The 60,948-nt window shown below is 39.0% G+C and overlaps 6 protein-coding genes and 2 pseudogenes across 7 annotated transcripts; 5 read left to right on the top strand and 3 right to left on the bottom strand.

Moving 5' to 3' along the window:
* Positions 1–3,859: 3,859 nt before the first annotated feature.
* Positions 3,860–4,270, bottom strand: LOC121508928 (histone H3). Its single transcript, XM_041786075.1, has one exon. The coding sequence runs from the start codon at positions 4,268–4,270 to the stop codon at positions 3,860–3,862; it is 411 nt and encodes a 136-aa protein (XP_041642009.1).
* A 796-nt stretch (positions 4,271–5,066) lies between these two features.
* Positions 5,067–10,248, top strand: LOC121508926 (histone H2A-like). Its single transcript, XM_041786073.1, has 2 exons — positions 5,067–5,464; positions 10,181–10,248. The coding sequence occupies exons 1-2, from the start codon at positions 5,085–5,087 to the stop codon at positions 10,224–10,226; spliced, it is 426 nt and encodes a 141-aa protein (XP_041642007.1). The 5' UTR covers positions 5,067–5,084; the 3' UTR covers positions 10,227–10,248.
* Positions 10,249–13,200: 2,952 nt separating this feature from the next.
* Positions 13,201–13,576, top strand: LOC121508938 (histone H2B type 1-O-like). The gene has a single exon (XM_041786084.1). The coding sequence runs from the start codon at positions 13,205–13,207 to the stop codon at positions 13,571–13,573; it is 369 nt and encodes a 122-aa protein (XP_041642018.1). The 5' UTR covers positions 13,201–13,204; the 3' UTR covers positions 13,574–13,576.
* Positions 13,577–15,287: 1,711 nt separating this feature from the next.
* LOC121508940 (histone H4) lies at positions 15,288–16,253 on the top strand. Its single transcript, XM_041786086.1, has one exon. It carries the CDS (start codon positions 15,337–15,339, stop codon positions 15,646–15,648), a length of 312 nt encoding a protein of 103 aa, XP_041642020.1. The 5' UTR covers positions 15,288–15,336; the 3' UTR covers positions 15,649–16,253.
* Positions 16,254–18,589: 2,336 nt separating this feature from the next.
* Positions 18,590–19,190, top strand: LOC121508914 (annotated as a pseudogene).
* Positions 19,191–20,136: 946 nt separating this feature from the next.
* LOC121508929 (histone H3-like) lies at positions 20,137–20,535 on the top strand. The gene has a single exon (XM_041786077.1). It carries the CDS (start codon positions 20,137–20,139, stop codon positions 20,533–20,535), a length of 399 nt encoding a protein of 132 aa, XP_041642011.1.
* Positions 20,536–21,382: 847 nt separating this feature from the next.
* Positions 21,383–21,767, bottom strand: LOC121508932 (annotated as a pseudogene).
* An 18,775-nt stretch (positions 21,768–40,542) lies between these two features.
* On the bottom strand, positions 40,543–51,429 carry LOC121508907. Of its 2 annotated transcripts, none has more exons than XM_041786048.1 (5): positions 51,204–51,429; positions 48,832–49,134; positions 44,282–44,563; positions 44,038–44,133; positions 40,543–41,333 (listed from the first exon to the last, which is right to left on the bottom strand). In XM_041786048.1, the coding sequence occupies exons 2-5, from the start codon at positions 49,049–49,051 to the stop codon at positions 41,128–41,130; spliced, it is 804 nt and encodes a 267-aa protein (XP_041641982.1). In that variant the 5' UTR covers positions 49,052–49,134; positions 51,204–51,429; the 3' UTR covers positions 40,543–41,127. The 2 variants fall into 2 exon arrangements, with proteins under 2 accessions (XP_041641982.1, XP_041641984.1); XM_041786050.1 differs by having other exon boundaries at positions 41,199–41,333; positions 44,034–44,133.
* Between the last annotated feature and the right edge of the window lie 9,519 nt (positions 51,430–60,948).

The raw sequence follows: 60,948 nt of genomic DNA, 5'->3' as shown, positions 1-60,948 counted from the left end.
TCATACTACCTGGATCGGGTGAGATCGTCTCCTTTTTTGCATATTTTTACCAGGTATACCAGTGATAATTTAGCGATTGATCGCATATTTTTGTTTTTGGGGGTTTTGCCGTCTGGATTTACCGTTTTTTCCCTCGTTTCCTGGTGGATTGAAGACTCTTGCGTTTGCGTGCGTCACAGACTTTTGAAACTCTTAAAAGACACTTAAAAGTGCTTGAAGAAGCGTAGGATTGCGTTTTTCATTAGTTTGGGACTTTTAGTTTATTTAGAAATAATAAAGAGTGTAATCTAATCATTATTTTGGTTGTGACCCATTTTTGATTTAACTTTACGCGCGGTGCGCGCATTGTTTTGGTTGTAATTTATTAAATGTGAAATCTTTTGAATTTATGATGCTGGCTTGAGAGCTTTATCAGTTATTTTTGTTCAGAGCTGTTGTTTTTTTAAATTGTGAAATATTCTTTACCTAAAAAGGTTTTCTATTTTCCTTAAAAGTTCCCCCTTGTGTATGATTAATGCTGACTTGAGAAAAGTGAAGTGTTATAATACATCCAGGAAGACCTCAGCTGGACTACAAACAGAACAGCACTGATCAAGAAAGCCCAGCAGAGACTCCACTTCCTGCAGGTGCTCCAGAGGCATCACCTAGAGGAGAAACTGATGGTGTCATTTTATCGAGCCACCATTGAGTCGATCTTACCATACTGTATCACTGTGTGGTTTAATTCCTGCTCAGCTGCAGATAAGAGGGCTCTGCAGAGGGTAACCAGGACTGCAGGAAAGATCGTCGGTTGCTCTCTGCCCCCCCTGGAGGACATTGCTGGCTCCTGGTGCCTGAGCAGAGCTCAGAAAATCTCTGCGGACACCTCCCACCCTGGTCAGCATCTGTTTGCCTTGCTGCCGTCAGGTAGACGGTTCAGTTCCCTGAAAAAAGCAGAACAGACTGAAAAACAGTTTCTATCCATGGGCCATTAGAACTCTCAACTCCTCACTGTAATGCTGACCTTAATAAGCTCATACTGAGCATAACTGTGTTGCACTTGTTTTGATTGCACTCTAAGATGGCCAAAGGTTTATTGTTTTTCATACTTCATCTTGTTTATTTCATCTCGTCTTTTTTCTATTCTGTCATGTTATTTATGTCAGCTTGTTTTTATCTAGTTTTTATCTATTATGCCCCGTCCAGTGGATGCTACAATTTCGTCATGCATCTATGCTCGATGACAATAAAGGCATTCATTCATTCATTCATTCATTCATCTTTCCCTCAATCCTTACTAGTCCCTCTGTTCTTGCCGCTGTAAAACATCCCCACAGCATGATGCTGCCACCACCATGCTTCACTGTAGGGACGGTACTGGCCAGGTGATGAGCGGTGCCTGGTTTCCTCCAAACATGACGCCTGGCATTCACACCAAAGAGTTCAATCTTTGTCTCATCAGACCAGAGAATTTTGCTTCTCATGGTCTGAGAGTACCTCAGGTGCCTTCAGGTTTCTAATACCAGCAATACTGAATAACATCAGTAACCCTAAGCAAACTGTTACGTCGTCTCCCTGTTACCGCTTGGACGGTACCAGAGACTAGACGAGTGAACAGCGCTAAGCTAGCATTTCTAGCCTAAATAATGCTTGTTAATGTCTGATTACGCTATCTGTAATTGTTAGACAAAAGCACTGGATAAATGACAGATCAGAGGCTGCTTTTAAGATATAACTAAGATGGAAAAGTTAAAAATAAACATACCAGTTTCTCCTGTGTTGAGTGGTCTGGTGTCCGCGGGTTTGTATTTTCTACAGTATTTCCTCCAACTCCCATGAGGGCGGAAGTTGTCACACCATCATTCGAGACTGACCAATAGTATGGCTTCTAACATCGTTCAGAGCATGCCCCGCCCACAAGATTGAAATTGGAACACAAGCAAAACTTCAGGAAACACAAACAGAATTTATAGTTTTATGAGAACAATTTTTGGATTTGTAAACAAAACCTGCATTTTAATAATTTTGTTTGCAAATCTTTTTTTTAAATTTCAAATTCATTATTTTTGTTTGCAAATCTTTTTTTTGTTTGCAAATCTTTTTTTTTTTTTTTTTTAATTTCAAATCCTTTTTTTTTTTTTTTGATTAAATAAAAATACACAAATTTCTCTCCATACCTGATAGAGCTTGAGAGGTGCTGCAAAGAGGAATGGGCAAAACTGCTGGAAGATAGGTGTGCCAAGCTTGTGGTATCATACTCAAAAAGACTTGAGGCTGTAATTGCTGCCGAAGGTGCATCAACAAAGTATTGAGCAAAGGTTGTGAATACTTATGTACATGTGATGTCTTTGTTTTTTATTATCCATGCTGATGAAATCACCAGGGGGTCATGTAAAGGGTTCTGTATCTTTGTATGTTTCTTTGTTTGTTTGTATGTGTACAAGATAACTCGAGAACGGAAAGTTGGATCTTCACCAAACTTTCAGGGAATATTGGGATAGTGGCAGGGAAGAATCAATTAGATTTTGGTAATGATCTGCAAACCTGTTCGGTTTTTCTCTGACTTCGAATTTTGAACACCGTAGTAATCAAATGGGAGTGTGAGCTCTTCGGTGGCGCTGCTTAGGTGTGGGTCTGCCTCCTCAGACGGCCATTCTAGTTTCTAATAAATTTGCAAAAATTTAAAAAAAACTTTTTTCACAAAAAGAAAGATGCAAAAAGAAGAGGCAAAAATTGGGAAAAAAGGAAACAAGTGGTATTTAATGGCAAAAAGCAGCTTAAATGGACAAAAAGTGGCAAAAATGGTAAAAAAAAAAAAAGGGGCAAAAATGGGATGAAAGTGGCAAAACTTGGGAAAAAGTGGCAAAAAGACATCACAAAAATGAGCAAAAAAATTGGGGATAAAGGGATATAAAATGATGAAAGGTAGCTTAAATGGACAAAAAGGTGAAAAAGGGCAAAAATGGGACAAAAGTGGAAAAATGGGGAAAAAGAAGCAAAAAAGAAGTTGTAAAATGGCCCAAAAAATATGAAAAAGGGGTATTTAATGGCATTATAACTGAATAAGTGGGAAAGGCAGATGTTTAATGGCATTTGCAAACCAAAATATCCAAAATATATTAATGTTAAAAATGTTAAAGATTAGACACAAATACTTGAAATGTTGTTTTTTAAATTTTTTTTTTTTTTAATCCTTTTTGTGGGTGGGGGTCCACCGAATGAATCAGTTCTTCTCAGGGAAGGCTCACTCTCACATACTTTGAAAACCCCTGTTCTAAGTAATTTATATGAATGGATGGTTTTAGGGGAATAAAGGCGTTATATTTAGGTGTTCTTCACTGTGAATCCTCTATGATAGAGGATATCTACAGGTGTTGATTTTGTCCTTCTTTCTGATATCATCTGTAGCCTGACAGTGTGTCTGTGTATCTGTAGAGCTACAGGTTTACAATAAATATCAGCCTGTTATTAAAAGCCATGATATATGGTTGTGTGTGATGTGATGGTGGGGGTCTGTGTGATTTTTTGCCCAAGGGCCTCTGCAATCTTAATCCAGGCCTGTGCAAAGCAACAGGGTCAGAAGGGTACTGGGGAGCCAGAGCATGGAGAGATTGGTATGTGAGGAGGACTTTGTAGTTGATACGGGACATTGTACAGATTATGCAAAGGCTAAATCCCTAATAATGTGACTGTGGCAGCAAAATGATAGGCAAAATAGAGCAGTGTAGAAGATGCCTCTGCAAGGATTAAACAAAAACAGACAGGCTTCTGTATTCATGAACGTGTGAAGACCCTGAACACAATAGGAAATATCTCTTTGGGTATCAATGTGGTGGCTCTTAAAAGAGCCGTTGTGGTTTGGGAGTATTGATGGTCTAGTTTAAGCTCTCTCTCCACGGATGCGGCGGGCCAGCTGAATATCTTTGGGCATGATGGTGACCCTCTTGGCGTGGATGGCACACAGGTTGGTGTCCTCGAAGAGTCCCACAAGGTAAGCCTCTGAGGCCTCCTGCAGAGCCATGACGGCCGAGCTCTGGAAGCGCAAATCGGTCTTGAAGTCCTGAGCGATCTCACGGACCAGGCGCTGGAAAGGCAGCTTGCGGATGAGCAGCTCAGTGGATTTCTGATAGCGACGGATCTCACGCAGAGCCACGGTCCCGGGCCTGTAACGGTGAGGCTTCTTGACGCCGCCGGTGGCCGGGGCGCTCTTGCGGGCAGCCTTGGTGGCCAGCTGCTTCCTGGGGGCTTTGCCTCCGGTGGATTTACGAGCGGTCTGCTTGGTTCTTGCCATGGTCTCTTACCTCCTCTCTGTCTCAGAAAAGTATGTCCAAAAGGGCGGAGACGAGCTGGTCTTTAAGCGGAGAGGGGAGGCTGTGACCCGGTGACGCAGCTTCAGAGCTCCGCTCTCTGATTGGTGGCGGCTTGGAGGACAGCCACCGCCTCAAAGCTCCGCTGAGCATTGGTCACAAATGTTTCAAACTTTCCGCCAAAACCAAAAGTGGACTTACTCTATTTTATTTCCCATCTGCTCTCCGATTATTCATTAAAGCAGAATACCAAATAAATATTCCACTATGACAGTGGTTTCTCACGAATAAACACTAGTTTAATATGATGAAGTGCTCATTTAATCTGAATCAACAACAATATAATTTCAACATCAAAACAGTCTTTTTTTTAGTAATATAGGGTAATATGATAATATAAAATGAATAAACATGTTGGGGCATAAATAAATAATAAATGTTTACTATCTAGACAGGCATTGACCATATAGTCACCTCATTTTTACCTGTCAGCGGCAGAAGAGGAGGAAATATTAAATTAATAGTAGTCATTTGTTATAATGTTTAATAGTTCGCTGATGGATCAGTAATGGACCAGTAATCTATCTTGAAACGATTTTCCTTTTTAGGTGATTTCATGAGCCTTTTTCTTCGATGACGTCATTGTAATCAAGGCTGGAGCCGCGCTGAGCGTGCTTTTCTCTGATTGGTGTATCACTGTTACAGTTTGAGCTCGAGGACCAGAGCCCTATATATACACGGCAAGCGCTCCAGCACCGTTATTCTTTGATATCACTCGTACTCAGAACTACTCTCACCATGTCAGGAAGAGGAAAGACCGGTGGAAAAGCCAGAGCTAAGGCTAAGACTCGATCTTCCCGTGCCGGGCTTCAGTTCCCCGTGGGTCGTGTCCACAGGCTGCTCCGTAAAGGAAACTATGCTGAGCGTGTTGGAGCTGGAGCCCCCGTCTACCTGGCGGCTGTGCTCGAGTATCTGACCGCTGAGATCCTGGAGCTGGCTGGAAACGCTGCCCGCGACAACAAGAAGACCAGGATCATCCCCCGTCATCTGCAGCTGGCTGTCCGCAACGACGAGGAGCTCAACAAGCTGCTGGGAGGAGTCACCATCGCTCAGGGTGGTGTGCTGCCCAACATCCAGGCTGTCTTGCTGCCTAAGAAGACCGAGAAAGCCGCTAAAAAGTAAATTGTCACACGGTAGCGTTCAACATAACGGCCCTTTTAAGGGCCACCTACCTACTCTATGAAAGAGCTGTCCGTGCACAGGGAAATAAGATTTCCCTTAAGGAGAGAGCTGTCTGGGGCTCATGGAAGTCAGGAAAACCACAATCCATTGTAGAGTTAAAAATATGATGACCATGCCTTATTTTCAAAATGGAAAAAGAATCACTTTTATAAAACCAACAAAAATGTACTTTATTCTTGCTGTAGTATAGTATGTCCTAATTAATATGTAAACCCCTTAAACTGATACTCCTTTATTACTCATGTTAACAATGTGCATGGGCAAACTGACTAAAACAGTTGGAAAGTAATGTCAGACTTCATAGTTACTATGATGTGCACAAACGTCAGGTTGCCAGAGAATAAAGTATAAAGGAACATAGGCAACTTTAAGGCAAAAATGATGAAATTACAGAGGTAAAGGGCCATAATTGGTTAAAAAAATGCAAGAGGGGTCAACAAAAGGGGGAAAAAGCAGCACAAAAATGGTGGAAAGTTCCTAAAAAGTGCCACAAATGGGATAAAGGAGACAAGATTGGATTAAGAGGCAAAAGGGACAAAAAAATACAAAAGATGATTATTAAATGAAGTGAAAGAAAATTGGTCAACAGAGGTTAAAGAAAAGGGCAAAGATTGACGGGAAAATGGTGAAAAGCTGCAAAAAATGGCTACAGTGGGATAAAGTGGAATAATGTGGGGAAAAAAAACAACTTGGAAAAAAAATGAGCAGAAACAGTTATCAAAAGGGTCAGTTGGAGGGGGAAGTTGCACTTTACATCAGTGTAGACCACAGGTGTCAAACTCAAGGCCCCAGGGGCCAAATCTGGCCCCTGGAAAAATTAAATCCGGCCCCCAAGATGATCTCATATTTTTGTCATAACTGGCCCATCAGTCTGAGGTCTGCAGATTTCCTCAAGTATAAAAATGTGAACTTATCCTGATGATCTAAGATTTCCTTAAGTCACACAATCTGAAAAAGTAAGGAGTAGAAATATTTAGACAAGAAGTCGGGAATGTGGGAAAAGAAATTAATATGTGTTTCCATTTCACATTATCAATTTTGCATGTCACGGTTAGGACTCAAACTTAGGATTTTGACTTTGAATTTCATACTTTGAGAATTTCAACTCATAATTTTGACTTCTTATATCATATTTTGAGCTTTAAGATTCATAATTCAGATTTTTAAGTGATATTTTGACATTTTTAACCTATTATTTTGTATTTTATCTCATATTTTAACTCCAAACTTTGACTTCATAATCCCATAGTTTGACCTTTTAGACTCACAATTTAAATTTTGAATCATATTTTGACCTTCTAAACTCATGATTTTGACTTTCTTTCTGATATATTTGCCTTTAGAAAACATTATTTTTCAAATTTAATTTCATGTTTTGACCTTTTTGAACTAATAAATTTACTTTTCTCAGAATCTGAGCCTTTAAAATTTTCTTTTTAATTTTTGTTTTAAATGTCAAAATCATTTAAAATTAGTGCTAAGATTTGATTTCATACCTCATTACTGGTGAAATGAGGTTGACAGTTTATGGTTAAATGTGGACCCTGTTAGGCCCTGCTGTGATTGAGTTTGATACCCCTGGTGTAGACCATCAATGGAGTGCTTAGCTTCATAAAAAGCACATCTTGAAATCCAGATTATGGAGGACAAAACAATAACATTTCACTAGTTTATTTGGCTCACATCACAAAACAAACTCTTACATGTTTCAGCACACGGCCTTCATCAGAGTATTTGGTAGATTCAGTCTAGCTAATGCTACAATAAAGGCCTTGTGCTGTTTAAACGTCTGTTTTGTGATGTGAGTCAAATAAACTAAAGAAATGTTATTGTTTTGTCCTCATAACTTGGATTTTGAGTTATCAAAAGGGGTTATAAGTTTTTCCATCATCAAAAGCCAATAACAGCTTGACACTTTCAGTCCCAAAATTCAATAACTGTCAGTCAAGTTGCTAGTGCCGGTTGCAGGATGGATGAGTCTGGATGGATATGTGACTTTCTGACAGGCAGGCCACTGTCAATTCATGCAAATGACAATTTTTCTTCCACTGCTGTTCTCTTGGCTGGGTTATCCATTGGGCATTATGAACACAGGCCCAGAGACCAACACACATGGGGGTCCAGTGGGTAGTTGTGAGTGTTGAGTTGAAATAGAGCCCACCCAGTACGTTTTTTTTTCTGTTTGTACTGTTGAGAGAATCGACTTTCTGGTGTTAATGAATTATTTTCATTGAAAAACCAATTAGCTTTAATCCCAGTTTAATTATCAGTTTTTCTTTTAAACTTTGCAATATTTAACCAAAGTTGGGTTTAACAAGACAAATGTTTTATTTTATTTCTTATGCAGTAATTAAGCTTCTCTAGTTTTGTATGTGCACACGTCCATAAATAGACTATGGTTGCTGCTGCACCTGCAGAACCGAAACCTTGCTGACAGAAGTGTGAAGGTCAAAAGGCCCAGTGAGGCTTCTTCTGTAGGTGTTGCATCTCCATCTAAGAAAGACAGTGAAGGAAAAAACCACCAGGGACTTTTCGGGTGAAAAGTTGGTGAACTCTGAGTTTCTGAGAACTTTGTCCAACTTAAAGAGACGGGACTTTCCATGACGATACGTCGGTGGAACCAGGTATAAAAAGGGACCCCAATTTGCTCATGGGGTCTCTTGCAGACTCCAACCTGTCAGCTTGATTGGTGTACACATGTTCTTCAGTCCTGAGACCTTCTGTGAGCGATCAGTGATAACTCCTATCGGTGAACAAACCAGTTATGAGTCGTTACTACCTGTGAGTGGAAGGGAAACCCCTCTACAAAGAGGGTATGAATAAAAGCCAACAAGTACTACCCAGCGGCTATTAAAAGTCAGGGAGACCCATGCTGGTATTTTGCTCACCAAAAGTAGTGTCAGCTGATCAGAATAGACAGTTTCTGTGGTCCGAGATGGAGAACTAAATAAAAAAAAAGCTATTTTTTGTGGTTTCAAATCATGAGGGTTTTGACCATTTTGAATTTTTGGTCCCTATATTCTTATGTTGAACCAATATGTTTGTTTTTGCTTCTAAGTTGATTTTTACATCATTTTTCCTCCAGGGAATCATTCAAAAATGTTCATGTAATCCATTTTTGTTGGTGATTAATTTACTTTTACATGTAATCTTTTAAATCTGACAATTTGATTATCAGTCTGGCTTTTTGAGTGATTTGATACATTTTTGACTGAGCTGCAAATAAAAATGAAAATGGATTTTAAAACCATATCTTAAACTCTGGTGGGACTTTTACTCTAAATATGCTAGAGTAACCTTACTGATTTCAGAGGATTTAAATTATTCCTTTTTCTTGTGGGATTATTGAGGACGCATTTCAAGGAAGGTTTTTTCCTTCAGACCACACAGAGCCCCCATAGGTGAGTCTGAGTCGACATGGCTTCTCTCTTTGTTCTTTTCTAAAGTACAGCAGGCACATTTACACACATTTAAGGGGGGTTGGTTAGAGCAGTAGAGATACATTGTGCTCTGAGTTCTCGCAGCCTGCGAGTGACAGGAAACCACAAACCCTAACACTACAGCATATACGAGTGAGTAAGGAGCTGCAGATTGAAGTCAGACAGGATTAAAACATTTCTTGTAACTTTTCAATACTCAGTATTTTATCCTGGATCTGGTAACACTACAGTTACATTCAGCCATACATGCTGCTAACATTTCTACTGATAGGCCACCTGCCCTGCACTCTGTAAAAGTGTTATGAAAGAAACTTTCAGGGACAGGGACTTTCTAAAGGACAGGCGTCCATGATTTATAGCACACTTTTAGAGCAAACACAGTCTGCCTTAGCAATTACATCAAAATGGAACAGAGACTGCCCTGAATCATCTATCAACTGGGTTAAAGTATGGCAAAATACATCTTGTGTATTGCAAAATCCAAACTTTAAACTAACAAACCGATTCTTTATCAGACTTATTTAACTCCCATACGGCGTTTTAGGATGAGCGTTGATGAGTCTCTAAATTGTTCTCTATGTGATTTAAACCAAGTGGGGACATTTCTACCTATTGTGTGGGAGTGTCCTCCAGTTAGAAAATTTTCGAAACAAATTGCTGAGCTTCTTTCTAAACCATTAGGAGTCACAGATAATTGTTCTCTTGAATTCATGCTTTTGAACGATGATTCTGGGTGTAATCTTAAACAAACACAAAGGTTGTTGTAGCTGTCAGCATGCACTGCAGCTAAAAAGATGCTAGCAGTTAGGTGGAAACCACTGATAGAGTTGGAGCATTGAATGCTGTAAGATCTACGATGTAGATAGATAGATAGATAGATAGATAGATAGATAGATAGATAGATAGATAGATAGATAGATAGATATGTAACCCACGCCTCCACGATGGCGGTCCTGCAGTCTCCCTAAACACCCTGGTACTCTGCGTTGTGTTTGATGTTATGGTTGGGGAGTGTCATGCAGAGAGACGAAGCACAATCTTATTCCAATATGTTGTCGGCCCTCGTCTTTTGAACAGTTTACATGAAGAGGCGGCTGATCGACAGTCCTGTCAGTGCAACCACAGCCTCTTCTTCATTATTAATAAAACTCATTCTCTGTAAATGTTGATGAGATCCATTCATCTGATTGTATTTGTGTCTCACCTCTACAGGTGTAAACTGCAGTCAAATGTGATGAAGCTGTTTGGTCGAGGCTGAAGGTTGGGTAACCATGACGACCTGTATCGCAGCACCTTCAGCAGCTGATGAAAGAGTGATATGAAGTTCTCACTTATTAATGTCTGCACCAAGGAGAGTATCAGTGCTCTTCTGAATTTAATCTTTAATTTAGTCTTTAATGCAAACACAAAAATAAAAAGACATTTTTAGGGAAAAAACGTTCTTTAACAAGTTATTCTTGTCCTATGGAAGCAGATTAGGGCCATTTTTGAAGGAGAATATAATTTTGGACAAGTCGAGATTAAAGTTGAAATGACGAGAATAAAGTCAAAATTTCAAGAATAAAGTTGAAACACAATTGCGAGATTAAAGTCAAAATGACAGGTCGAAATGCGTCATGCCTCATATCAATGAGTATGTGAAATTATACCTTATTACTGGATTTAACAATAAAGAGAATCTGTCTTCGCCACATAAACACACAGCGTCTATGATCCGCTAGTAATAACAAGTTTCTACTTCTTTTCTGGTCATTTTGACTTTAATCTTGAAATTGTGTTTCAACTTTATTCTCGAAATTTCTACTTTAATCTCGAATTGTCTAAAATTATATTTTCCTTCAAAAATGGCCCTAATCTGCCTCCATACTTGTCCTAAAGCAACAGTGTGAGGGAATTCAGTTTGGTGAACTTTGGCGCCCTCTCAAGGATTCTTAGTGTAACTGCACTGTCATATAAGTCAGTGGTGACTGGTACATTTTGATTTTGGGGGGCTAAAATCTCAATTCAGTTGTTTAGAAAATGTAAGTTATATCAACAAATGTCACTCTATTCATAAATATTTATTAAATGAAAATAGACCAGACCACTGTGAATTTTTATGTTTGTAGAGAACCAACACAGGCTGTTAGGTTTGACTCCACAGGGAGCAGATTCATATCAGTCTGTGAAGAGCACAAAATAGTTCAAGGTAAGATAAGATAAGATTCTGACATTGCAGCAACACAACAAAGAGTTAGAAGTTGGTAAGACAGAATAGAACTGAAAAAGGATAAGTAACATAAATACACTAATAAAATTAAATTAAACTTAAAGGACAGTAGGTATATACAGTTAACATTGTGCACTGTCAACAGCTATCAAAGTGACTCGTGTTAATGAAAGTTGATCCAAAGAAACATGCTATTTCATGGTAGGCTATATTTGGAAACTAGAGTTGAATGAATTAAGCAAACTAAAGTAATTTGTGAAGATGAACTGAAATAAACTGAAATAAAAGTATTTTAATGAGCCTATAAGTGTCAAAACTTTTATTGTCTGTGTGCAGAAAAAGCACACAGCCAATAAAAAACGCCACCCTTATTACCTGTGGGCTTCTGTGTTCTGAAATGTGGTTGATGATTTGCCCGGGAGTTTTTAATTTACATCCAGATATGGTTGATTGTACAAGATCAGAAACACTACATATTCCTAGAAGTAATGAAAAGGGTTTATGTCTAATAAGACATATAATAAATTCACTTCACCACAGTTTGTTCTGATGAACAACATCAGAAGGACAACAAGAGGAGGAAAGATCCCATTTCAAATATTTCAGCACCAAGGACAGCTCCATGTGCTCACAGTCACACAGTACTGAGCTGGTGAGCTGTCCAGTCAGCACCACAGCTTTCTCACATCAGATCATAGAAAGACCCCAAACTTGTCTGACATGTTTATATGTCTAACCTTCAACAGAAATCCAAAATAAAAGAAAATTTGCCATAAAATTTCACATTTTTCTTTTTTTTGTATCAAATTTGATTTATTAGTCATTTCTGGCAATAACAGAGGTCTCAAAAAATGTTTATCAAATCAAAAGGGTTAAATTCTCCAAAATAAATATTTAAAGGACGAAATCTTTTGCATACCTGAAGAGGTGAGTACGAGAGAAGTCAACAATCTAAATACCAGAAATTCCAGCACAACTTTTTGGTGGTGCTTCAAATAGTCACTCAGACGTCCATCAGGCTGATTTACTGGAGCTAACAACACGATGAATGTCTGAGTACAAAAACGTCGGGACGCTGTTGGAACTGCAAGGGTATGTGAGAGACTTTGTTTTCTTGTTTCTGTCTGTTTATTGTTTCCCAAAAGAAAGATCACACTATTTCACATCTGCTCAAACACTATTTCCCATTCTCTGAACCAAATAATAAGAGACATTTAAGTCATTTATCTGATTGGCCCTCTTGTTAACAAAACCTCTTAACATTTCTCCTGGTTCAACACAATTTGCAAAACTTGTTTGCCCCCTCCCCCCCAAAAAAAACCTCTAAAACACAATCTCACTCTTAAAAACACACAATGCATTGTGATTGACCTGTGATGCAGAATGGTGACCACTGGAGGCAGAGGTTAGACAGTAAAAGCCCAGCTGTCACTGTTTAAACGCATCCACTCAAAACTGAAAACGCCTGACTCTAATGAACCAGTTCAGACAGAGGACGGGAGTAGCAGTGATGGAGAAAGCTCCTTTATCATACAGGATCAAAGTGAGGGATGAAAAATCAGATCTGCAAACTATGACTGAGCTGTAAATATTTATTTTTGAATTGTGCCACAGAGGTGTGTTGGAGTGTTTAGATCTTTAACTTCTCTCATTTTCACCTCTCCAGGTGTGCTGAAGGTTTTGTCCTTAAAGTATTTATTGTGGAAATTGTGATTGTGTTGTTTTCTTTATAATTATATCATCTATTTTAATTAACTTTACACATTGCTATCTTACTGCTGTCTCAAAACCTGCTTATTACAATAGGAGAGGGTTTACTGATGGGTACGTGGTGACATCATTTTCTGGAGACCCCCCTGAACGGGACAAAGCCTCCATCCCCCCTCTATCACCCAGCAACAAGCGCTCCGACCTCAGCCAATCCTGTGCGAGCAACAGAGCGTGAGTATTTGCACCAGACTCGAATAAAACCAGCGATCTGACCACGTGAACGTCGTTCGTGTGTAGGTAATATACTCGAGATAACCATGCCTGATCAAGTGAAAGCGCCTAAGAAGGGCTCCAAGAAAGCTGTCTCTAAAGCGACCAAAAGCGGCAAAAAGAGGAAGAGGAGCAGGAAAGAGAGCTACGCCATCTACGTTTACAAGGTGCTTAAGCAGGTGCACCCCGATACCGGCATCTCCTCCAAGGCTATGGGCATCATGAATTCTTTCGTCAGCGATATCTTTGAGCGCATCGCCGGGGAGGCCTCCCGTCTGGCTCACTACAACAAGCGCTCCACCATCACCTCCAGGGAGATCCAGACCGCCGTCCGCCTGCTGCTGCCTGGAGAACTGGCCAAGCACGCCGTGTCTGAGGGAACTAAGGCTGTCACCAAGTACACCAGCTCCAAGTAAACCTGCTCATCATCAAACCACCTAAAGGTCCTTTTAAGGACCACCCACCTTTTTAATGGAGAGTGTAGTATACCTAGGATTGCACTAATCTACAAGCTGAACATATCAGTACTTATCAAAGCAATATTTACACTTCACAATAGCAAATAAGCTCTTGTTTTTGTTTAGGACTGTTACTCTTCTTTCCTGTGCTCCCCTTAAAACCTCATTACTTTACCTAAACCAGGGTTGTCAAACTCAATCAGAGCAGGGGCTGGATTCTGCATTCAGGTCTAATCTGAGGGCCTAACAAGGTCACCTTTTAACCCCAGTTGACCTCTTTTCACCAGTATTGAAATCTGAAAAAACATTTAGCACTGATAATAAATCATTTTTGTCTGATAAATTAACATAAATCAGCTAATGGCTCACAATCTGAGTAAAGTAAATTACTTCAAAAAGGTCAAAACATGAAAATGAAAAATATTTTTTTTAAAGGAAAATGTATTACAAAGTCAAAATCATAAGTTTTAAAAGCTCTAAATATGAAAAACAATTTGTAATCATGACATGAGAAGTTAAAGTATGGCTCAAATTTTAATTTTATCTTTTAGCACTGATCTAAATGATTTACACATAGAAGGAGTGAAAAAGATGAGTTAAAAGGCTCACAATCCCATAAAATGCAAATTCATTTGTTCAAAAAGGTGCAAACATGACACTGAAGTTTTGTTAAAGGTAAATAAATTTGAAAGAATGTCAAAATCAGGACTTTAAAGGGTCAAAATATGAAATAAAATTTGCAATCATGAGGCTAATAGTCAAAAAGTGATTCAAGCTCAAAATATTAGATTAGAAGTTTAAAATGAGGTTGAAATGCTAAAAGTAAGGAACAATAAAAAGTTGAATTCCTTAGTTTGAGTCCTAATTATGAGATGCTAAATTGAAAATGTGAAATTAAAACACAAATCAATTTATTTTCCCACATTCCTGACTTTTTATCTGATTGTTTGTACTCGGCATATAGATGTAATAAATCACACCAGCAATAACAATCTGTCCTTGTTCACTACATGAAAAAGCACCGTTGCAGACACAAATGAACATGTGGTAAATAAATCTGAAAGTGAACTGAACACTGAATCAACATAAAAGCCTTTAAGACGCATATAAGCAGAATCAGAGACGTGGCGTTGTCATTTTTCTTCTTCTGAAAGCCTACGCTAAATTCAACTGGACTACTAAGATAGAGAAATACACAGATAGATGCTTTATTAATCGGTAAAGATAAAAGACCCAATAACCAAACCACAAACAGCAATCCATAAAATCAGTAAGTCTAAATGATGAAGAAGAAAAACAGCTAAGGTACCAATAGACATGACTGGTTATTTGTAGTTGTAAGTGTAAGTCAGTGAAACTTCTTCTATACTGAGATAATACCTTTGAATAAAATAATGTTAAATAATAGAGAGACAGGAGTGTTTAGAGACCAACAGAAACAATATTTCTATTAGTGTGGTGTAGTGTAGTTTCTATTAGTGTAGTGTGAAAATGGATCAACTTAACTGTGTATTGTTGTGATCGTTCATGCTGCTGGTGTAGAATCAGAGCAGAGAGGACAGCCGTAGATGGCGCTAGAGCACCAAGAGTGTTATAGCAAAGGTCAAACTAAAGAAGAAGAATGTGGCTGTTCTCATTTTCCACCACGTCCTCAGAGTCTCTTTAAATACCTGTGAAAACGGCTAATTTTATCATTTCATTTCATTCGCTGATCTGTTACGATGTCTGGAAGAGGAAAGGGAGGAAAAGGACTCGGTAAAGGAGGCGCCAAGCGTCACAGGAAAGTCCTCCGTGATAACATCCAGGGAATCACCAAGCCCGCTATCCGCCGTCTGGCTCGCCGCGGTGGAGTCAAGCGGATCTCCGGTCTCATCTACGAGGAGACTCGCGGGGTGTTGAAGGTCTTCCTGGAGAACGTCATCCGTGATGCCGTCACCTACACCGAGCACGCCAAGAGGAAGACTGTGACCGCCATGGATGTGGTCTACGCTCTCAAGAGACAGGGACGCACTCTCTACGGCTTCGGAGGTTAAACTCATCAACCAGACCAACAAAATAACGGTCCTTTTAAGGGCCACCCACACCCTTAAAGGGCACATTTCTACTAGTACATTTTATCACGGATGTGCCGATAAGCAGGTATTAGACTGGAAGAGATCCACAGTGACAGACTACAAACTGATTGAAATAAACTTGTTCACTTTTTCTTGTTGACCTTATAGAAAGAACACTGCATAAAAAAGGTACCAATTTAATTCCAGACGTTAGTCTTATAAAAAATACCATTTTACTTATAAAAATCCTGATGTTCTTTTTGTCTAAATCTGTCAGCATGTATGTTTGTGAAATGAAATTTGGAGGAAGAGCAAAAACAATTGAATCATTCAGTAAAATGTACATTTCACTGACTTCAAACTGATCTCCTATGATGCTGTGTCAACCAGCACACAGTGGACTAACATTTGACCTTTGTCCTTTAGTCCAATAGTGATGAGGTCTGCTCAGTTCTGACCATGAGGGTGTTCAAATAAGCTTAAAAAAATAAAATAAAAGTGACTCATTTCATGCCAGTTGTGTTACAAATTCATCCTTACATCACTTTTACAGCCCTGCTCTGGTGGGTGTTAATTTCCCACCCTAGCTCACACTCAGACAGGGCAGATATGACTTTGTAATGAATGATAGACAGTGTTGTAGTCGAGTCACCAAACCTCCGGTCTGAGTCAGGTCCTGAGTTCCTAGTGTTCAAGTCCTGGACTCGAGCACTGCAACACTGATTATAGAAATATTAATTGTTTTGCTTTATTGAATTAAATAAACATAAATTGATAAATAAATAAATAATACAAATAAATAGTGTTGAAATTACATTTTTCCCTCAAATTTTTCCCCATTTAATAATTCTTTAGAATGTTTCATGTTTAAAAAAATGTTTTAAGTATCATTGTTGCTCTCTGATTGTCTAAAACATCTTAAACTGAAGATATTCTGCTAGAATAATGAGTTTGTGAGATTATTACATCCTCATGAGTTATCTGTATCAGAACAGATAAATGATTCTTTCATTGTTATTGCCCCAAACTTCTGCACAGTGATAAGATAGTTGGTGAACAGTAGAGAATGTGGGGGGATTTTTTTGCTTCTTTGCTATTTTTCTTGCACTTGTACAGATCTGTAATGTTTTGTATGTATTTCCCAGCTGATTTGATCGTCTATAGTTTGTTCACAAAGATGTTCAAACACTTACAGAGGGGCTGTGGGCCTGCTGGAAACACAGGACGATGTCTAATGAAAGGAAAAAATATTTAGCTTCACAAATGCTAAATGAGGATTTTCCTCTTTCTTTTTTAGTATAAAGCCAAATTTAAATTCTCATAACTGAAATTAGAAACTATCAGGAAGTTTCTGAACAGAAAGAGGGGCATATTTTTAAAATCTATTAATCGATGTTCTCTAAAACCTTTTTTTGAAATTTACAGATTAGAACCTCTATCCTGGTTAAAGAGGTTACTTGTTAAAGAGGAAACTTAATGTCCAGAAAATGTCAACTTAAAAGCATGATATTAAAAGGTAAACATTAGAGTCACCCTATGACTGTTTGGTTTTCTTAAATATTTTAAAGGTTTTATTGCTAAAAGCTGAACATATAATGAGAGGATTTTCATGGAAAAGACATCAGCATTAATGATAAATACTCTATAAAAATTAGAAACAATTCTAAAAAATAATAGTAATAATAAAATAAAAAAAACCTCTCTCCTTCGACCTACAGGATCCAGCTTGAAATGATCTGATGTTGAATATCTCACATCAGTTATTTTCTAGATAATCTAGATTACAGGGTATTCTGTATTTAGAGGCAGAGACAAGTTTTAAGTTAATGAAGAAAAAAATATTAAAAGTTCATCAAATAACTTTCAATATGCTTTAAACATCCGACAGGGTGAGGGTTATTCTATACCAAAATAAATAATAATAAATACATTTTTTAATCATTAAAATAAAAAGACTCAGGATTAAACCACACATTTAAAGTGTTAACTTTTATTTTGAAACTTTTTTTAAATGCCTTTTACTTTCCCCTGTTCATATAAAACAGATGAACATAAACTAATGTGTGAAATATGGGCTGAAAAACATCTGTAGACCAGAGAGAGCTCAAAACAAACTTTATTTTATCCTATATTTTATACAATAATGTCAGAGTAAACGTTTCATTTGTGCTCTGTAAGCTGAATGTTGTGAAGCTCTTTGTGATGATGACGATCAGCTGACAGCTTTAAATCAGATTTTCTCTAACCACTTTATTTTCATCGGTTTTGCTATAATTTCATCACTGATCCTTTAATTGTCGTTATCACTGCTCAGTGGGTTTATTCCTTTATCAAACTGATGAGATTAAAGCATCAGAATCACTAACAATCACATGAACAGCTCTGCTCTGAAGCCTGGCCTCGGCCATCCTCCCTGTGTTTGCTGCTCTCTAAAAAAGCGGATTTCATCTCAAACTGAACACAAACTCAAGACTGATTCCGTTTGTTTTCCTTCAATAAACGTGTGGCTGAGCAGGAAGAGTCATTTTCACCCACATTTGAGGCTTTTTACATCATTTTAGGAGCGAAATGAGGAAGGAAAGCCGCGACGTCAGCATGAAAGTGTGACTTTAGGAGTCATTGTGGAGGAAATGAAGAGAAGCTGAGAGCTCCAAAAGAGCTCAATGTGAAGAGAAAGAGGTCCGATATGTGCTCCATTCACTGGCAGCATTGAGGGATTCTCCTACAGTTAGTTGGAGCAGTTTTAGAAAAGTCCAGAAAACACAAGATGAGCTGATTTCAGAGGCCACGGAGGAGCCGGGAGCATGGTTGAGTCTCTACGGTTCTCATGGTGCTTATAGAAAAGCCTCCTCCTCCGTCAGACTCCAAACTCTCCGAGTCTCGGTGATTTGATGTGTCGTGAACACACTTCAGCGAAACGATGGCAGAAGAAGCTCCAGCAGCTCCAGCTCCGGCCAAAGCGGCCAAGAAGAAGGCAACCAAGCCCAAGAGCGGACCCAGCGTGGCGAGCTCATCGTCAAAGCCGTGGGCCGCCTGGAGCGGGCGGAGTGTCCCTGGCCGCCCTCAAGAAGGCTCTGGCTGCCGGAGGCTACGATGTGGACAAGAACAAGGGCCGAGTTAAGGTAGCCATTAAAGCCTTGTTGGCTAAGGGGACCTTGGTCCACACCAAGGGGACCGGGGCCTCTGGTTCCTTCAAGATGAGCAAGAAGGCTGCAGAGCCCAAGAAGGCGAAGAAGCCGGCGAAGAAAGCCGCTGTTAAAGCCAAGAAGCCCGCAGCAAAGAAACCCGCAGCGGCCAAGAAGCCCAAGAAAGCAGCAGCTAAGAAGCCAGCAGCCGCTAAGAAGTCCCCGAAGAAGGCCAAGAAACCCAAAGCAGCGCCTAAGAAAGCAGCCAAGAGCCCTAAAAAGGCCACAAAGAGTCCCAAGAAGGCAGCGCCCAAAAAGGCCGCCGCTGCCAAGAAAGCCCCGGCAAAGAAGGTCGCCAAGCCTAAAGCCAAGAAGGCAGCACCCAAGAAGAAGTGAGCTGCATGACTCCTCCACACAAAGGCTCTTCTAAGAGCCACCCACATCCAACGAGAGCACATTTCCTCTGAGAATCTGGCGTATAATGATGTGTTTTAAGAAAATGATTAAGATCAGCTTTTCTGTTAATTATCATCTATGAATATGTGGAGTAAAGCCACAGGTAGAAACACATTAAATGAATCTGGGGCTTAAATAAAAATTAAGTTTCTAGATGAGACAGGAATTGCTTAGAAATAATCACATCACTGAAATGGAAAATGATCATACTATTAATAATGCTTTATTTAAACCGATATTTTTCACACATCTGTAGTGTGGAAAGAAATATTCCTCAGCAATCATGCTGCCCTCTTTATGAGCTTTGAATATAGAAGAAATGTCACAAATCTTTCTTACAGTCTTAGAATTTGACTGAGAAAAAGAAACAGGACTGATTTCATTTGAAGTACTTATTACTATTCACACATGCTTATTGGTTTTATATTGCTGTATTTCTCTAAAAATCACAGTTTTGATTTTGAAATTATATTGCCCATAATTGATTTTTTGTTATTAATTCGGATGAAATGAGCACTGCATCACATTAAACTAGCGTTTTTTTTTTTTTATGAGAAATGACTGTTATAGTGGAATATTTATTTATATTCTGTTTTTATGAATAATCGGAGAGCAGATGGGAAATAAAATAGAGTAATGGACAGTCCACTTTTGGTTTTGGCAGTGAAGTTGGCAGTTTGAACACATTTGTGACCAATGCTCAGCGGAGCCCCGAGGCGGTGGCTCTCCTCCAGACAGGGCTGAGCTCCAGGAGCAGGCCGTTACCAATCAGACAGCGGAGCTCCGAAGCTGTGTCACCAGGTCACAGCCTCCTCTGCTTTAAGACCAGCTCGTCTCCGCCCTTTTACACATATTTTCTCCTGATTCAGAGAGAAGGTAAGAGACCATGGCAAGAACCAATCAGACCGCTCATAAATCCACCGGAGGTAAAGCCCCCAGGAAGCAGCTGGCCACCAAGGCTGCCCGCAAGAGCGCCCCGGCTACCGGTGGCGCCAAGAAGCCTCACCGTTACAGGCCGGGGACCGTGGCTCTGCGTGAGATCCAGCACTACCAGAAATCCACTGAGCTGCTCATCCACAAGCTGCCTTTCCATCGCCTGGTCAGAGACTTTAAGACCGACCTGCGCTTCCAGAGCTCGGCCGTCACGGCTCTGCAGGAGGCCAGCGAGGCTTACCTGGTGGGACTCTTCGAGGACACCAATCTGTGCGCCATCCACGCCAAGAGAGTCACCACCATGCCCAAAGATATACAGCTGGCTCGCCGCATCTGTGGAGAGAGAGCTTAGACTGGACCATCAATACCCCCAAACCACAACGGCTCTTTAAAGAGCCACCACACTGGTACTCAGACATTTGTCTTATTGTGTTTAGGGTTTCACAAATCTGAAGAAATACAGAAGCCTGTTGGTCTAGTTTTCTAGTTTAATCCTTGCTGAGGTGTTTTTTACACTGCTCTATTTTACATATCACTGAATTGATACTCACTGCTCATTTTCCACCTTTTATTTCTGATCTCTTTAATAAGACACCCTGACCTCCTGATTCCAATTCAGTCTGGCCTTCTGGTGTTTTTTTTTTTGTTTGTTTGTTTGTTTTTGAACAGTCAGGTCATTAGGGATTTAGCCTTAGCATATTCTTTTACAATGGAGCTCCAGGCCTCATCAAACAAGAACTAATTCATACAATAATTCAAAACTAATAATGGATAAAGATACATTTTATTGCTCATCTATAACTCACAGATCTCACAGTTCCCCCATCAGTGATAGAAAACACTGAGATGCATCAACTGTGAAGCTAGGGCCTTATACCAAGTTAGACAATAGTGATACAGGTGTTTTTTCATGACATATTTTAATGTAAAATTCCTCGGCCTGTATTCATAAGGATTTGAAGAATCCCCTCGTAGACCTCTTAAACTGCCTTACGAATTTGTGGCAGGGAGCACTAGCTTTGGAGTGATTTAGGAAGATTGTTAGAGTTTTTGTTCAAAGAAAAATCTAGCCTTGAGACTATGTCTGACTCATTAACTGATGATAATTTGAGTTGAGAGTTGAGAGTAATGTTTGAAACAGATGGGTAGATGGGTGGCTCTTTAAAAAACTGCTGTGTTCGTTAGTATTGGGTGTTCATCTACTTCTTGGCGGCCTTCTTGGTCTCTTTAGGAAGCAGGACAGCCTGGATGTTAGGCAGCACACCTCCCTGAGCGATGGTGACTCCTCCCAGCAGCTTGTTGAGCTCCTCGTCGTTGCGGACAGCCAGCTGCAGGTGACGGGGGATGATCCTGGTCTTCTTGTTGTCACGGGCAGCGTTTCCAGCCAGCTCCAGGATCTCAGCGGTCAGATACTCGAGCACAGCCGCCAGGTAGACGGGGGCTCCGGCTCCAACATGATCTGCAATAGTTTCCTTTGCAGAGCAGTCTGTGGACACGACCCACGGGGAACTGGAGTCCGACATGAGAGGAGCAGGTCTTAGTCTTAGCTCTGGCCTTTCCACCGGTCTTTCCTCTTCCAGACATGGTGATAGTAGCTCTGAGTTCGAGTGAAATCAAAGAATAACGGTGCTGGAGCGCTTGCGGTGTATATATAGGGCTCTGCTCCTCGCGCACAAATGGTAACAGTGATACACCAATCAGAGAAGAGCACGCTCAGCGCGACTCCAGCCTTGATTACAATGACGTCATCGAAGAAATATAGACCACTATAAAGGCTCGATAGACCGTTGATCCATCAATGAGCTATTCAGTAATAAACAACTACGAATAATAATTAACCACATAATTGGGCTCATCATTCATGTTTTTCCTGGAAAAGATCAATAAAGTCATACAGATTTAAAATATTCACATATTTCAACCAGTAAGCTGAGGTTATTTGTAAATTATAATAGTTTTAGATTTTTTAATTTGTCTTTTACCTTTTGTTTTAAATTACAGTTTGGTTTTCATTAGTTTTCACTTCTGCTTTTTTCGCTAAGTCCATTTTTTATTTTGAAAAATGCCATGTTGTACTTTAGCTTTTATCGGTTTGTGTTAGTTTTTCAGCAGTATGGAAGGCCTTGGAAGACAGACTTTTAGTGTCAGACAGTCGTATTCTTCAGAGACATAAAACCTGCAGGCAGCAGTTCTCTTTTATCTTTTAGTTTCAATCCTAGAAAAGCATTCATGTTTATTTATTGTCTATTTACCACTGTATTTGAGTTTGATAAGTTGGAGAGTGACTGAAATGAACTCAGCTATATTAAAAAAAGGCTATTTTACTTTGCAGAGAGACACTGAGTTATGTTGGCGGCTCATTTCATGTTCGTCCTCAACGAGCAGGAAGCTGCTCTGTTCAAAAAAAAAAAAAAAGCCGCTGTATCTTTATTTCACAAGAAGGCTCCCCTCTCCTGAGAGTTTCAGTGGTCTGACATCAGAAACTACCATGGACTTACAGCTGAGGATTCTCTTCTTCTTTACAGGTAACTGTCTTTATATAAAGAGAAGTGATGCACCTTTACCTGCTCATGTCTGATAAGGTGATGTTCATGTTGATTTGATTCTAGAAGCCTGTTTGAATGAGCTGATCCATGTTTGTGGACTAAACAGCAGAGACCTTTGAGCTTCACTTTGAACCCTGACTAACCGTCTTTTCTCGATTCTGTTGTTTTCTAATTCTCACAAACACTAATATTATTTGAGTAAATTAAAGATTGTCTACTTTACAATAGAAACAGATACTGTGAGGGTAATATTAGCACAAGCCAAAACAAGTTCCATAACAGTTTTTGGTTTTTAAGGAGTTTTTAGGCTTGTCATTAACTAACTAACTTACAAGCTCACTCACTAACTAACTGTTATGTGTCTGTAAATGTTCCAGTGATCATGTTTTCTGCTGAGGAGGTGAAGAGTGAACTGAAAGGTGTTGAAGGACGATTCATCACGTTTCCTGATCCTGTGCTGGAGTTTGGATTTCTGACATTTACAGGAAAGACTATTGCGAAAGTAAAGGACGGGGAATTTGAGGTGTTGGAGGAAACTTACAAGGACAGACTCTCCTGGAACAACCAGACTGGACTCTTCACAATCAGAGTCCTGCAGAGGGCCGACTCTGGTGTTTATGTGACTGACTCCAAAAAAGGAACTGTCTCCTCTACATCTCATCAACTCTCAGTTTACGGTAAATAACATTTATTTACTCTCTCCCAGTTAACTGACCAGTTTATCCCACTGTCTTCTTCTATTCTGACCAGTGAACTTGTGTTCATGTTAACCTCATTCATGTCAGACAGAGAGGCTGTGAGGAGTCATGGATTAGTGACAGTGAGTTAAACTGTGAGGCAAAAGAGTGAAGACCACTGCATTTTAAAAAATCACTATCACTGCTTGATAATTGTAGCACCAGTCAGGATGAGGAGACATGGCTGTATGACTTCCTCTGTCCTCTACAGGAAGTACAGAGATGTTCTGATTAGTGTCTTGATAACAGATCATTTCACCTGAATTTTAACACCCTGTTGGTTTCCTGAGTCAAAGTGTGAAAACCCTCCACCCTTCCTCCTCTATCTGGTAGATCATCCTGATAAAGTGGTGTTGGTGGTGTTAGCAGCTGTGAGAGATCTGACTGATGTAGAAAAACATGTTTAACTGACCCTGACAGAGGGCTGCTCCTATAATAAACTAGTGACTGAAATGTTTGACAGAGGAGGATTCTTGACAGTTTTCACCTTTGAGACCAAAATGTGTTTGTCTAATAATATTTTTCCAACATTGGAGCCAGTTAACATTGTCAGAAAATGTCATAAATGTAGGAAATATGAAGGCCATGTCTTCTTTAAGCACTCTGCAGTATGAATACATCCTTAAAATGTTTGTTAACTCATACATTTCCTGTCCAGAGCCTGCTGCAGCTCCTGTAGTGAGGACTCTGAAGGTAAAGGCAGACAGCTGTACTCTGCTGTGTTCGGTGAATGGGACTGAAGAGATGACTCTGCTGTGGTACAAAGACGAGGAAATACTGAAGCAGAGCGACCCTGCTGTCTGTCTTCCTCTCACTGTACAAAGACAGGACTTCTCATCATCTTATAGATGTGCAGCAGCCAATCCGCTTGAAGAAAAGTCACTGACCATCAATGTTACGGCCTCCTGCAGGGGAGACGGTGACACGAGCAGCAACAGTAAGACAACTGTTCATCTTCTCAATGATTCCTGATGTTTGTGTTGCTGATGTTTGTGGTCAGTGTTCCTGAGATAGAAACACACAGTGAGGCCTGTTTCAGAGAGCAGGTTTACTTTAAAGTGAAATAAAAAAAAACCCAAGAGGGTGAACTGTCATTGTCTTTGTGGAGAGTGGGGGGACAGCTCTATGGCACCCTCCAAGCTGCCTTTCTCTGCGTATAAAGTAATGTAAATTTAACAAAAATATGTAACAAAAATGAGTGACTGCATAAATATTCACCCTCTTGACGTCTGTGTTTAGTAGATGCACCTTTGTCTGCAACCATAGCACTAGTGATGGGAATTCCAGCTCTTCTCAGAGATCCGGATCATTTGGCTGAGTTCAGCAAGAAGAGCCGGCTCTTTCAGTTCCTAAACGGCTCTTCACTCTGTATCACTTTGGCTTTTAATGATTCAGACAAATGAAGCTTTTGTTGACCAGTGTTAATTTTGAGAGCTATTTTTAATTTCAGTCTTCGTCTTTTGATTGCATGTCTTCTAGTTTTAATTACATTTTAATCGTTTCTACCCTTTTTAGTTTTAGTCTAGTTTAAGTTGACGAAAACTCCAAAACACTTGACTCTAGTTTTAGTCCAAGTATTTATTATCTTGCCTAAATCTGGTACCGTCATGGTAGTGGTTCTATGCACCCTGCTAAACCTGGGGTCCCGGCTTTCTACAGCTGAGAGGCAGAATAAATACAGATGCATTGTATTTTGACAGATTTATCCACAGTAGAGAATTGTCACAGATTTTTAATGTCCAGCTAAAACTAAAATACATTTTAGTCTAGTTTTAGTTATCTTGACAAAAACTAAACTTAATTTTAGCCAGTTTTAGTCATCAAAGATCTATTTTTGGCTAGTCTTTGTCTAGTTTTTGTCATGGAAATAAAGGCTGTCAACAAACATTTTTAGTTATACTTTTAATCAACAAAATTAACACTGTTGTTGGCCAATGATTGATAGAACTGCATGTATTTTTCAGAAATCCTTTTATTCTCAAAATAGCACAATTTTAAGGTAATACCTGATATAACACTATAATTTTTTTAGACAATAAAGCACCAGTTCAATAACTTTTTGTATCTCGAATGCTGTAGGTTATTTTTTATATTTAACATAAAACAAGTCCAGCCATAAATTGTCTATTGGACTGAGGTCTAGGCGTTGACTTGGCCACTCCAGAACATTCTCCTTGTTGTCTTTAAACCATTTCTGCGTAGCTTTTGCTGTATGCTTCGACTCATTATCTCAATAGAAAATAAATTGTCTCTTGAGCAGTATTTCTCTCACAGACTGAATAAGATTGTCCTCTAAGAGTTTCCTGAAAGCATCCCCACAGCATGATGCTGCCACCACTGTGCTCCACAGTGGGGATGGTGTGTTTGTGGTGATGTCGGTGTTTGGCGTGTTGTCTGATGGCCAAAAAGCGCCAGAGTCTCATCAGACCAAAGAACTTTCTTCCACTTGACCATGGAGTCTCCCACATGACCTTTGGTGAACTCTAGTCCAGATTTAATCTGAGACTTTCAACAGTGGCTTTCTCTTTTCCTCTCTCCTTTAAAGCTTTGACTGGTGAAGAACACATGCAGAGTCTCTCCCCTGTCTTTTGTCTTCATGGTGTAATGGTAGCCAGGAATACTGATTAACCAGTGACTTGACCTTCCAGACACAGGTGTCTTTATACTACAATCACTGAGACACATTCACTGAACTCAGGTGATTCACATTTCCCTAATTAGAGACTACTAGCACCAGCTGGCTGAACCTCTGGTGAATTAGGTCAGTCAACAGAGGGAGTCACTTATTTAACACTGCACATTTTTATCTAATTGGCATTAATTTGTGGAAGTCTGTTTGCACTTTGACATTGTTGTGATTATTTTTCATTTTTTGTAAAAAAAAACAAAAAAAAAGCCTAAATATATTGACCATGATTGATTTTTCAAATAAAGGCATAAAACATTCAAAAGGTGAATAGTTTTCATAGACACTGTAACTCCAGTTATTCTCTCTATCTTTTTTCAGCATCTGTTTCTGAAAAGACAGAAAAGACAGATCTGAAAGGTGCTGAAGGACGTTCCTTCACTTTTCCTGATCCTGTGCTGGAGTTTGGATTTCTGACATTTACAGGAAAGACTATTGCAAAAGTAAAGGACGGAGAATTTGAGGTGTTGGAGGAAACTTACAAGGACAGACTCTCCTGGAACAACCAGACTGGACTCTTTACAATCAGAGTCCTGCAGTGGGCCGACGCTGGTGTTTATGTGACTGACTCCAAAAAAGGAACTGTCTCCTCTACATCTCATCAACTCACAGTTTACAGTAAATAACATTTATTTACTCTCTCCCAGTTAACTGACCAGAGTTCATTGTAACACTGATAATCAGCATTTCAGCCTCATTTATGATCTCAGAGGTTCATTTGTTTCTCAGTGATTTAGTGGAATAACTTTAATGACTAAAAACGCAACTGACTGAATATTACTCTGATAGAAACATTCAGCTGTAATGGTTGTTATTTAGAGGATACTTTCACATATCTGCTCTAGTTTTTTTATTAGTCTTTCCTCAAACTGAGCAGAAATCTTCAGATATTCAGAGCTCACAGGAATTATGAGGAGACATGTCTGTATGACTTCCTCTGTCATGTTTAGAGATGTTCGTGTCTGATAACAGATCATTTCACCTGAATTTTAACACCCTGTTATGAAAACCCTCCACACTTCCTCCTCTATCTGGTAGATCATCCTGATAAAGTGGTGTTGGTGGTGTTAGCAGCTGTGAGATCTGACTGATGTAGAAAAACATGTTTAACTGACCCTGACAGAGGGCTGCTCCTATAATAAACTAGTGACTGAAATGTTTGACAGAGGAGGATTCTTGACAGTTTTCATCTTTGAGACCAAAATGTGTTTGTTTAATAATATTTGTCCAACATTGGAGCCAGTTAACATTGTCAGAAAATGTCATAGATGTATGGAAAGAAACATGGTTGAACATAATGCTTATTTCAGCTTTATTAGCTTAAAGACCTCCTAAAATGTTTCCACATTGATTTATAAATGTCTCCTCCAGATCCTGTGGAATTTCATGTAGTGTCTTACATGAGGTCAGATGGCTGCAGTTTGCGATGTTGGCTGCATAATGCTGCAGAGACTCTGATGTGGTACAAAGATGATGAAATATTGAAGAAGGAGACCGGCTGGTCCTTGGACATTGAAGTACACAGACGGGACTTCAGTTCGTCTTATAGGTGTGTGGCGGTCAATCCTGCTGAAGAAAAGACTGTTCATGTGAACGTTACGACTCTCTGCAGTTCAGGTGACACAAACACACAAGCAGCACCAATCAGATCGTCTGTTGATCTTCTCAGTGATGATGATGTTTGTGTTTCTGATGTTGGTGGTCAGCGTTCCTGAAAGATGGCCCACAGACCTGGTGGTTCCTGACTCCTTTGCTCGCCTTTATGGCTGTTGTGGCTTTTTGCATCATTTGTTCAACCATCAGGAGAAAGAGGAAGAGAGAGAGAGAGAGAGGGAGAGAGAGACGGCCAATCAACACTCATGTCAGTACACACTCAGCTCTCAGAGTAACTTTACTCATTTTTGGTAAGACAATGATTAACCCCTCTGTCTGTCTCATCTCTGCAGATGAAGCCTGCAGTGATGAAGCGGTTTGATCCAGACCAGGACTACCCAGAGAAACGACTGGGCCTCTGAAAGGCACATCATCATGACTTTGTAAAAATCAGTCCACAAGGTCGATTCTGATCTTCTGGAGACATTCTTTGATCATGCATGCTGTTTCCTTCCCTGTCCATCCATTTTCTACACCCCTCAATAGAATAGATTTTAAGATTCTTACTGGTTTTAAAGGTCTTAATGGTCTTGGTCCATCTTATTCATCAGATTTGCTTTTACCTTATGAGCCCTGTAGAGCCCTCAGGTCTTCAGGACGTTCTCTGTTAACAGTGCCTAAAGTTAAAACTAAAACATCTTTTTATTACTCAGCCCCCGTCTGTAGAACAGCTTACCTGAAGATCTGAGGGCTGCACCTAATGTTAATGTTTTTAAAAGCAAACTCAAGACCTACCTTTTCAGTCTGGCCTTTAACTAAATTTTATATCATTAACTTCATTTTGTTTGAGTGTTTTAGCATTTATCTCTCTAGTTTTAGTGTCAGGATTGTCTTTCAGTATTTGATCCTCTTTTCATGATCTACCATGTTCTCTTTATGTGTATTAGACTTTTCTATACAATTTTATTGAGCTATTTTACAGATTTTATTATTATTTTAGTATCTTTTTTCTGTTTTCATTTTATTAGGGGCTTGGGGAACGACACAAGGCACTCTCCTCCATCAAAGACATCAAAGTTTTAATGTATTATTTCTTAAATTTCATTTTATGTTACTTTGTTTTTATATTTTTAACCTAACCTCCAGTGTTTCCTCATTTTTGAATTTTTAAGATGGCGTTTCCTAAGTACACACCCTCCTGCTTTTACTGAATCCATTGTTCATGATATAAAATGGACTTGGTAAATGGATTTGAGCTTGTATAGTGATTTTCTCGTTGTCTGACTACTCAGTGAGCTTTATGATATACTTGCCAATATTGTGTTTGGATTATGGGGATGAGGGGACAGGGACGGGCTGGGGCAGAGTCATGTATTCTTTCTTTCTTATTCTGTTTGTGTGTCAAGCACTTTGTGCTACATTGATTTGTATAAAAAGTGCTCTACAAATAAAGATTGATTGATCGATTATACCATTAGGGCAGTGGTTCTCAAACTGGGGTCCGTGAGCCACAGCTTGGGGGTCTGCGAAATAATTTCAAATAAATTATTAAAGTACTGCCATGTCATTCAAAATCAAATAAATACATACAGGGACCACAGCACCATAAAACAACCTTACAAAACCATTGACTCCCACATAAGTTAGCTTTGGGCCAATAAAAACTCAGATATGATTGTGAGATATCACATAAATCTATCACTCCTCACGCATCAGTCACTTTGCTCAGGATCCATTTGGTGTGCAGGTCCAGCTAGCAACAATGGATGAATATTTAAGCGCGTCCACCTCAGCAAGTGATGCTCAGCATGGACCAGCTAAACTGAGAAAATATGATGACAGCTAGCTGGAGTTTGGTTTTATTGAGAACAGTGACAAAAGATCAGAGTGTGTTGTGTGTCTTCATGTGAAGCCATGAAGCTGCCAAGCTAAAGCGTCGTCTGATAACAAAGCACACAGAGTTCAAGGACAAAACAAAGTTTTTTTTCTGACGAAAGGTCAACGAAAATGGCAGTTAACAAATGTTTTATCAGCTTGAGGGTTTTCTGCCCTGTAAGGGGTCCTTAGCCCTGAAAAGTTTGAGAACCTCTGCGTTAGGGGTCACGGGGGGCTGGACCCTATCCCAGCTGTCACTGGGCAGAGTACACCCTGGACAGATCACCAGTCAAGGGCTGACACATAGAGACAGACAGCCAGGCATGCTCACAATCACACCTATGGCCAGTTTAGAGGCATCAGTTGACCTAACAAGCATGCCTTTAGTGGAGAGAACATGCAAACTCCACACAGAAAGGCCCTGACTGGAAAGTGAAGCAGAAACCCTCTTATCTTGTATTTTTTTCTGTCTTTTTTGCAAAATCTACAACTCAATAAAATGTTCATTTATTGTCCATCGTCTGTACGCACAAGTAATAAACTGAGGGCAGCAGTAACACTTTCACAACAAGTATTAAGGAGGTTCTTGACCTCTTCACAATTCCATTACAAAAATAGAAACTACACTTAAATGTGGCAAATGTAAATATAAAGTTGACATGGGAAAACAAAATAACTATTAGGTCAAAACAAAGACACAAAGACCAGTACAGCTCCAGGTGAACAGTGCACTGACTAATAAAATGCATGTGTTTAGCATAAGCGGCACAACTGTCTCTGATGTCTTAAAAATGATCTCTTCATTTAAAAAAACCTCTAAAACCAAGGATGTATATGGTCTAGATAGAAATCTGTTAAAACAAGAGCAAAGAACCACGCTGAAAGCTCTTCTTGGTGGAGAAGATGTTTCTGCTCTTCTCCTGATCGGCTTTGGCAAAGTTTTATCCACAGTAGAGTCCACTGATGCAGCTGTGTTTGCCTCTTCAGCTCAATAACATTTAACTATAAATGGCACAGAAAGTGTCTTGTAAGTGCTTTTGCCCATTATTCTAGAGTACTTTAATATCTGGCAGTTGTGTGCAATGTACTGCATGTTTAAAAAGGGTTTTTTTTTTTTAACTGTTTAAATCAAAACTGAGTTTCTGGGCTCTTTTCTTATTTTAACCATAAAAGGCCCAGAAAATGTCCTGTGAGTACGTGCTTTTGCCCATTTTTCCACAATACTTAGAACTTTTGATATATGGCAGTTATTTACATATTACTGCATGTTAAGTGTTTTAACAGTTTAAAATGAAGAAACACAAAAAACGGGGGAACTTTCTGCTGGAATCTTAGTGGGAAAAGGGGAAATTACAGAAATAACCACATGCTGGCTGTAAAGCACAGTTTCTTAGCTTTCAGAAACTGTTTGAATTTTTCCGATTGTTGTTGTTCCAGCAACTGCTGCTGATGACTTCTGAGTCACAGCTGTTTTTATCTTTTGCCTTCAAAAATGTCTGTTTGTCCATTTTGTTAGCTGCTAATGTTAACTTTGAAAATAGCGCTTGATTGTCTGTGGTTGGTCGGCTGTTTACCTATATGATGCTTTTGTGGACAAGTCAGGATGTGATAGGCTGATATGATGCTTTTTTGTTTAGCCTGCCTACCCATAGGGTGCAACATACAGTCACACACAGTCGGTCCTCCTCTACACACTAGGAAACCAACATGCAATGTTGTGTTTACACACTCGCCGGCAGAAATTTATTATGCACCCACCGCCACTGGAGGTGCTAGATCCAGTCAAATAAGTGCACGATCTGAGAGGTGCTGGATCTTGTTACTGCAGGATCCGGCCCAAATTAAGCCCTGCATGTAAGTAAAAGTTCAAAAACCACCACAGCCCTTCTTCTTGACCCTCCACTCTTCACCATGCATTATCTGTGCCCCATAAAATAATAAATGTTTCTCTGTGTATTTATAAATGTCCTTCCAGAGCCTGTAGCAACTTCTATAGCGGAAGCTCTGACGGTGAGTGAAGATAACTGCACCTTAATATGTTCAGTGGAGAAAGCTGAGGAGACGACTCTGCTGTGGTACAAAGACGGGGAAATACTGAAGCAGAGCAGCCTGGCTCTCTCTCTGCCTCTCACAGTACAGGACTTCAATTCAGCTTACACATGTGTGGCAGCCAATCCTGCAGAAAAAAAGACTCTTGATATAAACGCTACTGCCTCCTGCTGGAGACACAGTGACACAGACAGCCACAGTAAGACTGTTCATCTTCTCAGTGATTCATGGTGATGTTTGTGTTTCTGATGCTGGTGGTCCATGTTCCTGACGGGAAACACACAGTCCTGGGTATGTCTGACTCTTCTGCTCGCATTTGTTATGGCTGTTGTTGCTGTTTGCACCATTTTTACGAGCATCAGGAGGAAGAGGAAGAGAGAGAGAGAGGCGGCTGATCAACAGTCCTGTCAGTTCAACCACAGCCTCTTCATCATTAATAAAACTCATTCTGTGTAAATATTGATGAGATCCATTCATCTGATTGTATTTGTGTCTCACCTCTACAGATGTAAACTGCAGTCAAATGTGATGAAGCTGTTTGGTCCAGACTGAAGTTTGTGTAACCATGACGACCTGTATCGCAGCACCTTCAGCAGCTGGTGAAAGAGTGATATGAAGTTCTCAATTATTAATGTCTGCACCAAGGAGAGGATCAGTGCTTTACTGAATTTAATCTTTTATTTAGGCTTTAATGCTAACACATTAAATAAAAATACATTTTTGGGGAAAATGTTCTTTAACAAGTTATTCTTGTCATAAAGCAACAGCGTGAGGGAATTCAGTTTGGTGAACTTTGGCGCCCTCTTCAGGATTCTGAGTGTAACTGCACCATCATATAAAACACAGTCAGTGGTGGCTGGTACATTTTGATTTCAGGTGTTGGGGGGCTAAAATCTCAATTCTGTATTTTAGATAATGTTAGTTATATCAACAGATGTCACTCTACTGTGAGTTAAACTGAATAGGTCTCTAAATTGGTTTGGTGATGACTGTATTCAGGCTACAGGGGACCAAACTCTTTCTTTCAATATACAACTCTATTAGCAAATATTTACTAAATAAAAATAGACCAGATCACTGCAAATGTTTATGTTTTTAGAGAACCAACACAGGCTGTTAGGTTTGACTCCACAGGGAGCAGATTCATATCATAATCTGTAAAAAGTACAAAATAGTTCAAGATAAGATAAGATAAGATAATACTTCATTTGGGAAATTCTGGCATTGCAGCAACACAACAAAGAGTGAGAGGTTGGTAAGATACTATTGAATTGAAAAAGGATAAGCAACATAAATGCACTAATAAAATTAGATTAAACTTAAAGGACAGGAGGTATATACAGTTAACATTCTGCACAGTCGAAAGCTATTAAAGTGACACGTTAATGTAGAGTGGCGTGCACTTACTGGCAGCCAGTTATGTAAACAGCAGAAGTTTGATATGAACATGGGATAATGCAAAAATGATCCATTACAATTGGATGTTCTATGTACAATCTAGAGGATTAAGATAGATAGATAATGTTAATAATATTAGATAGATAAGTATATTGATATCACTTATGAATATTATGGAGGTTCAGAGGAAACAGCATGTGTGAGTAAATATTAAGGTGCAGTAATAATATAACACAATAAATCATTCATCATTTATGTTATAATGTATATGAACAGCACATATATATATATATATATATATATATACAGTGCTTTACAAATTTATTAGACCACCCTAACCCTAACCAAAGTAAGGTTTATGCCACAGCTGCCCTAAATTAACAGCATTGGTAATTACTAAAATCATTTTTTTATGTTTCTGCAATGGTTAATACACCAATATGTGAAGCTCTTTAACCCAAATGATATTTTTAACGCTGAAATATAATTATTATTGTTATCTATGAATTTTCAAATTTACTGATTTACAAAAAAAATGAAAAAATAGTAAAGCACATTAATATTTCCTGATTAATATGTCAAATCATAGTTATTTACTTGCATTCCTGAACAGAAAAATGAGTTTTAGTGGTTGAATGTTATGCTTGATTCATTTCTGACTTCTCAGAGAAGCCCAGTGAGTCGGCTCAAATTTGGGTATAAAAAGGTGAATTCAGTTTGAAGATCACTGCTGATCTTCAGGCAGAGATGAATGCTTCTAGATCAGAGTCTGAGAAACTCTCCAGAATGACCATAAACAGACGACTGATGGAACTTAAAGGAAAGAATAGCTGTTAAGAAACCATTACTGAGGCCTGCAAACATCCAGAAACACCTCAGATTTGCCAGGGAGCACAAACACTGGACAGTTGATGACTGGAAGAAGGTGCTCTGGACGGATGAGTCCAAGTTTGAACTCTTGGGTCAGCATGGTCGTGTTTATGTCCGCAGAAAAGCCAGAGAACATTTTGATGCCAGATGTATTTCACCCACAGTGAAACACGGTGGAGATTCCATCATGGGATTTCATCATACCACCACATATTAGTGCTTCATAGAATCCCTTCTGGACTGAATCTGATTGGTTGTGGGTTCATATACCAACAAGACAATGACCCCAAGCATACTTCAAAACTGTGCAGAGACTATTTGACCAAGAAAAAGGAATCTGGAGTACTGGAACTGATGGACTGGCCAAGTCAAAGTCCAGATTTGAATCCTATTGAACAAATTTGGGATTTAGTAGATTCAAAGATTGATGGCACAAAAGTTTCGTCTAAAGCAAGTCTGTGGGAACAGCAAGAAACAATTTGGAACCCAATAACAAAAGAGACTGTGGAAAAGTCCATAAAAACAAAACAATGGCAGCAAGAATGCAAGCTGTTATCAAGGCCAAAGGAGGCCATACAAAATATAAAGTTTTTTGGTTATAATGCGTGAAAAGGGACAATTTAGTTGTTTCAGTTTGTTATTTGCCAAATAAATAGCAATAATATTTTTAGTTTTAAACAGTGCTTAACAAATTTATCAGATCACCTGTCATAAAAACAAGAAAACATAAATATTTTAGAAATCTTTCAAAAACTTGTTTAAAACTAAAAATGTTATTTTTATTTATTGGCCCCCATCCTCCCCTGACCTCAACCCTACTGAGAACCTTTGGAGCATCCTCAAGCTAAAGATCTATGAGGGTGGGAGGCAGTTCACATCAAAACAGCAGCTCTGGGAGGATATTCTGACATCCTGCAGAGAAATTCAAGCAGAAACTCTCCAAAAACTCACAAGTTCAATGGATGCAAGAATCATGAAGGTGATATCAAAGAAGGGCTCCTATGTTAACATGGAACTTTGCCTGTTAAGATGTTTTTTGATTGAAATAACTTTGATTTCAGTAAATATGACCTCCTAATGCTGCAAATTCAATGAATGACCATTTTCAGTTCTTTAAAACCTATAAAAACTTTTCAAACTCTGTTTTGCATAATATTTCATAATAATTCAATAATAATTCATTTAAAAAATGGTTATCATTATGAAGTTTGTTGAAAAACATTTGAATTGTGCTCTAACAGCTGATGACTTGAAAAATATGTGTAAAGCGGTGTAAGCTATTGCCACATATCAATCGTTGACCTATGGCTAAGCCACGCCCCCTCCACTCACCCAGACAAACAATGAACATTTAGTGACGGGCGCTATTGCAGTTGTCACAGTAGGAGACATTTCACAGGGGGCCATTGATGATTTTTTGAGACAGAAAGATCACATTAATCTAGAAGTCACCAAAAGGGTCTAAACTATGCCTTGGAGGGATATATTAATCTTTTTATTGTTGAGAAGGTCGATAAAAAGCTTCAGTTACAAGCCCAAATTCACAGGTCCCAGTGCAAACGTGATAAACCGCATCTCATTGCCATCACAATCTCAGACCACAAGATAGAGGATCAGCATCAAAGTACCACTGAAGTTAAGGTTTTTGGCTCAGAATATGACAAAAATATAACAGCCTTTTTACCATCTTTACCAAGAGTGTCTCTCCGTTAGTTTGGTGCTACAGTATTTACATTGACTCATTCAGCATAACGTTTGCCAACCTTTGTTATTTCGGCTATTACACATAAGTTAATGAAGCTAAGCTCCAGAAGTTAACGTTAGTTTAACTAGAGCCTTTTGGACAACAGCTAACAATGATGTACGATCACCAAAGAACAAAAACTGGAACAAAAAATGCCAATGAACTCCCGACAAACAACGTGACACAACAAACAATGCAGCTAGGAGCTAACGTTAGGCTAACTTTAGCTAACGTTACAGATGTTAAAGATAACTTTATATTTCTTTCCAGCAAAGTGCCAATATGTTGCCTCAAATACGATGTTGGCTTACCTTAGAACAGATGTTAATTTTATCCATGTTGAGTTGACGTTGTGGTCTACTGTAAAACTTTTATCCAAAGAAGACACTTTTCTCGGTTTAGATGTGGCTTAGGAAAGGGTAAAAAATAAACTCTGTCGCCCAGCCTCTCAGGATACCTTGTGTTGGAGTCGCATGTACCCCATGAACACCGTCTGACCATTTTCAAACTTAAAATCTCAAAAAACCTCATAAAACCAGATGAAAACGGACTTTCTCCCATTCATTTCAATGGACGTCCAGGCAACCGATGTCCGAGTGTATTGGAGTGGTGTACACACTGTGATTGGCTCATCCCGTTTGAGGGAGGGACTTAGCCATAGGTCAATTAATACAACAATCTTGTGTCCATTTCAGACTACATTTAGGCACAAACTTCAAGAAATCCATCAGATTCAAGATATAAAACATTTCACTTAATACAGAAAATTGCTCTTAATGTCTCCACTGTTTACATTTTAGTAAACAGATTCAGTAACTGAGAATTTTTTTCCAAGTTTTCTTTTCTTTAAATTTTGTGGCTCCACAAAAACTTTCCTTTTTTGTCATTCTTGTCTCTACAGGCAGCAATAAAAACCGACATTTCTAAGCTTTAAAGTGACGTTATTGTGGACATTAAAAATGCACACTGAACTCGTTAGTCAGAGTAAACCCCATCATCCCCAGTTATAAGCTCGTAGCAAATTGAATACATTCAACTCCAGTCCCCACATCTGAGGTAAAAGAAACGCAGCTTTGCTGCGGCGTTGCTGCACCTGTGATGTGGAGCAATCCTGAAATAACTCCTAAGCTGCCTTCTCTTGTGTCTTTTGGTGTTTTTAAAGAGTGAATGTCTGAACTGCTTGGACCAGGAAATTGAAACTATTTTAACATATAAAACACTGAATGAGTCACGAGTTTGTAAGTATGAATGTATGATTGTGAGTGTGCATGTAACCTTTACTGACTTTTTATGTGTTCATAGTTTTACTTGTATTGCTACAGGGCACCCTGGAATAGAGACCTTGGTCTCAGTGGGTCCTCCATGTTAAAATAAAGGTGAAGTAAAATAACATGTAGAAAGTCACACACTCAAAGAGCTGCGGTAGGTACCTGTGCCTTCTGATGATGTGGCACATTATAATTGGCTGTGATGACGAGTTGCATTATTGTTGGCTGGAGCTTATTTGGTGAGACGGCAAAACCTGTTAGTCTCCCACAAAGCTAGCTTTGAAAGACCTTTAAAATTGTAATATTATTCATATTCTTGCACACTCTCTCCGTTTGTGAGGACGGTCTGATCTAGGCAGATTTACACATGCCACATATAGAGCTAGGCAATTAATCAAAACACAGATCCTTTCTTTCTCTAAACTTTAGTCTTTCCATCACTTTGGTAAAGGTTCATCTTTGTCTCAACAGACCATAAAACTTTGTCCCAAAACTTCTGAGACTGGTCTCTGTACTTTCTGGCAAATTCCAGCCTGGCCTTCCTGATCTTCCTGCTAATGAGTGGTTTGTATCTTCTGGTGTAGATGGCAATACCTTCACTCCTGTCCTCTGGAGGTTGTTGCTGATGTCCCTCACAGTTGTTTTAGGGTTTTTTTTTACAGCCCCTCAATGTTTCTGGCTGATGGTTTCTTTGGTCTACTTGTTCAACATCTGTTACTGAGTACACCAGTGGTTTCTTTCTTCTTCAGGACATTCCTAATGGTTGTACTGGCTATGTCAATGTTTGTGCAATGGCTCTGATTGATTTTACATCTTTTCTCAGCTTCACAATCGTTTGTTTTTCACCCATAGACAGCTCTCTGGTTTTCATGTTGGTTACAACATGCAGTCTGCACAGGCAAAACCCAAATCTGAAACTGAGCATAGACACTCAGCAGTATTTATTGTTTAAATAACAGATGTAAAAGGACACACCTGGGCAACAAAATACACCTGTCAGTCACATGTTCCAATAATTTTGCTCTCATGAAAAATGGGTGGGTTCAAACAAAGAGTGCTATCTTCTAAGTTGTATATCAGATCCAGATACAAATACCTGGAAATAAAAGCTGAAGTGTTGATCTCTTGTCTCATGTTTATCTTGTGATGTCAGCCCAAATGTTTTGAGTCTGCAGCAAAAATAAAGGAATTGGTTTCACCTCCAATACTTTTGGAGGGGGTGTGTATTTACCAGCTTACATTTCAACTAAACCCAAAAGTTATATTGCAAACTCATGCTTAAGCAGGTCTGATGGAGAGCAAAAACAGACATGGAATCTGGCCAATCCATCAGCTCTGCAAGATTAAGGAGATGTTTGTGTGTGAGGTTTTGAAAAGATGAAAATTAAAATCTGGCTGGTACTGCAGCCACATAGTATTCAAAGTAAATACCACTGTCCTCAGCTTTTGTTGTCCTCCAGGTCTCCACACAGTCACATGACTATGTGGAGTTTATGAATAGGAGAGCAAGGCATTATTTCATATTAAATGTAATTTAAGATAAACATCACACTGGGACATCTGCCTTAACAATCGCCACCTAATCCGACACCAGTTAGATCTGCACACCAGGGCTTCTACGTGTGTGTACTGACACTGATGGCTAACAGCTAGCAGCTAGATTGATTTGGCTCAAATCAATCGAGCCTGATCTGAACACACCTTAGGGACGACTCTGGATCAGTAGGTAGAACTGGTCATCTCACAATCAGAAGGTTGTGGTTCGATCCCCAGCTCCTGCTGTCATATCCCCATGTGTCCTTAACCCCAGTTTGCTCCCACTGCTGCGTTGGTAAATGGGTATGGAAGCATACAAAAGAGATCAGCTAATACTCATGTCCAATTCTCCATAGCAGCCTCTGCCATCAGTGAATGAATGGGTGAGTGGATGGGTGTGAATGGGTAGGTGTTCAGTAACCTGCAGTATAAAAGTGCTTTGGCTGGAAAAGCGCTATACAAGCTCAAGTCCATTTACCATTTACTCCTATCGCTCCCTGTTCCCCTCTGTGTCATGGCTTTGCTATTGTTTTGATTCAGAGGTGGAATTTACACCCTGTGTGAATGAAATGAAAAAGGAAAATCTTCAGGTGAAACTTGCAGTTTGAAGATTGTTTTAGTAGGTTTCTTGCCAAGTAGGCTTGCACTGAAAACAATAAATAAATCTGTTTTTGTCTCATCTATACTTAAAATTATCTCTTAATTTAAATGATATTCACCTGACAAGTCCAAATAAACATCTTATTTTAGAGGAACTGAAACAGTAAAACCATGCTTGGGCTCTGATGCAGACACCAGGGGGAGCCAAACTGCTTTTTCATATTTTTTGTTTCCTTGGAGCTCAAACACTTGTACACTGACATTTCCACTCAAGTTTTACTGCAAAAGCATTTGTTGTCTGCAAAAATAAAGGTGATTACAGAGAGTGCACTGCTAGCTATATAAAATATCTGATGTATACATTTACCCTTGATATACTGCTCTATTCCATGTGAAACTGCATGATTTAAATCTTAGGAGCATTTTGGAATACATGTTCTAATAAAATTATGTGAGAAAAACAAAATTCAAAAAAGTTACATGTGACATACCAGTTCAAAGAGAGGGAAAACTGAAGTGGTTATTTTACCACTGAAAAAAGTGATCTTTTGTCAACCATCCTTCTCTTCCTATTTCCTTGACAGGGAACCTTTTTTTTTTTTTTTTACAGAGCCTCATCTTTAACCCCTGTCCCACAGGGACAGTCCCTACAGCAAACTGACATATGGCAAAAAAACAGAGAGAAGGAGAGCATTACTGCATATGACTGTGATAAAGGGCGTGTTAAAGTTCAGCTACAGTTCATGTGGGAATAAAAAAATAAGATATACTGGTTAGGTAAGTTCACAAGATACTGGAGGATGTAATGGCACTCTAGCCACTATTTCTGCTAAATTTGTCCCAGTTAAAGCCTCTGCCTCTCATTTTCATGGCAGACTTTTATTTTGAAGGAGCAATATGAGAAAATTGTGTGTGTTCAGCAACAGTGTAACAAGTCAGACGTGTCATATTGACTAAGAGGACATGAGTTCACATTACACTCTCAGAAAATGAAATAGGCTATTAGAACGTCACTCACTTGTGCCGCTGTATTTAATCTGTAATACAGTAAACAGATTAAACCTGTGTTTTTCCTCTCTTAGTTTAATGTCTGTAATAATAAGGACTGTGTTTGCTTTGCAGAGCCTATCTGTTGGTCTGTCTGGGACTTTAACACAAGCTGGGTTGCCTTGGTTTGTCTTTAGCTCAGCGCTGCAGTGATTCCACTAAAACAACAGCATGAAATGTGTTTAAACTCCTGACTTGCTATATAAGTCCATGTTCAGTCCTAGAAGTGAGCTGTGGTGTTAAATGAGACAGAGATGTATGAAGAGATGCAGCTGTAAACGCTGCACTTTGCATAAAGTCACCGGTACCGCTGCAGGAGCTTAGTTGAACAATGATTAAAAACGTTACTTCCAACAATTCCTTCACAATAAAAGTCTGTAGCTGTTAATATTTATTGAGGGCTTTTATTGTGAACACCCCCAATAGGAAATAAGGTGTAGTCAGTTAAAGCTTGACTCACCTCAACATTACAGAAGCGAAACCTAAAACTATAGGAGCAGTAACAATATTGAACATACAGAGATTAAAAACATCATGTTTTGCTCAGACATGAATTCTGTATGCCATCACATGTTGCTGCAAATAACTGCAGCCTTTCTGTTGATGTAAACTCTCCTTGCAGTAAAAAAAGAGCATTTTTGAGACCAAATTACAGCTTGATCTTATCCAAGAGGAAAATTCAGTTGGTATTTGTTACATTCAATTCATACAATAAAAGAAAAAACATGCTTTTATTACATTTTTTGTCATTTGTGTGTGTGTTTTTTAACAACGATAAGAAAAATTTGTTTAAAATCGTACATTGAATTTTTTCAAAGATTAGGTTCATAGGCCATATCACCCAGACCTACAAGAACATGGAGCTTGATGACCCTCCAGTGTTTAAGAAACTTTGAGAAAGGTGATTCATTTAATAACAATTTAATTCAAAGCAAAATAATAATAATAAAATAAACTAGTGCAATGTAAGACCGCACAAATAAACAGTGAACAAACTAGAACAAGTAGGTAGCACAGCTAATAGTTTGATCGTAAACATGATCATCAGTCTCTGCGATGCAATGCGCCTGAAGCTTGTCGTAAATGGTTGCTAGGTTGGATCGATCACTCAGTCCTGATGAGTCGGGTGTGTTTCTCGCCTGATTGCGTCGGTCTTCATTTGTTCGTATGTCTGTGTAGACCACCTCTGAATCTCTAGAGCCTGCAGGGACACAAAGAGATGCAAGGTAAGTTTTTAAATCAAACCTATTTTTTTTAGGAAATGTCCAACCACAGCGACAATGCTTTTATTATAAGATGAACATAAAGTGCTGGAGAGTAAGGACACATGCACTCCCCTCCAAAAAGTACTAGAACGATGAGGCCAATATCTTTATTTTTGCCACAGACTCAAAACAATTGGGTTTGACATAAAAAGATGAATATGGGACAAGAGATCAGCATTTCAGCGTTTATTTCCAGGTATTTACATCTGGATCTGATATGCACCTTTTGTTTGAACAGACCCATTTCTCATGTGAACAAAAGTATTGGAACATGTGACTAACAGGTGTGTTTTGTTGCCCAGGTGTGTCTGTTACATTGATTATTCACACAGTAAATACTCCTGAGTGTCTATGCTCAGTTTCAAATTTGGGTTTTGCTTTTGGAGACTGCATGTATAGAGGTGTAGTCAAAATGAAAACCAAAGAGCTGTCTATGGGTGAGAAACAAGCGGTTATGAAGCTGAGAGAAGATGGAAAATCAGTCGGAGCCATTTCACAAACAATATTGGAACCACTGTTTCACACTTTTGGAGTGGATCAGGCATCAATAATAGAAGATTGGATTTAAAACAAAAGGGTTTTCAGCTCTGTATACGTAATTCATGTCTCAATGGTTATTTTATCTTCATCATCCACTCTTGTTAAAGTCATGGCTCTATTTCTGTGATCATACAGATCATGGATTTATATGAAGGAGTGTGTTCTGATCTCCCATACCAAAGCCATGAGCTGAAGCTGTGACTCCCACAGGTGAAGAGATTTACAGGAAAACACTGAGAGGCAGGAAATTCCATCCTGATGATTTGACTGTTCAGCCTAATAAACAAGGAGGCTCTGTTTCCCTCAGAGTCAAATTCCTCTCTGGCTGTGTTTATCTCCTCTGAAGTACTGGAAAGACCCGAGCTCTGACTACTTTTGGCTGTTTTGGTGTAATGGTCAGGTGGTTGAATACTTTTGTCCGTATAGAGTATCAGTTGTTAATATTGGCAGAGATCTTCACATCTGCCTAGAAGATAATTTAACTTTCTAATTCAACATCTGCTGATACTGATGTGCTGATGATATTGTGCATCACTGTTTGTATGTTTATTGCACGAAAAGGTTTTTAAAAAAAGTATAAAAGGTGTGATTGTATTATTGGAGTTAAACCCCAGAATCATTTTGGTTTTCAAGAAAATGGTTTGTAAAGGTGTGATATTTTTTTTACCTCATTGTTTCTTTGCTTTTCTGGATGCTGATGGATTTATTCAAAAAAATAAAGTAAGATTGAATTTACAAGCATTTTGATCCTGCTCTTTTCAGTCACTGCTCAATACAGGACTGTCAACTTTGTTTAAACTCTATACTGTGTGTAATTTTAGGGTCGTGATGACTGAATAACTACTATTTTTGCTGCCCACTCATTAATAAACTCTTTGTCTTTTTGTGATAAACAGCCACATGCAGAGAAAAAGAATGCAAAACACTTATTGTCCTCTAATGGTATTTATTTACAGCAGCAGCTGCAGCTCCCTTTCTCTAACTCCCTCGTTCTGAGACTTCCCTTAAAGGAGACATATTATGCAAAAATCACTTTTTCAGGCTTTTCTAACACAAATATGTGTCCCTGGTCTGTCCACAATCCCCTCAAATACCAGAAAAATCCATTCCCTCTCCCTCTCTCTTTCTCCACCTTTCAGAAAATGTGTGCTGAAACAAGCTGTTCTCAGATTTAGCTCCTGGTGACCTCACCAGGAGCATGAGCACCCGCCCCCAGGTTTGGCTGGCCCTCCCCCACTTGGAGGAAAGTTCTGCCCTCCTCTAGTGATCCTCTCAACTACCACCTGAGATGCTGGATAGCTCAATGGGTTATCCTGCTACGGTCTGGGAGGTTGATGGTTCAAATCCCAGTCTAGTTCTAAACTTTGGATAAAAATGTCTGTAGTACCAGGAGTACTGCATCCATTTCCTGAAAGGGGTGTGGTCAGTGGCGGAGTCAGACAGCTAATTACCATTTAAAGCCACAGCCACAGAAACGGCTCGTTCTGAAACGTACAAACGTACAAAATTCCTATACTGGAGTGTTTTTTCAGCAACAAACTTCACAGTCATGTTTTGGGGACCTCTGAGAACAATTTAAGCTTGTCTTAAAAGGGTATAACATGTCTCCTTTAAAAGACGGTGTTGTTCCAATTCTAAAGTTTTAAATCACAGAATATATCAGACGAGAACTTTAACTCAAAACCACACAACACAGGAGACCAAACCAGGAAACTGGGCTCTTTCTCTATAACATGTCAGCGCTGTGACGCACAAGCTTGTGCAAATAACCAACATACATGAAGAGCTCTGCCAGGAGTGGTTAGAACCAGTGATTCCTTTTTCAAAGGTGTGAAAAACCACAAAATATCATCACTACTTTTTTCTTCACAGTATGAGCCCATGTTGTGTTTGCAATGAGTTAAAAAAAATGTATCAGACTAAGTGTGATGTTTTTAGTCAGATTATGGATCCGGAAAAGGAATTTTAACAGACTTGAACTCTTGAGTTTCCAAGGCTCAAGTTCTGAAAAGTGGCAAAGATATATTGAAACACATGGATAAATTTATTCATTTCATCCCTGTTTGTAATTAGGCTGAGAAGAATGAAACATGTACCTGCCTTGTGTCTCATTCCTCTTCTTGTTTTTAATGAAAATCCACCCGATGAACATGGCAAGAACAACAGTCACCACCAAGACGATGGGGATTGCGATTACTGTGAAAACGCAAACACAGCGTCAAATAATACAAAACAGCAAAAGCAGTATGTGACAGCAATTCAATTACATGATAAGACAAGATAAGATAATACTTTATTAATCCCAGAGGGGAAATTCTGGATGTACACCTTACTTAAATCTTACAATTGTTTTGACGTAGGTTTTCTTCTTTTGGTAGACTGCAAAAATCTGCAACATTGATATCAAGAGTTTTATTCTCTGCAGGATTGGCTGCCACACATGAATAAGATGCATTGAAGTCCTGTACAGTGAGAGGCAGAGAGAGAGCCAGGCTGCTCTGCTTCAGTATTTTCCCGTCTTTGTACCACAGCAGAGTCGTCTCCTCAGCTTTTTCCACAGAACATATTAAGGTGCAGTTATCTTTGCTCACGATCAGAGCTTTCACTTCAGGAGCTGCTACAGGCTCTGGAGAAGAAATAATGAAAAGTCAGAGTGAGAAAACTGAAATGAAATCATGATCAGTTGTTAACAGGAAAGTTTATAAAGGTCTTTTGGTAGGAACTAATTTATAAAGGCCCAGTCTGTCGGATTTTACCAATGATAACAGAATTTGTGTTCATTTGTGTTCATTTTCTGACAGCGATGCATCACTTTTTCCTGTAGATGGTAAAATCAAACCTGTGGTTTATATGTGAGGGACAGATACAAAATATGTTGTGAACAGCCCCCCAATGCAATTAGCATAATGTTTATAGTGAATGCTAATATACAAGACCAGTTCCTAGAGGGGTTTTCATGAGAATAAAAGGTTCAAACCATAAATAAGAAGGAAAAATGTGAACTGGGTACAACACGAAACAGTAAAAACACATTTAGCTTTGACAGTGTTGGAGAAAATCAGAGTTGAGTGCAGCTTTGTTGCTGAACTAACCAGGATTTAGTGGCTTTCTTTAAAGTAGTAAAGTTTGTGATGAGTTTCAAGTGATCAGGCAGAAATAACAGCTCAGGATTCAGCCTTCTTTTGCAGAGAAAGCTGACTGAGCGATCAGTGATACGCAGAACCAGCTCTGGTCTGGTGGATCTGCTGCAGCTCTTTGGCCTGTAGGTGCTGAACGACAGAGGAGGAAGAACACTAAACTTATATGATGGAAACTGGTAACAATACTGAAAAATAAAGTCTTGTACTTTAAGTGTGGTGGTGATAATGCTGAATTCAGATTTTATTCAGGATTTTTAAAGCTAGATTGTGGAGGCTCTCTAAATAATAACTCTGATTTTATAATGAGCTGATTTGTCTGAGCAAAGTTTTTATTGTGATTAATAAAACGCTCACACAGCTCTATTTTACCAAAAGGAGACCCTGGAAAAGAGCCCCTTCAGCCAGCTGATCCTGAGGCTCAGCTCACCTTACAGAACCAGCAGTGTTAATTTAGGCAGCTATTTTTAATTTTAGTCTTTAAATGAAATGCATTTTAGTTTTTGTCACATTTTAGTCATTTCTATCCTTTTTAGTTTTAGTCGACAAAAACTCAAAACATTTAAGTCTTTACTTTTAGTCCAAACATTTATTTTCCTGCCTAAACCTGGTACCAAGTCATGGTAGTGTGTTCTCTGCACTCTGCCAAACCTGGGGTCACTGCTTTCTACAGCTGAGAGGCTGAATAGCTGATGCATTGTTTTGGACACAATGGAGAAATATCATGGATTTTGAATGTCCAACAAAAACTACATTACATTTCAGTCGAGTTTTAGTCATCTTGACGAAAACTAAACTTAGTTTTTGTCAATTTTAGTCATCAGAGATCTATTTTTGTTAGTCTTAGTCTAGTTTTTGTCATGGAAAAAAAGGCTGTTGATGAATAGTTTTAGTCAAAAAAATTAACACTGAGTACCAGGCCTCAGGACAGCCCTGACACCATCCTGACCAATCAGCTAACAGAGAGACAAAGAAGATTACATTAACTATTGGACGAGCACAACAAGGAGTCAAAGTAAACTCCAGTGTTTTGGGGCTCTACAGACAGTAGACTGTAGAAGACTATTTAAGCACAGTGACTGATGAGAAACTGAGGAAGACATTGACCATGTACAGACTCAGCGATCAGTGTGTGAACATAGAGACAGGTAGACACACACACACACACACACACCTGGATATCTAGAGACTAGCTGTGTACACAGAACCAGGGAGAAACAGAAACACACTTCCTGCTGCACTGCAGTAAATATGACCACATCAGAAAAGAATTAAGAATCAAATCAAACAAAGGGTTCATCACTTTGATTCACTACAGGATGAAGATAAAATGACATACATGTTAGGAGAACAAAGAATCACCTGCATAGATGCTGCTAAAAATATCAGATCCTGTCAGAGCCTGAGGAACAACTGTTCAGTCTCCTCCCAACCAACAGCCTTGCACCTTTGAATTTGTGAATCTTTTCATTGTGAATTGTTTTGCCAAAAAAGTGATTAATTTTCAAGCCAATAGAGCTGTTTGAATTGAATAAAAAGCAACACTATTTCTTACAAAAGTCTATTTAACCTTTTTTACTCCTAGCGCGTCGTCGACGACGCGCTGTTGAAGCACACTTTACATGACCATAATTGCGTGACCGTTTGTGCGATCGGAAAAATTCAAACAGTTTCTGAAAGCTAAGAAACTGTGCTTTACAGCCAGCATACGGTTATTTCTGTAATTTCCCCTTTTCCCACGAAGATTCTAGCATAACATTCCCCCTTTTTTGTGTTTCTTCATTTTAAACTGTTTAAACACTTAACACACAGTAATATGTAAATAACTGCCATATATTAAAAGTTCTAAGTATTGTGGAAAACTGGGCAAAAGCACATACTCACAGGACATTTTCTGGGCCTTTTATGATTAAAATAAGAAAAGAGCCCAGAAACTCAGTTTTGATTTAAACAGAACAACTTCCAGATATTAAAGTACTCTAGAATAATGGGCAAAAGCACTTACAAGACATCTTCTATGCCATTTATAGTTAAAATAAGAACACGTCCAGAGGCTCAGGAGTTAAAGGGTTAAACCAAAGCTTAACCTCCCACCTGTGTCTTTGGACACATAAGTGGCATGAAATTTATGTTTGCAGAGTGTGTGTAATCCTAACATGAATGGGTGCCATCTGCCACTGGAAATTAACTGAAAACCCCCCAGCACACACACAGTTTGGCACCTCTTTGACCCCTCCACCGTTAACTGTTGAAGTTTTTGTTTATTAGTGAGTCATATCTGAAAATCAGATAGAACTCACCCCTCAAGGTACATCCTCTATCTGCTAGTTAAACATAAACTCCTAGACTATAACTGGTTCAGTTTGTTCTTAAATAAATAGCTGAAGACTGAGAACACTTTAATGTCACAACTGCATCCCAAACACTGTCATCATCTGAAGGAACAGCCAAAACACAAGAAAAGGTTGATACTTGGGATTTTTGTCTTGAACCAGAGTCAATTTTGCTAGCTATTTTTAATTTTAGTCTCAGGCGTAGTCTTTAGATTCAATGCCTTTGAGTTTTAGTCACATTTTAGTTGTTTCTACCTTTTGTAGTTTTAGTCTAGTTTTAGTCCACGTGCTCAATTCACAAGGGCTTAACAATGCAGACATCCTTCATGATTATTACAAATTACCAGAGGTCACTAAGTAAAACTGTGTGAGAAAGGAATAAGATTAACTCTACTTAAACCAGAGTTGTTAAACAGTGCTGTTATTAGATAAAGTTCACTGTGTGTCATTGTCTGTTCCCTCTTCTCAGACTCGGACTTCCCCAAATAACCCCTGACACATACGTGCTGGTTTCTCATTAGTCCTCAAAAATAACCGCCTCTCTCACCTTCCCTCCATTCCCTCTCTTCGCATTCATGTGCTCTGTTGACTTGGTTTGTTTGGTCATCATTCAGTTACCATGAGTTACAGTCAGAGTTTATCATCTTATTGTGTTGTAGTTCTCCTTGGAGATGCAGAAGTCAATGGTGGTGTCACACTAAAGCTGAGGCAATGACTGGTGTAACTTGACCAATGCCAAATGTTCTGTTGTATCAAGATAGCCCATAGTCTTTATAACAAGAAAAGTTCCGTCCTAGTTGACTAAACTTTAAAAAGCTCAGTTTTTAGTGTCCTTTCAGTGAAAAAAATGTAACAAAATGACTTGCATAGTGATCTCCCAGTGGTCACATTTTTAAATTCCCTTCTGTGTTCCCTCTCAGTGGATGAAACCTGCTGTTTCTTTTTAAATCAGTAAATGTAAGGTGGCCTGGAAGGCATATAAACATTTAAACTAGCCCTGGATATTTAATGACAAATATACTACAACATTTGTGTATAACTGGATAGAGCAGGTGCTCTTTTTAACATTTTCCTCCTCCTCCTTCCTCCTAAAACATTCTGAGTCTGCCACTGCAGGTAACTGATCCTCTTATTTTTCAAGTTTCAGTGCATAAAGACAAAAGTTTGAAACAGAGTGCCTATGAAAGTATTCACCCCTTTGGATGTTTTACACTTTTATTGATTTTATAAATCAGTCATGGCTGACATAAGTTGGCTTTTTTGACAAAAAAGAATGACAAAGAAACCCCTTTAATGTCAAAGCGAAAACAGATTTCTACAAAGTAATGTCAACTAAATAAAAATATGTAATATAAAATAGTGACTGCATAAATATTCACCATCTTTAAACTGACTGACCCTTGTTAAAATAAAGTGTTACTTACCGTACACTGTAAGTTTATGAGCTCCAGTGAAAACAGTTCCTTTTTTAGAGTCAACAGTATAAACACCAGAGTCAGTCCTCCTCAGTCCTCTGATTGTGAAGAGTCCAGTTTGGTTGTTCCAGAAAATTCTGTCCTCATAAGCTTCCTCAAATATTTCAAATTTCCTGTCCTTCACAATAGCAACTGTCGTTCTTTCATAACTAAAAAATCCAGTCTCCATCACAGGATCAGGAAAAGTGATGGATCCTCCTTCAACACCTTTCAGTTCAGTCTTCACCTACTCAGCTGCAGATGAGACCATCACTGGAACATACAGACACAAATACAACAGACTTAATCACTGGAGTTCAGTACTATTAATGACAGCCTTTAAAATGTGTTGGTTGGTTATCTTTCTGCCTGATACTGTCAATTACAAAGGGGATACAAACATCCAGTTTATAAAGAGCTGCAAAATCTGTGAGTTGGACTTCTTAAAATGAATCAAAACACAGAAAACACTTCACAGTTATAGAGTCTAACCTTTTACACATAATAACATGGCTGAGTACAAAAAAGATCAAGCAGAGAGGCTGAGTATATCTGATGTAAGGAGGGGGATGGGTTCAGAGATGGAACAGGAAAATATTAAAAGAAAAAGAAGACACACTTTATTAATCCCTCAGGTGAAAACTGATTTTAGACTCTGATATTGAACATGTTATACTTAGTCTGAAACCAGTGTTAACTTTGTCAACCAAAACTATGAATAAAAATGTTAGCTGATGCCTGGTGCTGTCAAGAGGAAGATGAGAATAAAGTACTATTTGCACAGGATTAGTATTACCTGTGGACCTCTGATAATTTTTAAATTATCCTGACATCAGTGTTTGGTGTAGTGCATTTTCAGTAGAGTCTGTACTGTACAAGAATTTACAGATATTTCTGAAGGAAAATAAAAGTGTGCTGCATGGCTTCTACAATGTAAACAGTTTTTTTTCTGAAGTCCATATAAAAATGCAATTTTATTCACATTTCATTCTGCAGGTGGAATTTCTTGCATGTTTCCAGTACAGCTGACAACATGTGCTAAAAGGTCACATATTGCAAATACACTTTTTCAGGCTTCTAACAAAACTATGTGCCCCTGGCCTATCCACTCCTCAACACCTGTCTGCAGCTCATCAGACAGAAAGTCAGGTTTCCCTCCTGCTAACGTATGAGAAAGGGAGACGTCTGATGTTAAATATGAACCTCTCCTGTTACTTTTAAAAGACTTAATGCAGGTGATTCTGTTATTTCTATTCTGCACTCTGTAAATTTTGGATCATTACGCATCCACAACAGCCCTCCTTGTACAGCCTCACCTGAATGTTGAGCAACACATTTCAAATCATTAATTGTGTTATGGATGAAATGTACAGCTACATAATACTGATATAAGATCAGGCATTTGCAAAGAGAAATTGTAGGAAGTAGAGTAGCAGCGCTGTTTGTATGAAGAGAGCAGCAGTGTGCGCACGTACATTTGGGCAGTTTAAAAAAAAGTCAAATAAAATAAAGTCATCTTTACACTTACGCTGAACTTAACTGATGGAGGAGCACTATTTGTAACATTTTTATCTCAAAACTTTGTTAACAATCTCCTACACTCCTCTAATATTTTTTTCATCAGATGAAGTCTCACAAAAAAAGCCTCACGGACCATTAAAAAAAAAAAAAAATTACAGAGACAAAAAAGCTCATTTTTTCTCATGGAGACTAAAACAGGACTAAATAGATAGTTCTGGACTGTTGGGCATCTAAAATCTGTATTTGTGCACTTTGTATTCCAGGTATGTTGGTATTTTCATTGATACATTTTAAATCGATTTAAGTTTTGGTAATGCATTGGTTTAAATATTTCACTTTTTTTTTATTATTTTACAAGTTAACTGATTAATTTAGTTTAAAGAAAACTGTGAAGCGCTCTAGAAACGAGGGTTTATAAAGTGCTTAGAAGTATAGGAGCGTAAGAACGAAGCATGAGAACCACCCCAAAAAACCCTGACAACAAAAGATGTTAAAAAAAGGAGATTAAACCAATAAGAATAAAAACAAGAAGAGATTAATACAAAAACGATAATTAGAAAAGAATAAAAAAGACACACTAAAGCTTAAATAAAGAAACAAAAGTCCTGAAGACCTGAAAGCTGTAAAATAGATACAAGCGAGAGAAGAACTGTCAACTCCCTCAACAAAAAAAGCATCGAGCAGCTCTATTTAACTGAGAGCTTCTGTTAGTCAGTCAACTTTATCTCTCACTGCTATACACAATAAAATTGACTGATCTTTTAAGTAGAACTTCTACTCTAAACACCATCAGCTAAGAGATATGCACAGAAAGAACTTACAAAGAAAAGAGGTGATGATTCTCATCTGCAGCTCCATCACAGTTATAAAATGGCAGGCATCACAACACAGCACAAATCCTCTGGTCCTGGTCCCGGTTCTTCAAGAAGATATGCTTAAAAATCAGAAATTAATGTGCCACTAGAACTCACAGAAAGTCCAGAACAACAGCTCAGTCTGTGTGGAGGAAAAAAGGCTCTCTCTCTGTCTGCCTCTCTCTCCAGTGGTTACAGGGAGGAGGGGCCTATCTGTTATATTGGGTTCTTCTCCTAAAAATTAAAGTAGCGTAAACCAGAGGATCTTGCCCCCCCAAAACACAGCCCTGCAACCATCTCCCTCCCACACACACAGCAGCTCATCCGTTTTGCTCCTTTCTCCTCCTCACTGTTTTCTGCACCAGTGTTACCATCAGCAGCCTTTCTTTTATTAAATCACCTTAAAATAAATGTTGTTTTTTTTTCACCCACGATCTGATTTTAAAACAGCTGATCTGTGCGAGGAAGTTCCACAACATCAATTATTTCCTGATTAGAACCAAAGCGGGATCTTTATGGAGTTCTAACATAAATTTACAAACTAAACAATGGTGGAAGTTAATTTTTTGACAAGAGAGGTTGCAGAAAAACGATAATGATTATGACATGATGAGAGTTTCTGTGCTGCAAATATCAGGAGAGAGAGAACGAGAGAGAGAGGGAGAGCGAGCAGACACTTAGTTGATCACAGATGGCACTGATCTCCAAAAATAGATATCTTTAAGTTTTATTTACAGCCAGGTAAAGTTAATGTTTGGTCAAAGTTGTATATGCTTACCTAGATCATACTTATCATGCAAACACCAGACTGATGTGTAGAGAGAGAGAGAGACAGAGAAGAAAAAACGCTGAGGCCCCTCAGGGTGATGAGGCCCTACGCACCATGCATAGTCTGCGTGCAGGCCGGGGCGGGCCTGCAGGGAGGGAATGCAAACTCACCTTACAGTTTTTCACACATTTTTTGCACGATAGTTTCCAAATGCTTAATTGTCACTTTTTTAATAAACAAACTGAATTTAACATGATCATGTTTTTACATCTATAATAACATAGACACTTTTTTCAGTGCACCAACAGGAACATAATATAGTAGAACTCACTTACTTTTCACTCACTTACTGCTTTGTTCTTCTGCTTGTTTCTGCACATGTCAAAGCACTTTGTAAACCCATGTTTTTAAAAGTGCTATACAAATAAAGTTATTACTATTATCATTCAGTTTGACTCATAAAAACAGAAAAACAAATGTCAAATGTTCCTGATTTTTCCAGTAATTGGACTAATGTGATCATGTAAGAATCTTAAATGTACTGTCCACAAAATGAGATGAAAAATGTAGCAACAGTCGTAAAGTGTAATCTGTATCTAGTTATGATATTGCCACTGAAATATGTGAGTTAAAGGGTATTTTTGGAGTTTTGTTGTATAAGGTACTTGGTGATAGAAGTGCCTTTAGCCTCCTGTGATTCTAGTGACGATGCCCTTCAAACGGGACACAAGCACAGTTATTCCGTGTAATTTTATTTTGAACACTTTTTAAGTTTTGGATTTTTCACCCAGAAACCATCCATGTTTGGCACTATTTTGCGATGTAAGTTTGAGATCTACGAGTTCTTCCATCTTAGCCTATCTGAACAGCTGTTCCTGTCTGTAGACTGCACCAGAGAGAACAAGAAGCACGTAAGCTTCAACAACACTAAAATGAGTGATTTTGACCCGATTGACATGTATCGATGTGGATTAAAGGGGATACACAGAGGAACTACAGATAGAGACTCAGTGGAAAGAAAGAGGGGAAGAGAAACTGTTGTGGCAACTGATTGGCAGGAGGCATCCTGAGTTATTTGGTGGTGTAGGTGTGGAAACCGTGAGCACATGTCCATGAGAGCTACTGTTGTCATGAGTGGGTCTTCACAACACTTCTTCAGGATGTGTCTGATAGCAGCTCACAGATGCCTGCAGCCTGCATCACTCCCCATCCAGAGTTCCCTGCCTTACTAAACGCCAGTAGTTTACGGGCCTTCTTCAACTTTTTGAAGATGAAGTGGAAAAATGACTCTGACCAGAAGACCTGAATGGAAATTTGTCTTCCAGATGTGGCCGTCACTTTATTCTTCTATTGACAGATAACCAGACAGGAGGCTGGTATGACATGTTTACCCTCTGAAAACATTATCAGCTGTTGAAGTGGAAAACCTGGCTGAAATAGTTTAAGCTTAATTTGCCCTTTTTGTCTCTGATGAAGTCTGCATACGCAAAAGCTGTCCAGATATGCAGAGGTGGAAGAACATGTAGTCGATAGCACTGCAAAATAGTGCCACAGAGGCATTCTGGGTAAGTAAAACAGTTCAAATATTTTTGATCTAGTGTGCAGTTGAGGCAGCAGTGTCTTTTGGCCCATTTTTACATAAAACTCGCTAAATTACATGGACCAACTGTACCCGTCTTCCAGCCTAGCTTCTCTAAGTCCTGTTTAAAGGGTAAACACTCTCTGGCACTATTATCACCAAATATCTCATAAAACCCAGCGTCAAAAATACTGAAATATCCCTTTAATGTGCTGTTTACTGTAGGAAATCATGTTCAGGCTTTCTACTTTTCCAGTTAATAAAGAAACAGGCCTGACACTAAAAAATAAAGTTAAGAAATGAAAATCTGCCAGAATGCTTGAAGGAAGCTCTAAACAACCACTTTCCAAAAACAAATTTGAAGAACTATTGTCTGTGAACGCCACCAAAACCTCTTTCTCTCCACACTGCAGCATGAATGAGTTCCATGGTTAAAAATTCGGCTAACGAAGGCCAGAGACGCTTTACATCAGAACAAAGACGTATATAGAAGAGAAGTCTTTCAGACCTCAGGCCTCTCAAACTAGACATGCATGCGTGAAAGCATGACTGAGTCATTTGTAACCCACGTGAACCACATTCAGCTCAAAGTCATAAAAAAAACAACCACAGAAGTTGTTTCTCACGCTCCATAAAGGCCTGTCTATTTCTGCACTCACATTTTAGGCTTGTATGTTCCTTCCATGCGTGAGCAGCTCGCATTAAGAGAAGTTTCCACAGATTACTTCTAAACTAATACTTTCTTACTAGTTTGTGGAGAAATGTAATTCAAGCAGATGTTTCCTGCAGGATGTCAGCACTTCACTAAATCATTATCAGAAACATCTACTTCCTTCTTTACTCACTCAGCCATCCTTCCAAACAATATTTTTTAAAAATTCATGTTGACAAAAATAGATTCAAGCATGTTAATGCCATTGTTTTATTCCACTGTTGTTGAATGAGAGATGTGAAATTAGACGGGTAACTCAATTGTTCAATCAGTTTTTAAACCTGTGCATCATTTCCTCTTACTGTCTTCCCCATCTCAAGGTTTTTTAAAGTTTATTTTATGTCAGTGTCTCCTGGGACTAAATAAGTCAAAAAAGCAGGATAAACATGGATATAAACAGCTGAGAGTTTATTAACTAGTCAAGCATTTATTTCACAGAGATATAGAAAGGAGTTAACAGAAGAACTTGTAGCACATTATTGCATTTTCTCCACTATTGGACATGAACCCTCTAGGGGGGAACTTTACATTGTTTTTTCCAAAGCAAGGGAACTCTAGAGGGCACTTTATCACATTTTTATTTACAAGGAGACAGCAATGGGAACTTTATCATATTTTCCATTGGATGGACACCCTAGATAGCACTTTATCACATTTTTTTACTTGAAGGATGCATATAGGATATATTATCGCATAGTGTCTACAGTAGGGGAACTCTTGAGGCCACTTTCATTTTGTCCACTGGATGGTTGCCCTAGATGGCACTTGATCAAATTGTTTACTGGAAAGGCAAACTAGTGGGGAACTTTATCCAATTTGATTTAATGGAAGGGCACAGTAGAGAGCACTTTATCACATTGAGTTAACTGGATGGGGACACTAGAGGGCCCTTTATTACATTAAGCTGACTGGAATGGGACAGTAGAGGGCACTTTATCGCATCGAATCTACTGGAAGGGGACACTAGGGCATGTTATCACATTGTTTACTGAATGGGGACAGTAGAGGGCACTTTATCTCACTGAATCTACTGGAACGGGAGGCTAGAGGGTACTATATTACTTTTAGCTTACTGGAATGGGACAGTAGAGGGCACTTTATCACATTTAGTTTACTGGATTTGGACAGCAGAGGGCGCTTCATTACATTTGGTTTACTGGAAGGGGACACTAGAGAGCACTTTATCACACTGAATATACTGGAAGGGGACACTAGAGGGTACTTTATTACATTTAGTTTAAAATAGGGGGACAGTAGAGGGCACTTTAGCATATGCTTTTTTTTTTTTTTTTACTAGAAGGGCACCCTTGATTTTTAGCTTTTTACTTCAAAACTACTGGCACCGATGTTAGGGATTATGACAACAGTGGGATATGTGTACCCGATTTGGTTTCTCTGTGCTGTCTTTTTTTGGTTGTTGCCAGGCTTCATCTGTTTTTGATTTTTTTTTTTTTTTACTTTTATTTGGGGTACATCAATGATGGGAAATGAGATGTATGTACTTCCCATTTATTACCCATTTCCTGCACATTTTATGTTAGCAAGATATTAATAAAAAATAAAGTTTATTTTTCAACTGTTTCACTGTTTAAAACAACACTTCCTCCCTGAGTGGAGGCAGTGTTCAAATGTTTTTGAACAACCTTCATAATGATAACTATTATTTAAAAAAAAAAAATAAAAACCTCAAAATGCACAATATTAAGCAGGCCACAGGTTTCAGCAATATGGGAAAGAAAAAGGATCTCTCTGCTGCCGAAAAGTGTCAAATAGTGTTATGCCTTGGACAAGGAATTAAAACATTCGATATTTCAGGAAAAATTAAGCATGATCATGGTACTGTAAAGAAATCTGTGGCTGATTCAGAGCACAGATGGGTTTGTGCAGATAAAGGCAAAATGAGGAAGGTTTCTGACGGACAAATACATCAGATTAAGAGAGCAGATGCTAAAATACCATTACAAAGCAGCAAACAGGTATTTGAAGCTGCTGGTGCCTCTGGAGTCCCACCAACCTCAAGGTGTAGGATCCTTCAGAGGCTTGCAGTCGTGCATAAACCTACTATTCAGCCACCCCTAACCAATGCTCACAAGCAGAAACGGTTGCAGTGGGCCCAGAAATACATGAAGACTCATTTTCAAACAGTCTTGTTGACTGATAAGTGCGTGCAACCCTGGATGGTCCAGATGGAGGAGTAGTGGATGGTTGGTGGATAGCCACCATGTCCCAACAAGGCCGGGATGTCAACAAGGAGGGGGCGGAGTCATGTTTGGGCCGGAATCATGAGGAGAGAGCTGATAGGCCCCTTTAGGGTCCCTGAAGGTGTGAAAATGACCTCGACAAAGTATATAGAGTTTCTGACTGACCACTTTCTTCCATGGTACAAAAAGAGAGCCGTGCCTTCTGTAGCAAAATTTTCTTCATGCATGACAATGCTCCATCTCATGCTGCAAAGAATCCCTCTGTGTCATTGGCTGCTATGGGCATAAAAGGAGAGAAACTCATGGTGTGGCCCCCATCCTCCCCTGACCTCAACCCTACTGAGAACCTTTGGAGCATCCTCAAGCTAAAGATCTATGAGGGTGGGAGGCAGTTCACATCAAAACAGCAGCTCTGGGAGGATATTCTGACATCCTGCAAAGAAATTCAAGCAGAAACTCTCCAAAAACTCACAAGTAGTAAATATGACCCCCTGATGCTGCAATTTCTACAAATGACCATTTTCAGTTCTTTACAACCTATAAAATGTTTTAAAAAGCTGTTGTGCTAATGTGGAACAGTGCATTTTGAGGTTTTTAATTTTTTTTAAAATAATTTTTGTCATTATGAATTTTGTTCGAAAACATTTGAATTATGCTCTAACGGCTGATGACTTGAAAAATATTCTGACTGTCATTTGCATTAATATTTAGGAAAATCATTATTATTTGCATAATAATGTGGAACGCGGTGTAAAGAGGCTGTGTTTTTTCCCAGGTCACCAGAGTCTGAGTCTGACATCTCTTATAAATACTGCAGTAGAGTTCCTTCTTCTTCTTCTGTTAGCTTGGTGTTACTGAATCATTAACATTTTGCAATCATTAAAGGGTGATTTTTTTCTTTAATGACTGCACAATGGTTCATTTTAACAGTCTAGATTTACATGAGGGGACTACGGTAGACCCATCCTGACACTTTAGATCTTCACAGGGTTGCTTGCAGCCTCTGTTGACCTTTGCCCTTGGAGAAATGGTTCTAAACTGGTTGGGTATCAGGACTTAACATCACTTCCCTAAGAGAAATCATGACGCCAATTATCAAAATTTCCAACCACTCAAATTTATCAAATTGAAAATATTGCAATTTTGACTCATCATGGAACACAACATTATTGAATGAAAGACAGGACAAACAAGCTTCAAAAGTAGCCTATATCATTACAGAGGATTATTATGCATCTTATTCTAATCCATTTTCCCAAGATAGCATGGAAAGTTGGTCATTTCTGAAGAAATTTCATGAACCACCCTTGTTTTTAAAAGAAAAGGAGATAAATTAGTAGAAATCTAGACACTGATACTGTAATGTACCTGCCATAATAAGATAACAAGGACTTTATTGTATCTCTTCTTAGGGCTTCTGTATATAGATTTTTTTTGACAGATTTTATTTACACAGCCATAACCCTCTAGAAAGAGCTTTTAAACCCACTTTTGGGTCCCAATCCACCAGATGAAAACCACTACTTTGGAGGATTCTTGAGATACACATGATCCTACATCCCCTCTCCCCCCGTCTGCCCTGTATTCTGGTCCAGAGAGTGCTGTGAAGTGAGGTGGCTCCGCCTCTGACTTCTTCCCAGTTGATTCTGTGGTGCACCGTAGCCACTACACTCTTCTGGACCTGTATGGACTGGATGATGTGGCAGGTAGCAGGGACAGAAAACTGTGGAGTGTCATTTGGTGATGATGATGTGATCTTTGTGGATACTGTACAGTAGATGTCCTTGCAGGGGGTCTGAACTTGCTGAGTGAGGAGGCTGAAGTGTTGGGAATGCATGAGTCCTGAGCCAAAACAAAGATCCAGGCATTTAGGGATGTCTCTGATGCTGCCATCAAATCTGTGGATGGTGTGTTCACCTATCTCAGCAGTGTAATTCATGGATCCTCTTACTGCGATGCTGAGATCAGACTCGGCCTTACACATGGGGCAATGTTTTTTTTTTTGGCAAGGTAGTATGGGGCTTCTAGTAAGTAAGCCTAGTAAGCAAGCAGGGAAAGTCAGAGTCTTTGGTCCTCCTGGTCTTACTATAATCCTGTGAGTCCTGGACACTGACTGATGGCCAGCTGGACTCCCTCTGTGCTTTTATGGCTATTGTTTGTAAGACCGTGTGTCTAATGCTGACATGCTCAGGAGAGCAGGAAAGGGAAGGATCAGCTGCTGGATACAGGAGTAGCAGTACTGTGTCATTTATTTACGAGAAAGAATTTTGTTTTTTTTCTTTTACTTTAAGAATGGAAAATGCCTTTCAACCAAAACTTTGAATTTTTGAGATTTAAAAGTTGAAAATCCAACTACTGTTTTCGGTTTAGGTTCTTGCTAATTTTTGACTTTATACTGTTGTTAGTTTAAGGTTTTAAAACTTAACATGTTTGAAAATTTAATGTCAAAATTTAAGACTTTTTAAAACTTTGAAAATTCTGGTTTTGATTTTCTTGTAAAAATAGACTATAATTTAAAAAAAAAAAAAAATCTCTCAAAATGCAGACTTTTTCTTGGGTTAGACACGTTTCTAAAGGTTGAAAGAGGCAGCTTTGTCACAGTGAATCCATGATAAAGCTTAGTCTTAGAGCCAGACTTTTGACTGGAGTATTGTGTTGTTTTAGGGGAATTCTCTCTCCACAGTTCCCTTTAACCTGTTGTTATGATGAGCAGGTGGTTTTTGAAGTTCTGACTCCAAGGTGCCTAGGAGGCTTTTATCTTTGGAAACGACCTTGTCATACATTTCCACTCCCACTGTTGTTGTTTAAACACAATATAACTGCTCACACTTTAACTGACTGCTTGTAAAGACCAGATGTTCATTGTGTATCGTTAGGCCATAAAACAGCTCCAGCTTGTTGAGAACATAAGCAGCCTAAGTCAGGGTTTTCATGACAGCATCAGGGAGTGTTGATCTAAAAACAGCACCAACCTGAGGCAAAAAACAAGGAGAAGAGTTACTTAAGCCAAAAACTGTTACCTAAGTCTGTTAGATGCTCTGTTACAGATACAGTTTTGAAATATCTTAAAGGGATTAAACTGGAACTAGACTGGGTGGTTTGGCTGAACTGTTAGGAGCAGATGTTGGTTCAAACCTGTTTTACCAACATGGAACCAAGGGAAATTCCTCCTTTTTTTCCTCCCTCTTCCTGAATTCCCTTTCAGTCCACTTTGTGGAGACTGTGGATGTCCTTGATTTCCAACTCAATCCACGGTCCTATCTCGTTGAAGGCAAAAAGTCCCAAAATAAGAGCTCTTATAGCCTGTTTCGTCTGTTTGCTGAGTTGGTTTTGTTTCTTTTTGCTGATGTGAAAGATGAGATCAAAACTCAAATGTGAGCTGTGAAAGCAAAAAAGAGACAGGGACTTTGCTGACACATGAAACACAGATGCTTGATCTGTTGTTGATGTAAAAATAAGGGCCATTGTAAAATGATAAAGATCTGGATCGTGTTCAACCCTTTCATCAGATAAAGGAGGCTGCTGAAGGGACGCTCACACTAGTATTGACTAAAACATGAGCTAAGCAGGTGAGCAAATGTGGGGCGAGACCAGACGAGATGCACCTGGACTGGAAGGCAAAGTCATATGGAGCTATTATTGTTGAAAAACTATTTGAAAATGTGAACAAAGATCTGTACACAAATCCACAAATGTGTGCACAGGTTGCAAATATGTAGACCAATTTGTAATTGTGGACTTAGTTCATTTTGGTTCAGAAAACTCACTCTTTTTGGCATCAAATTGTCAAAATCTCACAAGCCATCACATACTTCTGAAATCTGCCTCTTCTCTGCAATCTCCCCTGATGTCCCGCCCACAACACTGTCTGACTGGCCTAATGCCACACAACTACCAGCCAGTCAACACCGAGGCCTTGATGGCCCTGACACAGCACTGCTCTGTGCTCATTCTCATGTTGACAGAGATGAAGCTAAATAGTTTATTTTCCTTATCTTTTTGGCATGCAGTTTTATTTTTGACACATTAAGTACATTTCGTTTGTTTGTTGGTAAAAAAAAAAAAAAATATTGGTTATCTGTCTCATGTGCTCCTAATAATCTCCTTATGGGCCCTGGAAAACCAATATCGGTTAGCCCTTATTACCCGCCAATAGAGGTGGCCTTAATGCTCTTTAGTGTATGCTAGCTGCTTTAAAACAACTGGTGGATTAGACTTTAGCGATGCTAATACATTTAAAAGGCCATATGTGGATGTGCAGAGGTAGAAAACAGCAGCTACAAGTACAGTATGTATTTAGGAGCTCTGTTACTATGTCCAATCCTGTGTTTACATGAGCTATTCTGTGGTCCGTCACTGATGAACACGAGTGAGTCAGGATTTTACACAATTAGTAACCAGTATAGCCAATGTTCTTCACCTCTACATATCCACGTATAGCCTTTAATATG

The sequence above is a fragment of the Cheilinus undulatus genome, linkage group 4, assembly GCF_018320785.1.
Source record: "Cheilinus undulatus linkage group 4, ASM1832078v1, whole genome shotgun sequence".
NCBI classification, from domain to species: domain Eukaryota; kingdom Metazoa; phylum Chordata; class Actinopteri; order Labriformes; family Labridae; genus Cheilinus; species Cheilinus undulatus.
Note: the sequence above shows the minus strand (reverse complement) of the source record. Positions and strands in the feature narration are given on the sequence as shown.

Coding starts and splice junctions, on each gene's coding strand:
- LOC121508928 (XM_041786075.1), bottom strand. CDS start 4,270: ATGGCAAGAACCAAGCAGACCGCTCGTAAATCCACCGGAGGCAAAGCC.
- LOC121508926 (XM_041786073.1), top strand. CDS start 5,085: ATGTCAGGAAGAGGAAAGACCGGTGGAAAAGCCAGAGCTAAGGCTAAG. Junction 5,465..10,180: donor ACCGAGAAAGCCGCTAAAAA/GTAAATTGTCAC, acceptor TCACCTCTACAG/GTGTAAACTGCAGTCAAATG.
- LOC121508938 (XM_041786084.1), top strand. CDS start 13,205: ATGCCTGATCAAGTGAAAGCGCCTAAGAAGGGCTCCAAGAAAGCTGTC.
- LOC121508940 (XM_041786086.1), top strand. CDS start 15,337: ATGTCTGGAAGAGGAAAGGGAGGAAAAGGACTCGGTAAAGGAGGCGCC.
- LOC121508929 (XM_041786077.1), top strand. CDS start 20,137: ATGGCAAGAACCAATCAGACCGCTCATAAATCCACCGGAGGTAAAGCC.
- LOC121508907 (XM_041786048.1), bottom strand. CDS start 49,051: ATGGAGACTGGATTTTTTAGTTATGAAAGAACGACAGTTGCTATTGTG. Junction 44,134..44,281: donor AAACCTACGTCAAAACAATT/GTAAGATTTAAG, acceptor GCGTTTTCACAG/TAATCGCAATCCCCATCGTC. Junction 41,334..44,037: donor GAAGAGGAATGAGACACAAG/GCAGGTACATGT, acceptor GTGTCCCTGCAG/GCTCTAGAGATTCAGAGGTG.